Source organism: Ranitomeya imitator, chromosome 2, assembly GCF_032444005.1.
Source record: "Ranitomeya imitator isolate aRanImi1 chromosome 2, aRanImi1.pri, whole genome shotgun sequence".
In the NCBI taxonomy this organism is placed as follows: domain Eukaryota; kingdom Metazoa; phylum Chordata; class Amphibia; order Anura; family Dendrobatidae; genus Ranitomeya; species Ranitomeya imitator.
The window spans coordinates 252925062-252986009 of record NC_091283.1 but is presented as its reverse complement, the minus strand read 5'-3'; the positions used below and the strand labels follow the sequence as shown (position 1 = coordinate 252986009).

Sequence of the window (60948 nt, the reverse complement as noted above, 5' to 3'; positions counted from 1 at the left end):
TCGTCTACATTGCTTCGGTCTTCCGAATCTCGCTTTGTAGCTGTAGAAAACTACACTGCATTAGGCCTACAAATTGGGTATGGGGTGTAGAGACGGTGTGTTCCACTCCAAGGTGTTCCCCAGGTTTCCTCGCCATTGCTTCAATCTTCTGACTCTCGTTTAGTAGTTGTTGAAAACTACACTGCATTAGGCCTACAAATTGGGTATGGGGTGTAGAGACGATGTGTTCCAATCCAAGGTGTTCCCCAGGTTTCGTCTACATTGCTTCCGTCTTCCGACTCTCGTTTAGTAGTTGTAGAAAACTACACTGCATTAGGCCTACAAATTGAGTATGGGGTGTAGAGACGGTGTGTTCCACTCCAAGGTGTTCCCCAGGTTTCGTCTACATTGCTTCGGTCTTCCGACTCTCGTTTAGTAGTTGTAGAAAACTACACTGCATTGGGCCTACAAATTGGGTATGGGGTGTAGAGACGGTGTGTTCCACTCCAAGGTGTTCCCCAGGTTTCCTCGCCATTGCTTCGATCTTCTGACTCTCGTTTAGTAGTTGTTGAAAACAACACTGCATTAGGCCTACAAATTGGGTATGGGGTGTAGAGACAGTGTGTTCCACTCCAAGGTGTTCCCCAGGTTTCCTCGCCATTGATTCAATCTTCTGACTCTCGTTTAGTAGTTGTTGAAAACTACACTGCATTAGGCCTACAAATTGGGTATGGGGTGTAGAGACGGTGTGTTCCACTCCAAGGTGTTCCCCAGGTTTCCTCGCCATTGCTTCAATCTTCTGACTCTCGTTTAGTAGTTGTTGAAAACTACACTGCATTAGGCCTACAAATTGGGTATGGGGTGTAGAGACGGTGTGTTCCACTCCAAGGTGTTCCCCAGGTTTCCTCCCCATTGCTTCGATCTTCCAACTCTCGTTTAGTAGTTGTAGAAAACTACACTGCATTAGGCCTACAAATTGGGTATGGGGTGTAGAGACAGTGTGTTCCACTCCAAGGTGTTCCCCAGGTTTCGTCTACATTGCTTCGGTCTTCCGACTCTCGTTTAGTAGTTGTTGAAAACTACACTGCATTAGGCCTACAAATTGGGTATGGGGTGTAGAGACTGTGTGTTCCACTCCAAGGTGTTCCCCAGGTTTCGTCTACATTGCTTCGGTCTTCCGACTCTCGTTTAGTAGTTGTAGAAAACTACACTGCATTAGGCCTACAAATTGGGTATGGGGTGTAGAGACGGTGTGTTCCACTCCAAGGTGTTCCCCAGGTTTCGTCTACATTGCTTCGGTCTTCCGAATCTCGTTTTGTAGCTGTAGAAAACTACACTGCATTAGGCCTACAAATTGGGTATGGGGTGTAGAGACGGTGTGTTCCACTCCAAGGTGTTCCCCAGGTTTCCTCGCCATTGCTTCAATCTTCTGACTCTCGTTTAGTAGTTGTTGAAAACTACACTGCATTAGGCCTACAAATTGGGTATGGGGTGTAGAGACGGTGTGTTCCACTCCAAGGTGTTCCCCAGGTTTCGTCTACATTGCTTCAGTCTTCCGACTCTCGTTTAGTAGTTGTAGAAAACTACACTGCATTAGGCCTACAAATTGGGTATGGGGTGTAGAGACGGTGTGTTCCACTCCAAGGTGTTCCCCAGGTTTCGTCTACATTGCTTCGGTCTTCCGACTCTCGTTTAGTAGTTGTAGAAAACTACACTGCATTAGGCCTACAAATTGGGTATGGGGTGTAGAGACGGTGTGTTCCACTCCAAGGTGTTCCCCAGGTTTCGTCTCCATTGCTTCGATCTTCTGGCTCTTCTGAAGTAGTTGTTGAAAACCACATTGCATTAGGCCTACTAGTTGGGTTGGGGCCTTCTATCTGTGTCTGCCGCTCCTTGCTGTTCTCCTACTGTGAACAAAGCTGTGCCGCCGGTTTACTATTGTTGCCAACTTTGAACTGCATTTAGAATACTTACTGATTTGGGCCTACTCTCTGTGTCAGCCTCTCATTCCAGTTGTCCTCCACTGAACAAAACAATGCCCCCTGGTTAGTCCCGTTACCAATTTTGAACTGCATTTAGCCCACTTTATTCTTTGGGCCCATATCTGTTTCCCCCTCATCCTGCCCATTGCCCAGCCAGTGATAGATGAGTCTGCTGGTACATTGACCCATAACGCAACATTTCCCGTGCACGCTACACTGCAAGATTGTGACCCTGCTGAAAGTCAGGTCCCCCTTCCCGCATACCATACCACCTTACACGGGGACAAAGAGGAAGGTGCAGATGAAGGTGCAGGTTCATTCATCAGGTGGGGGGAGGAATACTCGTTGGCGACGTCACTGGCACAGGGCCCCTCATAGTACGCAAAAGTGTTGCTGCCGGTGGGAGGCGCCACCGCCGTGCAAACACACCACTGTACTTTGAGGGGCCCTGTGCCAGTGCCAACGAGTGGGCCCCCCTGCTTGCTCAGGATCACAGCACTTGCAAAGTTGAAATACCTACCTCTCCCTGCTCCACTGCCGTGACGTGGTCAAGATTTCCTGGGCCCACTAATTACTTGAACCAGCCCTACCCCCCACAACTTTAGCCAAATGACCCCCAATTTCCAATGCCTTACTATTATTATAAGGTAAATTTAGATTGACAAGCTTCAGGAATAAGAATGTATGTTTTTTGCCATTAAAATGGACACTGTACATGTTTTCCTGGCCTCCACTCACTGCCGACTATGCTCCCCCATTGACTTGCATTGGGTTTCATGTTTCGGTCGATCCCCGACTTTTCACGATAATCGGCCGATTCCACTCGACTCGACTTTTGAGATAGTCGGGTTTCGCGAAACCCGGCTCGACTCTAAAAAGGTCAAGGTCGCTCAACTCTACTCACTAGGTTTATGTCTCCTGTTACCAGAACAGCCGCGACCAGGAACCAACACGCGCTCTTCGAATAGACAGCCGTCACATACAAGATCCAATCACATTCTTGTGTTGTCAGCACTTCCATTTCTCACTATGTAACACCCCAGGCTGACATTCATTCTTATTACTTATTAACCATTGGGTTACGGATTTGTCTTCTGGGTCATTGGATTCTTTTCCAATAATCCTATTTTTTCAGTCCAATGCTGATCCATCAAGTTCACTAGTGGTGCACAGCTTTACATCACTATACCTGTGACTTCAGAACCTTCCAGAACACCAGGTCACATCTCATATAGGAAACTACTGTGTTACTGTTACCCGTTAAACGAACTACCTTACACCGCGGTGTAACATAGTCCGTTAACGCCGCCATTACTTTCTATGGCGGATGCATCGCTAGCAATGGGCGTGCGCTAGCGATGTGCCGTCATTGAGTGACGGACCCGAGACGCGGGCTGCAGCGTTTCCGGGTCCGTCACTGCTAGCGCAGATGGAGCTAGCAGATGCTCCATCTGCAATAGCGCTGTGCCAACGTCGGCACTTGCATTAGCGCAGACTGTTTAACGTATGTCTTGAACGGACTGCACTAACGCAGTGTGAACTTAGCCTAACACCATTTATAAATGATTTATTTAATGGCAAGAACTTTCTCTTTCACATCACTTACATGTTTATTCATTCTTTTAGGTGACCTCACTTCATTCATAAGTACTTTTTAATATAATTAATGTATGTAGATGTTTTTTTTTTTTTTCATGAACCATAATTTATCTTTGTTTGACGGACTTTCTCATGAACTCTGACATATCGTGCTTTGTTTGTTTTTTTTTTTTCCAAAAAGACTTCTTATAAAATGTTCCAAGCTTGACATGTTCATCCGCTATCAGGTTTGTCCTGAGGAAGAGGTCCTGCGTGACTCTGAAACGCGTTGACTTTGAAAACCTATTTGAATAAACATTTCTAAGGAAATCTCCATATCTGATAGTCTTCATCAGCAGTGCAGGTACAGACACATTATACCCGGATCAGCTATTCTGCTCGGTCTTTGGCCCCGTGTCCGGCAGCAGCTGATTTATGCATTGAACATGTTGCTGAGGTGCCGCTCTATCAGGTGAGTGTAATACTCCTCTATTCTCATTACATCTTATCAGATAAGACCCTATTTTTCGCTTGTTTGTTCCTCAGTATCTCGACTACAAGAAATCTCTGTAACGCTTTCAGGTTACTTGGTTAGAAGCAATCAAGGACTGCTTGGACCTTAACGGAGTCCATCTGAAATCCCAATGCAGAAGCCAAATGTCCTGAGAACTGGACCTGCTGTACCACAAATTGCCATTTCTCCAAGTTAGCAAATAAATATTTGTCACGTAGAACCTGGAGAACCTGTCTGACATGCTCACCATGCTCCTCCAGAGTACGTGAGGAACTCAATACATCATCCAGGAAAATTACCACAAATCCACCAATCAGGGAGAAAAAATATAATTAATGACATTTTCAGAGACTGGAAGCATTGGTTACCCCGAATGGCAGCATCAAATGTTCAATCTGCCCCTCAGGTGTATTGTGTGCGGGCTTCCATCCGTCACCATGGCGATACGTATAAGGTTATATGCCCCTCTCACGGTAAGTCTGTAAAACCATTTATCTCCAGGTAATTAGCTAAACAGGTCAGGTGTAAGGGGTAAAGGACAGGGAAGGTGAGCTGTGATTTTATTACTCTCTCTGAAGTCCAAGCATGGACGCCGCCCTCCATCCTATTAACAAAACCTCACAGCGACTGGAGAGGGGCATGGCCGTATATGACCCTTAGCCGGACACTGGAAGGGGGTAAATAAGCGAGATTTCGGCATTTTAGCTCCCGGTGTGGAGGCGATAGCACAATCATATGCCGCCATATACTAGAGATCCGGTAACCGGTAATAATTCCCTCATGTGTGGGGTCTATTTGTCTCCAGAGAAATCACACGTTACATTCCACACAGAACATTGTGTAGAAAAGGCGGCACGAGGTAATTGTGCCAGTAGTGAGGGCGAATAATGGCGGAAATGTCACTGACTGAGGAGAAGTCTCCATGTAGCGTCTTCACTGTGGATCACGTGACCCCTGACTCCTCCCCCCTGTGACCTCATCACAGGTCCTGTGCGCACAGAGCAGCCATATATGTGGAGTGCGGCTCTGCAGGTGGAGGTATGTGGAGATTCCCCATTACTGAGCGCGGGGACATTAACCCCTTCTGCACTGAGACTCTTTATAAGAATCATAACGTTGTTGTTGCGTTTCCTGTAATAGATACATACGAGCCAACTATGGAGGACAGGAAGTGAGGGTGCGGATTGTTCTCCTAGTACAGGGCCCCTTTCTTGGCCCCACACAGTGTAATGCCCCCATTATGCCCTGTAAGCAGGGTTCTGCCCCACACCCAGCTGCCTCGGGCACTTTACCATGAGCTGGTACCTCAGATTCTTCCCCGCACCCCTTTCCTTTGTTGGCGCCAAATCTGTTCTGCCTTTGGTGCTCCGGCCTTTATAATATCAGTAACTGCGTCATCAAGGTCTCCTGACCAGGTGCACCCTCTAGACTCTTCCCTCCGGAAACCCTCCCTCTTCCCATTGATGTCACATGGTCCCGTCTGGACGGCAGATAGCAGTCTGTACAAATGCAGCACAGCCCTGAGGAGTCTTTTTTATGACTCTCCTTTTTACACCCCTTATGTAATATATATGATGGCGCTCACACAGTATAATGTTTCCACAGTACTGGCATCTCTCGTAAAAAAGGGATTTTCACAATACCGCCATACCCCCACACAGTATAATGTTCTCATAGTACCGCCATCCCCCACACACAGTATAATGTTCTCATACTATCGCCATACCACCACACACAGTGTAATGTTCTCATAGTACCGCCATACCCCCACACACAGTATAATGTTCCTACAGTACCGCCATACCCCCACACACAGTATAATGTTCTCATAGTACCGCCATACCCCCACACACAGTATAATGTTCTCATAGTACCCCCATACCCCCACACACAGTATAATGTTCTCATAGTACCGCCATACCCCCACACACAGTATAATGTTCTCATAGTACCGCCATACCCCCACACACAGTATAATGTTCCTACAGTACCGCTATACCCCCACACAGTATAATATTCTCATAGTATCGCCATACCCTACACACAGTATAATGTTCCTACAGTACCGCCATACCCCCACACAGCCAGCATCTATAGTCTCATAGAGATTTATAACACTGCCCAGGAGATGAAAATAACAAAGTGCACTCAGCTGCAATCTGGTGGATAAGATATTAATAGCTGACAATAATGGATGAACACTGACGGCTGACAATGGCTGCTTTAACTCATGCACAGTCTAGTAGACAGAGATAGATGGTTCCAAGGGCAGCCTGGTCAGACTTATAGGGACTTTTGACAACCAATCTGATAGGATATATCAGATTATGAGAAGACATTGGGGGGTGCTCCAGGCAGATCCGGGCTTAAAAGATTTCATCTCCCCTACACCTAGCATCACCTATAGGAGGGGGAGATCAATTGGGGACAGGCTGGTACATAGTTTATACCAAAGACCACAGGGAACAGGCACATGGCTTGAGAGAAAACCACTTGGCTTTTTTAGGTGCGGTAACTGCTCTAAGTGCCAATATGTTAGACAGACTAAACAATTCAAGAGCGCTGCGAATGGCAGATGCTTTGACATTAGAGACTTTGGTAATTGTAAGTCATCAGGAGTAGTGTATAAGATCACCTGCTCTTGTCCCCTAGACTACATTGGCAAAACCACAAGGGAGCTTAGAACGAGATTTGGTGAACATCTTGGGGACATTAGGCACAAAAGGGACACCCCTATTGCCCGGCATGTCAATCAGGTGCATGGGGGTGCCCCGGAGGGGATCACCTTCTGCATGATTGAATTACTGAAACCAAAGCTAAGAGGAGGCGACTTTGATAAGGCCCTCCTAAAACGTGAAGCAGAGTGGATCTTTCGTATGCAGTCCGTATCGCCACGAGGGCTGAATGAATCACTAACTTACACATTCTTTCTGTAATATAGCGTGTTCATACATTCGGTATACACTTTAAATCTCTGTTCTGCCCCTGTCTCAGGTTGCATTGTTAAATGGGGGGCCTTATTTTTGGAACCGTCATACTAACCCTACGTATTTATATTTTTTGTAGGTGTCAATTGTGACTAATATCTTTTTAGAAAATTGAACATTTTCCCATATCTAGTACCACACGGACACTTTTCAGAACTGTTCCTCTGGAATATTTTTATTATTTTTCATCATCCCTAATCATAAATGGGCCATTATAGTAGGTGGTTATACTGTAAGCGGATTTTTTATTAATATCCTGTATCTACAGTTATTCAATGTATGCGCACATACGGGGCTCATTTGCCATTTAGTAGCGCACTGTTCATGTCTAAATAAGCGAGCGTGGAGGCCATGTATATACTATTACTGCGCCCTATTCATGTGCACCTTATCTAGAGCGCTTTTGCGTCTCTTTTGCGCCCTTGCAGGTCTGGTCTCCAGCGTTGCGTCCCGGATTAGGGGGCATGCGCTGGGTTGCGATATTGTTATCGACCTTTCTGCGCCGGCGTATGGGTTGCCTACCAGTGTGCACTTCTAATATTGTGCGCACGCGCCATCCACTTGGTTCATCACTGGCCCCCTCCTTGCACTCCGGAATGGAGCGCATGCGCCGCTTCGCTTTATTGCCTATTACATGTGGCGCGTGCGCACTAGTTATCTATCTAAACAACGTCTGCCTGTCTTAGCATAGTGCGCAGCATTGTATTTCTCATCAAACATGGCGGCGCCCATCGCACACAATCTGGCGGGGTGTCGGTTCTGGGATATCACCCATTGTGGTATGTACTTTATTTCACATGCTCATTAATGATCCTTCTCTGATTGAGGGGGTGGGAACCCCATACTATTATGGACGTGTTTGTACCAATCGGTCCCGATGTCTGGACCCTGGATTTGTTTACTATACCCGGTGTTTCTGGAAATGATGGGGGTGAGTCCCTACTGAATATCTCCATTGGTCAGGAGGGTTTATCTGTCACTATATAAGCGCCCCCCCCATTGGGATCTTACTAGGTCTGCCCAGGCATCAGGGCACCTGCATCTTTGGCCTCTGGTTCGACATCTCTGCCCCCTGAGGAACCGTATGATGGGGAAACGCGTCGGGGCGTTGGCTGGCAGCTAAGTGGTTTTTTGGGGGTTAACACCCTTTTTGTTTGCTGCCCTTGGAACCATCTATCTCTGTCTACTAGACTGTGCATGAGTTAAAGCAGCCATTGTCAGCCATCAGTGTTCATCCATTATTGTCAGCTATTAATATCTTATCCACCAGATTGCAGCTGAGTGCACTTTGTTATTTTCATCTCCTGTGCAGTGTTATGAATCTCTATGAGACTATAGATGCTGGCTGTTATGCTGGACTATTTAAACATCGCTGAATGTTTTGAATGTACTGATATTGAATACTGCTAATGGCTTTTTAAGTTTTGCTGCCATGCACAGCTTTATCTTATACTGAACCAGGTCATCTGTTAGTATATCCCCCTTGCTACTATCCTCCCGTTAATTATGCATACAGCTCTATCTTTATGTGATATGCAGTAGGACTGGAGCATAAACGCTATGAGCATATAGGTTTAGATTTTTTTGCTCATCCTTTCAGCGTTTTGATTGTTCTATACGGGATTTAAATGCAGGGGGTTGATATATATATTTTTTGTGCACCTTAGTTTCCTTACCTTACGCTTTCTTTCATTTCTTTTATATGCTCATTGTTTTCCCACCTATAGTTTGCGAGTTATTTAACAGGGTGAGCAGGTGAGAGCCGCCGCGGAGTGGGGGGCGCCAAAAATTCTATCAGGGTGCCAACCTCCACTGCTAGGAAGGGACAGCAGTTAAGCGTAGGGTCATTGTATTAGGCTAGGTGCACTATTAGATTCTTTTAGTATTTTTTGTGTTTCACTGGGAATTGGTATTTTTATGGTAATCTAATTAAAACTATATTTTTAAGGGGACGACATGTTACACAGTTTATAATTTCCCTATTACATATCTGATTTTCTTTGGCGTTCACCCTCTCAAACAATAAAGTGCATGAGCCAATGGTTAATATAGGGGGACACTTACTATATATATATAGTGTCTCCCCTGACGAAGGATCGTGCGTCTGAAACGCGCGTCGGGGTGCCCTGGATAGTGACTGGTGGTCCCTGGAATCGGAGTCATATATATATAGTAAGTGTCCCCCTATATTAACCATTGGCTCATGCACTTTGTTTGTTGCCGCTAAATGCGGTGTTTGGTTGCTTCACATGTATGCACTATTTGCACATTAGATTGAGTAACGTTTACAACTCCACTCTCGCAGATTTCTGCTTTTACCTGACACTTTTGTATTTATAGTTGGTTTTTTCTCTCCCATGTTATTGTATTTTTATGGGCCATATTGGCATGATATAACGGACACAGGATTTACATATATGGACACCAGTTAACTACAGGCACTATACATTTTTTATATATAATTTTTGATACATTTTTTATATATATATATATATATATATATATATATGCAATTTTTACTCTATTGTATGGTATAGTCTGAGTTTATGTAATTAATAAAGCATTTTTTTGACCACATCCTTGCTTTGATTGTTTTTATGGAATTTTTTTCTATGTTGAGCTTGAAACTGCAGGCACAATGACGTCACTACATCACACCTGTAGTGCGGAGCCTCAGTACTCACACCGCACAGACCAGAGCAGCGCTCCTCAGGAACCGGGTTGGCTGAGTAGCGTGTGGTTATTAATCAAATATCAGGAATTGTGGGGGCATCATATTAAGAGAAGAGCTGTTGGGACTCTCATACTGAATGTGTGGCTGGTAGGGGCCGTTATACTGGGGTTGTGGTGGACTGTAAATGCCTCCATACTGAGTGGGGGGTTTTATTTTGTGTAGCAGGTTGTGGTGGCCATAATTATTATTATTATTTATTTATATAGCACCATTGATTCCATGGTGCTGTACATGAGAAGGGGTTACATACAAGTTACAAATATCACATACAGTAAACAAACTAACAATGACGGACTGATACAGAGGGGCGAGGACCCTGCCCTTGCGGGCTTACATTCTACAGGATTATGGGGAAGGAGACAGTAGGTTGAGGGTTGCAGGAGCTCCGGTGTTGGTGAGGCGGTAGCTCCGGTGTTGGTGAGGCGGTAGCTTCGTTGGTGATGAGGCAGCAGCGGTGTCAGTGCAGGCTGTAGGCTTTCCTGAAGAGATGAGCTTTCAGGTTCCGTCTGAAGGATCCGACTGTGGTTGATAGTCGGACGTGTTGGGGCAGAGAGTTCCAGAGGATGGGGGATATTCGGGAGAAGTCTTGGAGGCGATTGGATGAGGAGCGAATAAGTGTGGAGGAGAGAAGGAGGTCTTGGGAGGACCGGAGGTCACGTGAGGGAAGATATCGAGAGATTAGTTCAGAGATATATGGAGGAGACAGGTTGTGGATGGCTTTGTAGGTCAGTATTAGCAATTTGAACTGGATACGCTGAGGGAATGGGAGCCAGTGAAGAGATTTGCAGAGGGGGGAAGCGGAGGAGTAGCGAGGAGAGAGATGGATTAGTCGGGCAGCAGAGTTAAGGATGGACTGGAGAGGTGCAAGGGTGTTAGCAGGGAGGCCACAGAAAAGGATGTTGCATTAGTCAAGGCGGGAAATGATGAGGGCGTGCACAAGCATTTTAGTAGATTGGGGGTTGAGGAAAGGACGGATCCTGGAGATATTTTTGAGCTGGAGGCGACAGGAGGTGGAAAGAGCTTGGATGTGTGGTTTGAAGGACAGGGCAGAGTCGAAGGTTAATTAATTAATAATTAGAGATGAGCGAATATGTTCGGAAAACGATCGCCAAATATAAATTCGGCACAAATATGGTACATTCGGATTCATGATCAGTAACACGAGCATTTTTCTTAAGATCGGAAAAAGGTGGTAACATTCGGTAAAAGATATAATAGAAGCCGGCAATACATGTGGCGCGTTTAGTAAAATCACAGCCACCAATGTGGGAGACTGGGGTTCAAATCCTGGCTCTGCCCTGTTGGACATAATATATCAGTAGTGGTCCATAACACTATGGTGCCTACCTCAATAACCATGAGAGTGTCACAAGTAGTGTTGAGCATTCCGATACCGCAAGTATCGGGTATCGGCCGATATTTGCGGTATCGGAATTCGGATCCCGAGTTCCGATATTTTTGCGATATCGGGATCGGGATGAATATTCATGTGTAAAATAAAGAATAAAAATAAAAAATATGGGTATACTCACCCCTCCTGCGGACCCTGGACCTTAGCGGTGTAACTGGCAGCCCCCGTTCCTAAGAATGAGCGGGTGAAGGACCTGCGATGACGTCGCGGCTTGTGATTGGTCGCGTGAGCAGTCACATGAGCGGTCACGTGACCAATCACAAGCCGCGACGTCATCGAAGGTCGTTCACCCGCTCATTCTTAGGAACGGAGGCTGCCGGTTACACCGCTAAGGTCCAGGGTCTGCCGGAGGGGTGAGTATATCCATATTTTTTATTTTTATTCTTTACATGAATATGGATCCCAGGGCCTGAAGGAGAGTTTCCTCTCCTTCAGACCCTGGGAACCATTCCAGGATACCTTCCGACATTTGTGTCCCATTGACTTGTATTGGTATCGGGTATCGGTATCGGCGATATCCGATATTTTTCGGATATCAGCCGATACAATCCGATACTGATACTTTCAAATATCGGAAGGTATTGCTCAACACTAGTCACGAGCAAAGAGAGTCATGCCAGCTCAGACGTCGCCTGGATTAACAAGGTCCGCGTCAGATGTCGAGGAACCAGTATAATCTGATGATAAATGGGCTACTGGACCAAACCATACATGGACAAGTCATGAGAACCTGGATCTGATGAAATGCTACTATAACAGCAGACCAAATGGGAGAGGATATATGAAGCATATGAGGAAACTCTGGATGAATACAAGACCTGCATGTCCACTGAGAAACAACTAGTCACCCAACGTTTCAATATCATAAAGAGAAAGCTATTAGCACAACTTGAGATGGATCAACTGCACTGCAGATCCACCTCATATCAAGATCTGGAAGAACAACATGTGCAACCCCCTAAAGATCTTGATCCAGCCCTGCTACTAGAGAGCACTGCAGCTGGTCTGAATCAGAAGATCTTAGATAAACTAAATACCATCAATACCAGAGATCGACTGCCAAGGCTCAGCAAATAAAGACCACCAAACAGTATGCTAGAGGATGCCAATAGAGCAGCTCTTGCATCAGTAAATACCACCACCATAACTCGGACTAATAACCTGATCTATGCTACTGCCTCAGCAATCATGGAAATGCTTGGCTGTACAACCAGCAAGAACAACAGAAGTACGTGCTCCCCTTGGAAAAGAAGACTCTAGACAAAGATCAAGGTGCCATGAAGGGAAGTCAGCCAACCATCAGAAATAAAGAAGTGTGTAAAGGTCAATAATAAGACCAAGCTGGACAAGTACAAAGGCCTGACCCCAACTGAAGAGACTGCTAAACAAAGGCTCACAGCACTCGCTGCAAGACTAGGGAGATACATTAGAGAAGCTGAGGCCAAGAAGATAAATGCCCTGTTCTCCAAAGAACTATCCAAAGTGTACTCCCAACTACAGAGGAACAGCACAAAGGCAGCAACTCCACCAATAGCAGAGACTGAACAATACTGGAGGAACATATGGGAGAAGGAAAAAACACAACACCAGTGCAATGTGGATGCAATATCTGAGAATGAAACACAGCAACCACATAGTGCAAGAACCAGTCACCATTACAGAAGCAGACATCCAACAGCGGGTCAAGAACATGAAGAGCTGGACAGCACCTGGCCCAGACATGATCCTCACCTACTGGCTAAAGAAATTCACAGCGGTACATGAAAGCATGGCAAAGCAAATGAACCAACTGCTAGAAGCAGGCCACCACCCATCTTGGCTAACACATGGCAGAACAGTGCTGATCATGAAGGATCCTCACAAAGGAACAATTCCATCCAACTACCGCCCAATAACCTGCCTTACAACAACATGGAAACTTCTGTCAGGCATCATAGGCACCAAGCTACAGAACCATATGAACCAGTACTCTAAGCACCAGCTCCTAGTAGATAGAGCAGTGGCTCAAGACTCAAGATCCAGACAGACCAATCTCAGCACAGCCTAGATTGATTATAGGAAAGTCTTTGACTCAATGCCACACACATGGATCTGTGAATGCTTGGCTCTGTACAATGTCAACATGAAATTAAGAACCTTGCTCAGAAAATCAATGGGGCTATGGAGAATAACATTTTAAGTCAACTCAACACAACTAGCACAAGAGACCATCAAAAGCGGCATATAACAAGGTGGTGCACTGTCCTCATTGCTGTTCTTCATAGGCTTGAACCCCTTCAGTCAGATAATTACAGAGTCTGGCTATTTATATAAGTTCAAGAGTGGAAGCCCCATCAGCCACCTCCTCTACATGGATGACATCAAGCTGTATGCGTAAAACGAATGAGACATCAATTACTGATCCACATGACAAGGATCTACAGTGAAGATATCGGGATGTCCTTCGGACTGGAGAAGTGCGGCCGGTTTGTAATAAAGTGAGACAAGGTAGTCAAGACTGATGGAGTGGAATTACCAGTAGGGAACATAGCAGATGTACAGACATGCTACAAGTACCTCGGCATCCCACAGGAATACGGTAACCATGATGAGGAAGCAAGGAAGGCAGCAACATCCAAATACCATCAAAGGGTAAGACAGGTCCTGAGGAGCCAGCTCAATGGGAAGAATAAAATCTGCGCCATCAATATATTTATGCCCTGACAGTTATCAGATACCCTTCTGGCATAGTGTGCTGGCCAAAACAAGAGATGGAAGCTGCAGATGTGAAAACACAAAAGCTCCTCACAATGCTTGGAGGTCTTCACCCTAAGACTAACACCCAAAGATTGTACACCAACAGAAAGGAGGGTGGTCGAGGTTTGAAAAGTATCCAGGCCACCATCACGGATGAAACGAGGAGTACCCAGGAAAACATCAGAAAAATGGCACCAAAATATGAGATGCTGAGAGAAAGTTTAAGGCAGCAACAATAACAGATCTGGAAGGAAGAACAGGAACATGAACCGCCATGGCAAGACAAGCCGCTGCATGGGATGTATCATCGACAGATAATGGAGGTGGCTGACATGAAGAAAACCTACCAATGGCTGGAGAAAGCTGGACTCTGAGACAGCACAGAGGCACTAATCCTAGCGGCAGAAGAGCAAGCACTAAATACCAGATCCATAGAAGCAAGAATCTTGTACACAACACAAGACCCAAGGTGCAGACTATGCAAAGAAACCTTAGAAACTGTCCAACACATAGTGGCAGGTTGCAAAATGCAAGCAGGAACAGCGTATACTGAAGGCCACAACCAAGTAGGGGGAATTATATACAGGAACATCTGCACAGCATATGGGCTAATTCCCCCTAAATCCAGGTGGGAGACCCCAGAAAAAATGGTGGAGAATGAAACGGCTAAAATCCCGTGGGAATTCAAGATCCAGACGGATAATCAGGTGTTGGCTAACCAACCAGACATTGTGATAGAAGACAAGGATCAGAAGACAGCAATGATAATAGATGTGGCAGTGCCAAGTGACAGCAACATCGGAGAGAAGGAATATGAGAAGATGGAGAAATACCAGGGCCTCGAAGGAGAACTGGAGAAGATGTGGAACGTAAAGGCAACAGTGATTCCAGTGGTGATAGGAGAACTTGGAACAGTGACCCCTAAGTTGGAGGAATGGCTACAACAGATCCCAGGAGCAACATCTGAGCTCTCTGTCTAGAAAAGCGCAATGCTGGGAACAACTAAGATCCTGTGCAGAACCCTCAAACTCCCAGGTCTCTGGTAGAGGACCCGAGAATGAGAAAAGACAAAAAAGACCACCTCCATTGGGGGTGAGAAGGAATGTTTTTTATAGATGTCAGTGACACAGAATATATATATTACACAGATAGAAGAAAAGGCGGTAATTCTGAAGCCGCGGTAGTGTAAAATCGCTACAGGAGGTGACAGGATAGAAGTCATGGATTACATACAGTAAATACAAATAGAATAGGTAGATATATAGATGTCAGTGACAAATACAATTAGAACAGTGGGTGCAGCTTACTGTACATGTATTTAACTAATAAAAAAATGGTGTGGGCTCTGAGATCCCCGCTAGCACCGTGAGGAAGTCGCACAATGCAGAGGCGAGTTCACGGGAGAATTTCACTGCAGTGAATTTCAATTCGCCTCTGCACTGTGCGACTTTCTCATGGTGCTAGCGGGGATCTCACTGAGGTCACCGCAGTTCAGCCCGGCTGGGAGCGCAGCATCAGTAATGTCACTGCTAGTCACTGACGCTGCGCTCGCAGCAGCTCATTCACCAGTGGTTCTCAGCCTGGACGGTCACATCTTGGCACCATCCAGGTTGAAAATTATTTCTCCCCCAGACATGGATTATGGCATGGAACAGAATGACAGACAGGTATGGTATATTGTTGTTTTTTTATTTTAGTTTTAGTACAAGAGATCGATGGCTTTGGTGAAATTAGGCGAGGTCGTGAGTATGGTGTTATGGAGAAGCGGGGTCAGTGGGTGCTCTTGTCCGCTGGCCCGGCTGTCTTTAGCAAGACTGCATGGACCACGGCTCATACCACTGAACGCCCGCTCTATCTCCCAGTGGCCAATACACTACACAGACAACACAGGGTTAAGGTAAAACAGGGTGGCAATACTTTATTGAACCACAGCACACAATAGCAAACAGAGCATTCCCAACATGCCTGGAATTGTATGGGTACATGGGCGCATATAAAATATCACTGCGTCTCCACGTGTTTCCAGTATGACATGATGTCAGAGCTCCCAGGGTCGCTACTCCATCTGTGGATGAAGGCACAGAGAAGGGGTAACGACAAGCATAGGGAGATGACCATGAACTGTCCATAGAGTCCATACAAGGTCCAAAGCCAGTTGACAGGATATCAGAGCTCCCAGGGTCGCTACTCCATCTGTGGATGAACGCACAGAGAAGGGGCAGCGACAAGCATAGGGAGATGACCAAGAACTGTCCATAGAGTCCATACAAGGTCCAAAGCCAGTTGACACGAGAGTCACCACCTGTCTTATCGGACCATCTCCATGGAACCAGGCGACTAGCGGGTCCCAACCCTGGCTTTCTCCAAACATCCATGGTGCAGAGATGGTCACTGGATCAGGTCTGTGTCCTTTCAACCGGAGCCGAACACCCCTAGGTCGTATCCTATAGAATCCTAGACCAGTGTCCCTCGTGATGGTGCCATGATGAATTGGCTGCAGTCCTTTCTTATGTCTGTAGTGTGGTTTGCAGAATGTCTGGCTGGTAGCTCTGTATTACTTCAGACCCCCCCCCAGGATGTGATCTCTGATTCTTTTTATACCCAAGGCATGTAAGCTATTTTTAGAATTACCCAGTGTCCTTTAGTTCAACATCAATATATGGCAAACAATGGTGATGAGATTACATAGTACTACTTGACCATTCAATCTATTTGCACAGTCTTTCCTTCTCTGCTTTAGAAGTCACCAAGCTAGATCTGGAATTCAATGCACAATTAGCATATCAGCACACATCAATAAACAAAGATAAACACTATGTACAAGTCACTGTTACAGAATTAAGGTACCTTCACATTAAGCGACGCTGCAGCGATACCGACAACGATGGTGATAGCTGCAGCGTCGCTGTTTGGTCTCTGGAGAGCTGTCACACAGACACCTCTCCAGCGACCAACGATACCGGTAACCAGGGTAAACATCGGGTTACTAAGCGCAGGGCCGCGCTTAGTGACCCGATGTTTACCATGGTTACCATCGTAAAAGTAAAAAAAACAAACACTACATACTTACCTTCAGCTGTCTGTCCCCGGCGCTCTGCTTCCTGCACTGACTGTGAGCCCAGTGGCCGGAAAGCAGAGCGGTGACGTCACCGCTCTGCTTTCCGGCTGACCGGCGCTCACAGCCAGTGCAGGAAGCAGAGCGCCCTGCGCTTAGTAACCCGATGTTTACCCTGGTTACCAGTGAAGACATCGCTGAATCGGCGTCACACACGCCGATTCAGCGATGTCTGCAGGGAGTCCAGCGACGAAAGAAAGTTCTGTCCTTCTAGCTCCGACCAACGACATCACAGCAGGATCCTGATCGCTGCTGCGTGTCAAACACAATGATATCGCTAGCCAGGACGCTGCAACGTCACGGATCGCTAGCGATATCGTTGTGAAGTTGTTTAGTGTGAAGGTACCTTTACACTGTATGTTAAATGGTATCAGTTTGCAAGTCTGTCTTCTTGAACCACCAAATATAAACACTTAAATTCACAAGCCAATATACAAATGAAAAGTCAGTTCTTATTGGTTTGCAAAAAGGTAGCTGTCTGTTGTGAATTCTGTGGCTGAGTTCACTTCTGTGGTCACAAGTGGTATTGCAGTCTCTGGGCTTCCTCCCTCAGGTGTTTTGGTGAGCTCGTTGGCTGCCTTGCTATTTAGCTCCACCTGAGTCTGTCTTCCTTGCTCCTTGTCAATGTTCCAGTGTTGGATCTGAGCTACTGCATCTTTCCTTGGGCCTGCTGCTCTGCTAGATAAGTGCTTCTAGTTTGTTTTCTGTTTTTTCTGTCCAGCTTGTTATTATCTTTTGCTGGAAGCTCTGAGAAGCAAAGGGGTGCACCGCCGTGCTGTTAGTTCGGCACGGTGGGTCTTTTTGCCCCTTTTGCGTGGTTTTCGTTTTAGGGTTTTTTGTAGACTGCATAGTTCTCTTTGCTATCCTCGCTCTGTCTAGAATATCGGGCCTCACTTTGCTGAATCTATTTCATTCCTACGTTTGTCTTTTCATCTTGCTAACAGTCATTATATGTGGGGGCTGCCTATTCCTTTGGGGTATTTCTCTGAGGTAAGTCAGGCTTGTATTTCTATCTTCAGGCTAGTCAGCTCCTCAGGCAGTGCCGAGTTGCATAGGTAGTTGATAGGCGCAATCCACTGCTGCTTCCAGTTGTGTGAGGATAGATCAGGTACTGCAGTCTACAGAGATTCCACGTCTCAGAGCTCGTCCTATTGTTTTGGGTTATTGCCAGATCTCTGTATGTGCGCTGATTACTGCACGCTGTGTTGCCTGATTGCCAGCCATAACAGTACAAGGAGCCATTCAATGATTTCCAATAGAGGGAAAAAAGAAATCCTGACATCATTTTTTTTTCTTAGCTTTGTCTTCAGTCTTTTTTTTCCCCTAGACATTAGAGTGCTTCAGGACACAGCTGTGGACATGGATATTCAGGCTCTGTGCTCCTCAATGGATAATCTCGTTGTAAATGTACAAAAGATTCAAGATACTATTGATCAGAAATCGATGCTAGAACCAAGAATTCCGATTCCTGATTTGTTTTTTGGTGACAGAACTAAGTTTCTGAGCTTCAGAAATAATTGTAAGCTATTTTTGGCCTTGAAACCTCATTCTTCTGGTAATCCTATTCAACAGGTTTTGATTATTATTTCTTTTTTGCGCGGCGACCCACAGGACTGGGCGTTTTCTCTTGCACCAGGAGATTCTGCATTGAGTAATGTTGATGCATTTTTCCAGGCGCTGGGATTGCTTTACGATGAGCCTAATTCAGTGGATCAAGCTGAGAAAAATCTGCTGGCTTTATGCCAGGGTCAGGATGATGTAGAAGTATATTGTCAGAAATTTAGAAAATGGTCAGTACTCACTCTGTGGAATGAATCTGCACTAGCGGCTTTGTTCAGAAAGGGTCTCTCTGAAGCTCTTAAGGATGTAATGGTGGGATTTCCTATGCCTGCTGGTTTGAATGAGTCTATGTCCTTGGCCATTCAGATCGGTCGTCGCTTGCGCGAGCGTAAATCTGTGCACCATCTGGCGGTATTGTCTGAGAGTAAGCCTGAGCCTATGCAGTGCGACAGGACTATGACTAAAGTAGAACGGCACGAACACAGACGTCTGAACAGACTGTGTTTCTATTGTGGTGATTCTACTCATGCTATTTCTAATTGTCCTAAACGCACTAGGCGGTTCGATAGCTCTGCCGTTATTGGTACTGTACAGTCCAAATTCCTTTTGTCCATTACCTTAATGTGCTCTTTGTCATCATATTCTGTCATGGCGTTTGTGGATTCAGGCGCTGCCCTGAATCTGATGGATTTGGATTATGCTAAACGTTGTGGATTTTTCTTGGAGCCTTTGCGGTGTCCTATTCCGTTGAGAGGAATTGATGCTACACCTCTGGCCAAGAATAAGCCTCAGTACTGGGCCCAGCTGACCATGTGCATGGCTCCTGCACATCAGGAAGTTATTCGCTTTTTGGTACTGCATAATTTGCATGATGTGGTCGTGTTGGGGTTGCCATGGCTACAAACCCATAATCCAGTATTGGATTGGAACTCTATGTCGGTAACCAGCTGGGGTTGTCAGGGAGTACATGGTGATGTTCCATTTTTGTCTATTTCGTCATCCATTCCTTCTGACATCCCAGAGTTCTTGTCGGACTTTCAGGATGTATTTGAAGAGTCCAAGTCTGATGCCCTTCCTCCGCATAGGAATTGTGATTGTGCTATCGATTTGATTCCTGGTAGTAAATTCCCTAAGGGTCGTTTATTTAATTTGTCCGTACCTGAACACACCGCTATGCGCAGTTATGTGAAGGAGTCCCTGGAGAAGGGACATATTCGCCCATCGTCGTCACCATTGGGAGCAGGGTTCTTTTTTGTAGCCAAGAAGGATGGTTCGCTAAGACCGTGTATTGATTACCGCCTTCTTAATAAGATCACTGTTAAGTTTCAGTATCCCTTGCCATTGATTTCTGACTTGTTTGCTCGGATTAAGGGGGCTAGTTGGTTTACTAAGATTGATCTTCGTGGTGCGTATAATCTGGTGAGAATCAGGCAGGGAGATGAATGGAAAACGGCATTTAATACGCCCGAGGGTCATTTTGAGTATCTGGTGATGCCGTTCGGACTTGCCAATGCTCCATCTGTTTTTCAGTCTTTTATGCATGACATTTTCCGTGAGTATCTGGATAAATTCTTGATTGTTTACTTGGATGACATTTTGATCTTCTCAGATGATTGGGAGTCTCATGTGAAGCAAGTCAGAATGGTTTTCCAGGTACTGCGTGCTAATTCCTTGTTCGTGAAGGGATCAAAGTGTCTCTTCGGTGTGCAGAAAGTTTCATTTTTGGGGTTCATCTTTTCCCCTTCTACTATCGAGATGGATCCGGTTAAGGTTCAGGCCATCCAGGATTGGACTCAGCCGACATCTCTAAAAAGTTTGCAGAAATTCCTGGGCTTTGCTAATTTTTATCGTCGCTTCATCTGTAATTTTTCTAGCATTGCCAGACCATTGACCGATTTGACCAAGAAGGGTGCTGATTTGGTTAATTGGTCTTCTGCTGCCGTGGAAGCTTTTCAGGAGTTGAAGCGTCGTTTTTGCTGTGCCCCTGTGTTGTGTCAACCTGATGTTTCTCTTCCGTTCCAGGTCGAGGTTGATGCTTCTGAGATTGGTGCAGGGGCGGTTTTGTCACAGAGAGGTTCTGGTTGCTCAGTGTTCAAACCATGTGCTTTCTTTTCCAGGAAATTTTCTGCTGCTGAGCGTAATTATGATGTGGGCAACCGAGAGTTGCTGGCCATGAAGTGGGCATTCGAGGAGTGGCGTCATTGGCTTGAGGGTGCTAAGCATCGCGTGGTGGTTTTGACTGATCATAAGAACCTTACTTATCTTGAGTCTGCCAAGCGCTTGAATCCTAGACAGGCCCGTTGGTCGTTATTTTTTGCTCGTTTTGATTTTGTGATTTCATACCTTCCGGGCTCTAAAAATGTGAAGGCGGATGCTCTGTCTAGGAGTTTTGTGCCCGACTCTCCGGGGTTATCTGAGCCGGCGAGTATCCTCAAGGAAGGAGTCATTGTGTCTGCCATCTCCCCTGATTTGCGGAGAGTGTTGCAGAAATTTCAGGCTAATAAACCTGATCGTTGTCCGGCCGAGAAACTGTTCGTCCCTGATAGGTGGACTAGTAAAGTTATCTCTGAACTTCATTGTTCGGTGCTGGCCGGTCATCCAGGAATCTTTGGTACCAGGGAGTTGGTTGCTAGATCCTTCTGGTGGCCATCTCTGTCACGGGATGTGCGTGCTTTTGTGCAGTCCTGTGGAATTTGTGCTAGGGCTAAGCCCTGCTGTTCACGTGCCAGTGGGTTGCTTTTGCCCTTGCCGGTCCCGAAGAGGCCTTGGACACATATTTCGATGGATTTCATTTCTGACCTTCCCGTTTCTCAAAAGATGTCTGTCATTTGGGTGGTCTGTGATCGCTTTTCTAAAATGGTCCATCTGGTGCCCTTGGTTAAATTGCCTTCCTCCTCTGATTTGGTGCCTTTGTTCTTCCAGCATGTGGTTCGTTTACATGGCATTCCTGAGAATATTGTTTCTGACAGAGGTTCCCAGTTTGTCTCGAGGTTCTGGCGAGCCTTTTGTGGTAGGATGGGCATTGACCTATCTTTTTCCTCGGCCTTCCATCCTCAGACTAATGGCCAGACCGAACGAACCAATCAGACCTTGGAAACATATCTGAGATGTTTTGTTTCCGCTGACCAGGATGATTGGGTGTCATTTTTGCCGTTGGCTGAGTTCGCCCTTAATAATCGGGCCAGCTCGGCTACCTTGGTCTCTCCATTTTTCTGCAATTCTGGGTTCCATCCTCGTTTCTCTTCAGGACAGGTTGAGTCTTCGGACTGTCCTGGTGTGGATTATGTGGTGGACAGGTTGCAGCAGATCTGGACTCAGGTAGTGGACAATTTGACCTTGTCCCAGGAGAAGGCTCAGCTTTTCGCTAATCGCAGACGCCGTGTGGGACCCCGACTTCGTGTTGGGGATCTGGTTTGGTTATCTTCTCATCATATACCTATGAAGGTTTCCTCTCCTAAATTTAAACCTCGTTTTATTGGTCCGTATAGGATTTCTGAGATTCTCAATCCGGTGTCTTTTCGTCTGACCCTCCCAGACTCCTTTTCCATACATAATGTATTCCATAGGTCGTTGTTGAGGAGATGCGTGGCACCTATGGTTCCATCTGTGGAGCCTCCTGCCCCTGTTTTGGTGGAGGGGGAATTGGAGTATGTTGTGGAGAAGATTTTGGATTCTCGTGTCTCTAGACGGAAACTCCAGTATCTGGTCAAATGGAAGGGTTATGCTCAGGAAGATAATTCCTGGGTTTTTGCCTCTGATGTCCATGCCCCAGATCTTGTTCGTGCCTTTCATGTGGCTCATCCTGGTCGGCCTGGGGGTTCTGGTGAGGGTTCGGTGACCCCTCCTCAAGGGGGGGGTACTGTTGTGAATTCTGTGGCTGAGTTCACTTCTGTGGTCACAAGTGGTATTGCAGTCTCTGGGCTTCCTCCCTCAGGTGTTTTGGTGAGCTCGTTGGCTGCCTTGCTATTTAGCTCCACCTGAGTCTGTCTTCCTTGCTCCTTGTCAATGTTCCAGTGTTGGATCTGAGCTACTGCATCTTTCCTTGGGCCTGCTGCTCTACTAGATAAGTGCTTCTAGTTTGTTTTCTGTTTTTTCTGTCCAGCTTGTTATTATCTTTTGCTGGAAGCTCTGAGAAGCAAAGGGGTGCACCGCCGTGCTGTTAGTTCGGCACGGTGGGTCTTTTTGCCCCTTTTGCGTGGTTTTCGTTTTAGGGTTTTTTGTAGACTGCATAGTTCTCTTTGCTATCCTCGCTCTGTCTAGAATATCGGGCCTCACTTTGCTGAATCTATTTCATTCCTACGTTTGTCTTTTCATCTTGCTAACAGTCATTATATGTGGGGGCTGCCTATTCCTTTGGGGTATTTCTCTGAGGTAAGTCAGGCTTGTATTTCTATCTTCAGGCTAGTCAGCTCCTCAGGCAGTGCCGAGTTGCATAGGTAGTTGATAGGCGCAATCCACTGCTGCTTCCAGTTGTGTGAGGATAGATCAGGTACTGCAGTCTACAGAGATTCCACGTCTCAGAGCTGGTCCTATTGTTTTGGGTTATTGCCAGATCTCTGTATGTGCGCTGATTACTGCACGCTGTGTTGCCTGATTGCCAGCCATAACAGCTGTCTGGGTGTCAGGATTCCCTGACCGCTGCCACCAATTTGTCACGATTCACACCGTGACCGTCACCCCTACGTCACGGGTCGGGGTGACTTTAGGCCAACAGACAGCTATCACATGTGCAGGGGGGCTTATCTTAGTTATCCCTCCACTGCTAACAATGTGATGACAAAACACACACAAGGCTATTGACCTCTTAGTTTCCAGCAGGGGCTTATTTTAGGTATCCCACTGCTTTTCAATATACCACGAACTGCAGGGATTTATGTCTATCTCGCTTACAGTTTCACTTCACACTTGCAGCTCTCTGGCGCCCCCCTTACTCTCAGGTCAGATTAGGTACTGCACCCTGAGTAATTAGTCGCCAGACAGGCTGCCTGCTATGTACTGACTATTGGGCACGCTGCAACGACGCGATAAACTACTCCCACTCAGGCAGGAACAATAATTATCAACACCGCAGTCGCTACAACATAGCCCAACAGTCTGCACACGGTCGCTGCCACCAGCTTCGATTAAACGGGTCCGAAGCTAACCCAACACCACAGTAGCGTAATTCCCTTCGGGAGACTTAGGGTACAGTTTTTAGAGCATGGAGAATGAACTAATATTAAATATTATATCCCATAAAAATTAGGCAGTGCTTTATCAAAAATATTTTATAAAGATGTTACAAATGAGACAATTGCAAATATGTACAAGGGTAATTATGAAATAAACAGGGATTAAATGAGAAAAGGTAACACTCACATGTTCAAAGCATGGCAGCAACCATACGTCCCAGCTCATTGGACGTGCTCAGGGCTCTTCCAGTAGAAGACAAGAAATCAAGAAGCCTGAGCTGGGGATCTGGGCAGACAGTTATAGCTTCAGCCTGTGACATCACAGAAAGGCTGGCTTATCCAGACCCTCCTCTCTCTACATTCTGAGTACTGCAATCTTAAATTTATCTACTTTCTATAACTTCGCTACAAAACATGTCATAGTCATAACAAACCCAGCAATCATCTCGGATTAACGTGGGCATTCTAATGAGATCAAATATGTCCTGTCTGTGATACATATTTACCGAGAAATCCCTACTTCTTTACCAGATGGAGTTAGAAGCCTGTGTTTCGAGCGATGGGTAGGTCTACCGAGTGCGAGGTAATAAACTCTTCTTCCCCCATCTACATTGGTCTAGCAGCTCTCGGCTGAGTGAAAGGGAAGGGGGGGGGCTTTTTAGCCCACAGCCTGCTGCAAGAGGAACTACTTATATGATATTTCATACCATATCGCGACACTGGGTAATTAAGATGCAATCTGGTTTCTTCACATATGGTTTGAGATTATTAAAGGAGTCTGTGTCATTTTTTCAATTCTATTTATTCTTGCTGTGTCTTTATTTACCATATAACTATAGGATTAGTAATGGATAGGTGTCTTACTTTCATTACTAAGTCGTGGGCTTGATGTCACCTGACAATACAAAGGTGACATCAACTACACAAATTTGAACCCCACTTGCCACCGCTACAGGGCAAGTGGGAAGAGCTGGACTAAGCACCAGATTTGGCTCATCTAATAGATGTGCCTTATCTGGGCAGCTGCAGGCTGCTATTTTAAGGCTGGGGGGGTCAATATCCATGGCCCCTTAGCAGCCTGAGAATACCAGCCCCCAGCTGTCAGCTTTAGAAAGGCTGGTTGTCACAAAATGGGTGGACCCTATGCCATTTTATAAAATTATTTATTTAAATAATTTAAAAAAGAGCGTGGGGACCCCTTTATTCTTGACAACTAGCGTTCCTGAAGCGGACAGCTGAGGGTTGCAGCCCCCAGCTGTGAGTTTTGCCTGGCTGATTATCAAAAATAGGGGGGACCCATGCCTTTTTTGTATTATTTATTTACAGCACAAGAGCAGCTTATGAATATCCCCCATCATCTGCTCCTGCTCTCACGGGTATGTTCACACTAGGCATTTTTGCTGCATTTCTATATGATAATTTTCATCTGCTTTTTCTATTACCAGCAAAGTCTATGAGATTTCAGAAATCTCATACACACACATAGTTTTTTTGTGTCATCAGGTTTTTATGACATAGAGCATGTCACTCTTTTCAGCAATTTTGCTGCATTTTTCACCCATTGACTTGAATGGATAGTAAAAAAATGCTGCAAATATGCAGGTTGACCTTTTTTTGTAGCAGTAAAGTCAAGGACAGCCGGATGTGACGTCACACTCTGCTCTGCTACCTCTAGATGGCATGATGCATCCATACAGCCTGTCATTGAGCAGAGTGGACCCGAACCCCATTCATTTGAATGGGGGGGCCCAACAATACAGTGTTGGACATGCTGTCATATGCATGACAGCACGGCAAACACCCCTTCTGAACGGCGGTGAAACCATTCCCGCCAGTCAGAGAGCCGCAGTTCCCCCACTGTCAAAAGATAGCGGGAGCGCTCAGCTGTGATCGGAGGTATACAGGTTACCTCCCGTCACTGGTGTCAGCTGATGGGACAACTGCTCCCATCATCCGACACCTGCTGCTGGGGGCTGCAACCCTCAACTGTCAGCTTCAGCAAGGCTAGTTGTCAAGAATAGAGGGGTCCCCACACTGTATTTTTTAATAATTCTCCCGGTGAACTCGCCCCTACACCATGCGACTTTCTCACGGTGCTAGTAGGGTTTCTCACCGAGGTCACCGCAGTTCAGCCCGGCTGGGAACGGAGCATCAGTGTCACCGCTAGACACTGAGGCCTTGCTCGCAGCAGCTCATTCTCCAGTGGTTCTCAACCTCTACGGTCACATCTTGGCACCATCCAGGTTGGAAACTATTTCTCCCCCAGACATGGATTACGGCATGGGGCAGAACGATGGAGAGGTGAGGGACATTGTTGTTTTATTATTTTTGGTTTATTACAGGAGTAATCGAGGGCTTTGGTGGAATTAGGCGAGGTCGTAAGTATGGTTTAATTGAGAATATTAAAGGAGTCTGTGTTATTCTTTCAATTAAAGGACTTTTTTCTGGGTGTCTATGTTTTCTTACAATGGGACTATGCGGTTAGTAATGGGGGCGTCTTATTGATGCCTCTCCATTACTAACCTAGGTGCTTGATGTCACCGGACAATACAAAGGTGGCAACAACCCCCCCCCCAACTATTACCCCACTTGCCACCGCTAAAGGGCAAGTGGGAAGAGAGAGGCTAAGTGCCAGAATTAGTGCATCTTAGAGATGTGCCTTTTCTGGGGTGGCTGAGCGCAGATGTTTTTAGCCTAGGGGGGCAGTATCCATGGCCCCTTCCTAGGCTATTAATAGCGACCCGCAGCTGTCTGCATAGTCTTTGCTGGTTATTAAATATAGGGGGACCCTACACCACTTGTTTGGGTCCCCCTATATTTAATAACCCCCATTCCCCCATTTTAAAAGCCACTAAAGGCTAAGTATACAGTTGTGAGCTGATATTACTAGCCTGGGATGCTCCATGGGTATTACCCGCTTCCTAGGCTATAAACAAACTTCTGTGTGCGAATCAGACCTGAGATCTAACGTGATAGAAGATTACAGTGCGGGGAAGACGGGAAACCTTCCTATAGATGGCCGGTGGTGATGGAATCAGTGACCGACTCTGGCCATATATGTTTCTAGAGCCGTAGTAGAAGATGAAGATGTCGTCCTCATCATGAAGTAGTTATTTCTCATGTCGCGTGTAATGAATATCTCCTGCAGTATTGCTAATGCCGATTCCAGGGTCGGTAAATGAGACGAGAATTAGCGTTATGGAAGATGAGTCTATGAGAAACGTATTCAGCTGCCGACTCCGAGGAAGAAACTGCTTGTTGTCTGTGGCCTAAATATATAGAATTTATTAGTAGATGTAAAGAAGGAAACTAAATACTGTAAAATAATAAATCTCCTCATATGTTTCCCTTATTATCTCCAGTAATTGTATTATTACAGGATTCTTATGATGTTACATCGGCTCATCTTCTCATTCAGGTCTCCACAATATCGGATCCTCTCAGTGAAGATCTTCTACAAAAGAAAATTTTCCAGATTTACCCATCAAAGATGGATATGGACAGAGACAAGATGGCGGAGAGGATATTACACCTCACCCTAGAGATCCTCTTCCGGCTTACTGGAGAGGTGAGAGATTCTGATGACGTCACATTACATCATTCTTATCTATGGCAATAACAGATGGACAGAACTGGAGAGGTGAGGACTCTGGAAATGTCTGTAGTTAGGTTTATTAATGTGTCTCTCCATTACCAGGATTACACAGTGGTGAAGAAGACCTCTAGTGATCGCTGTCAGGACCCTGTGTCTGAGGGATGGGGAAGACCCCTGAGCCCAATCATGGGGCCTCCACCTCACTCCCTGATCCATGAGGACATCAATGACCAGAGGATCCTAGAACTCACCTACAAGATGATTGAGCTGCTGACTGGAGAGGTGACACTGCTGGGAATGCTGGGACATTATACAGTAACACTATGAAGGGATCGGGGGATGACGGTATCATTGTGTGTCAGGTTCCTATAAGGTGTCAGGATGTCGCTGTCTATTTCTCCATGGAGGAGTGGGAGTATTTAGAAGGACACAGAGATCTGTACAAGGACGTCATAATGGAGGTTCCCCAGCCCCTCACATCTCCAGGTAATAGACAGGACTAAATACAAACGGCCTATAATTATCTGTATGTAAAGAATGAATTCACTCCCTGTATGTGTTTCCTCCAGATCTATCCAGTAAGAGGACAACACCAAAGAGATGTCCCCGTCCTCTTCTTCCACAGGACTGCAAGCAAGAAGATCCCAATGTTCCTCAGGATCATCAGGTAGATGGAGAGAAGGTGTCAGGAGATCTCCCCTATGATGTGTAGACGCCGGTGAAGGTCTTGTGCTCAGTCTTGTTTTATCCACCAGTATTAGGCTTGGTTCCCATTGCGTTAATGGGAAAGCGCTAACGGACAGCGTTGCACGGCGAAATTAACGCCGTGCAACGCGTCCGTTAGCGCGCCCATTCACGGCAATGGGAACGCGCAGCACTAGCGCGTGCCATGTTCGGCACGCGCTAGCGACGCGCCGGTGTTTCCTGGCGCGCCGCGGACGCTGCTCGCAGCGTCCGAAGCGCGCCCGCGGTCCGTTACCCGCTCTCGCAGATCGGGGATCTGCGAGAGCGGGGATGTTACCGCAACCCCGGGACGCGGCCACATTAAAATCATTGTGTTAGCGCAACCCGCTAGCGCTAGCGCTAAACGGGTTGCACTAACGCAATGTGACCCTAGCCTTATATGTTTTATACTTGTGTAATGAGAGCGGTGGAGATGGCAGGATTAGAGCTGATCATAGATGTGACTTCTCCATTTGTCGGTGACTTTTACAATATTTGTTTCAGGGTGAAGATCTGACCCATATTAATACTACAGAGACATATGTGAGGGGTGATGAGTGGTGTAAAGAGGAGATTCCCACATATTACTACCCAGGTGAGTAGTAACCACTAAATGCAGAGAGGTCACAGATTCTTCTCAGTCACCGGCTGTGGCTGCTTTATCGGTGGTGTAGTCCGGCCGTATTACCATGATCACCATTTTGCCTCTAGACCACAACATTTCCTCCACCCAAAACTGTTCAAATGACTTTGGTCATTGAAAGCCCTTTTCTATAGAACTTACAGCCTGGTAGATCCACCTCCCCCCTGGGTTTAGGAGACGCTGTTACCTGCCCAGATCTGTAAACTATAAAGCCAAATGACAGCGTACGTAGAATGTGCTGACAAGATAGAAAATCACTTGAAGAAAAATATTCTGATGGGCCTGTAAGAGAAAGTGGAGGGTAATGATGCTGTTGGCTTCCTAGAACCATGAGATCTTATCGGATGAATCTCCCTTCTCTCCCTTCTGTGCTGCTGAATGTGATCATATGGTCCCTTCAAGACCAGGTCCAGTCTTTCTGGCCAAACTTCACTTTTATGAGCGACAACATTAAATGTGCAGTGAGGCCAAGTGTGAATTTCTGTACAATAACAGAGTTTCCCTTTATCCTGACTTTTCAATTTGTATTAACCCCTTTACCCCCACGTTAATGACCAGGCCAATTTTTACAATTCTGACCACTGTCCCTTTATGAGGTTATAACTCTGGAACGCTTCAACGGATCCCAGTGATTCTGACAATGTTTTCTCGTAACATATCGTACTTCATGATAGTGGTAAAATTTCTTTGATATTACCTGCGTTTATTTGTGATAAAAATGGAAATTTGGCAAAAATTTTGAAAATTTAGCAATTTTCCAACTTTGAATTTTTATGCAATTAAATCACAGAGATATGTCACAAAAAATACTTAATAAGTAACATTTCCCACATGTCTACTTTACATCAGCACAATTTTGGAACCAAATTTTTTTTTTGTTAGGGAGTTATAAGGGTTAAAAGTTGACCAGCAATTTCTCATTTTTACAACACAATTTTTTTTTAGATACCACATCTCTTTTGAAGTCATTTTGAGGGGTCTATATGATAGAAAATACCCAAGTGTGACACCATTCTAAAAACTGCACCCCTCAAGGTGCTCAAAACCACATTCAAGAAGTTTATTAACCCTTCAGGTGTTTCACAGGAATTTTTGGAATGTTTAAATAAAAATGAACATTTAACTTTTTTTCACAAAAAAATTACTTCAGCTCCAATTTGTTTTATTTTACCAAGGGTAACAGGAGAAAATGGACCCTAAAAGTTGTTGTACAATTTGTCCTGAGTACGCCGATACCTCATATGTGGGGGTTAACCACTGTTTAGGCACATGACAGAGCTCGGAAGCGAAGGAGCGCCATTTGACTTTTCAATGCAAAATTGACTGGAATTGAGATGGGACGCCATGTTGCGTTTGGAGAGCCACTGATGTGCCTAAACATTGAAACCCCCCACAAGTGACACCATTTTGGAAAGTAGACCCCCCTAAGGAACGTATCTAAAGGTGTGTTGAGCACTTTGACCCACCAAGTGCTTCACAGAAGTTTATAATGCAGAACCGTAAAAATAAAAAATCATTTTTTTTCACAAAAATTATCTTTTCGACCTCAATTTTTCATTTTCCCAAGGGTAAGAGAAGAAATTGGACCCCAAAAGTTGTTGTACAATTTGTCCTGAGTACGCTGATACCCCATATGTGGGGGTAAACCACTGTTTGGGCTCATGGGAGAGCTCGGAAGGGAGGGAGCGCCGTTTGACTTTTCAATGCAAAATTGACTGGAATTGAGATGGGATGCCATGTTGCGTTTGGAGAGCCACTGATGTGCCTAAACATTGAAACCCCCCACAAGTGACACCATTTTGGAAAGTAGACCCCCTAAGGAACTTATCTAGATGTGTGGTGAGCACTTTGACCCACCAAGGGCTTCACAGAAGTTTATAATGCAGAGCCGTATAAATAAAACAAAAATTTTTTCCCACACAAATTATTTTTTAGCCCCCAGTTTTGTATTTTCCCGAGGGTAACAGGAGAAATTGGACCCCAAAAGTTGTTGACCAATTTGTCCTGAGTGCGCTGATACCCCATATGTGGGGGAGAACCACCGTTTGGGCGCATGGGAGGGCTCGGAAGGGAAGGAGCGCCGTTTGGAATGCAGACTTAGATGGAATGGTCTGCAGGCGTCACATTGCGTTTGCAGAGCCCCTAATGTACCTAAACAGTAGAAACCCCCCACAAGTGACTCCATTATGGAAAGTAGACCCCCTAGGGAACTCATCTAGATGTGTTGTGAGAGCTTTGAACCCCCAAGTGTTTCACTACAGTTTATAATGCAGAGCCGTGAAAATAAAAAATCTTTTTTTTTCCCACAAAAATTATTTTTTAGCCCCCAGTTTTGTATTTTCCCAAGGGTAACAGGAGAAATTGGACCCCAAAAGTTGTTGTCCAATTTGTCCTGAGTACGCTGATACCCCATATGTTGGGGTAAACCCCTGTTTGGGCACACGGGAGAGCTCGGAAGGGAAGGAGCACTGTTTTACTTTTTTAACGCAGAATTGGCTGGAATTGAGATCGCTCGCCATGTCGCGTTTGGAGAGCCCCTGATGTGCCTAAACAGTGGAAACCCCCCAATTATAACTGAAACCCTAATCCAAACACACCCCTAATCCTAATCCCAACAGTAACCCTAACCACACCTCTAACCCTGACACACCCCTAACCCTAATCCCAACCCTATTCCCAACCGTAAATGTAATCCAAACCCTAACTTTAGCCCCAACCCTAACCCTAACTTTAGCCCCAACCCTAACTGTAGCCTTAACCCTAGCCCTAACCCTAGCCCCAACCCTAACCCTAGCCCTAACCCTAGCCCTAACCCTAACCCTAGCCATAACCCTAGCCCTAACCCTAGCCCCAACCCTAACCCTAGCCATAACCCTAGCCCTAACCCTAATGGGAAAATGGAAATAAATACATTTTTTAATTTTTCCCTAACTAAGGGGGTGACAAAGGGGGGTTTGATTTACTTTTATAGCGGGTTTTTTAGCGGATTTTTATGATTGGCAACCGTCACACACTAAAAGACGCTTTTTATTGCAAAAAATATTTTTTGCGTTACCACATTTTGAGAGCTATAATTTTTCCATATTTGAGTCCACAGGGTCATGTGAGGTCTTGTTTTTTGCGGGATGAGTTGACGTTTTTACTGGTAACATGTTCGGGCACGTGACATTTTTTGATCGCTTTTTATTCCGATTTTTGTGAGGCAGAATGACCAATAACAGCTATTCATGAATTTCTTTTGGGGGAGGCGTTTATACCGTTCCGCGTTTGGTAAAATTGATAAAGCAGTTTTATTCTTCGGGTCAGTGCGATTACAGCGACACTTCATTTATATATTTATTTATATTTATATATACTTCATTTATATATTTATTTATATTTATATATTTTTTAATGTTTTAGCGCTTTTATACGATAATTATTTTTTCTATAAAATATTTTTTATTTTTGCATCGCTTTATTCTGAGGACTATAACTTTTTAATTTTTTTGCTGATGATGCTGTGTTGTGGCTCTTATTTTGCGGGACAAGATGATGTTTTCAGAGGTACCATGGTTATTTATATCCGTCTTTTTGATCACGTGTTATTCCACATTTTGTTCGGCAGTATGATAATAAAGCGTTTTTTGCCTCGCTTTTTTTTTTTTTCTTACGGTGTTTACTGAAAGGGTTAACTAGTGGGACAGTTTTATAGGTTGGGTCGTTACGGACGCGGCGATACTAAATATGTGTACTTTTATTGTTTGTTTTTTTTATTTAGATAAAGAAATGTGTTTATGGGAATAATATTTTTTTCTCTTTATTTAGGAATTTTTTTAATTTTTTTTTTTTTACACATGTGGAATTTTTTTTTACACCTCTTTTACTTACAGGGGGGAACATCACAGATCGTTGATCTGACAGATTGCACAGCACTCTGTCAGATCAGCGATCTGTCTGAGAGCACTGCAGGCTTACCAAGCCCTGCTCTGAGCAGGCACTTGCTAAGCCACCTCCCTCCCTGCAGGACCCGGATGCTGCGGCTATCTTGGCCTGCAGCGAGGAAGGAGGTAGGAGACCCTCGCAGCAACGCGATCACATCGCGTTGCTGCGGGGGTCTCAGGGAAGCCCGCAGGGAGCCCCTCCCTGCGCGATGCTTCCCTGTACCGCCGGCACACCGCGATCATGTTTGATCGCGGCGTGCCGGGGGATAATGTGACAGGGGCGGTCCGTGACCGCTCCTGGCACATAGTGCCGGATGTCAGCTGCGATAGGCAGCTGACACCCGGCCGCGATTGGCCGCGCTCCCCCCGTGAGCGCGGCTGATCGCGTATGACGTACTATCCCGTCGGTGGTCATACGGGCCCACCCCACCTCGACGGGATAGTACGGCAGATGTCAGAAAGGGGTTAAAACCCACTAACTTCCAGGAGGATTGTGATAATCTATATAAACCCATCACACCGGTGCCATGATATACAGTGGGGCAAAAAAGTATTTAGTCAGTCAGCAATAGTGCAAGTTCCACCACTTAAAAAGATGAGAGGCGTCTGTAATTTACATCATAGGTAGACCTCAACTATGGGAGACAAACTGAGAAAAAAAAAATCCAGAAAATCACATTGTCTGTTTTTTTAACATTTTATTTGCATATTATTGTGGAAAATAAGTATTTGGTCAGAAACAAAATTTCATCTCAATACTTTGTAATATATCCTTTGTTGGCAATGACAGAGGTCAAACGTTTTCTGTAAGTCTTCACAAGGTTGCCATACGCTGTGCAAACCAACTGCTTTTTTCAAAGCACAAATCCTGTTGTTCCTTCCTTTCTGCACAGCTATCTTTTTTGTTTGTCCACACCTTTTATTTAATTTGTGCAGCAGTCCACTCCTTATTGCTGCCTGCCATACCTGGCTGAAATTACTGCAGGGAGATAGTAATTGTAGGACAGTCCCTTTTTTTTTTTTTTTTTTTTTTTAATTCTCCCTACAAAAAATAAGTTGTGGGAGATTAAGATTGGCATTTCTGCTAGAGTGCCATCCCTGTGTGTGCCATCTCTCTCACATAGTGGGCCATAGAAAGCATTTTTTTTTTTGGGGGGGGGGGTTTATAAATTCTCCCAGAAAAAAAAACAGTGGGAGATTAATATTGGCCTTTGGGCTTGTGTGCCAGTCCTGAGTGTGCCATCTCTCTCAAATAGTGGGCCATAGAAAGCCTATTTATTTTTTTTTATTTGGTTTATAAATTCTCCCTGAAAAAAAAAAAAAAAAAATCAGTGGGAGATTAATTTTGACCTTTCTGCTTGTGTGCCAGTCCTGAGTGTGCCAACCCTCTCTCTCAAATAGTGGGCCATAGAAAGCCTATTTTTTTTTTTTATTTGGTTTCTAAATTCTCCCTGAAAAAATAAAAATAAAAAATCAGTGGGAGATTAATATTGGCCTTTCTGTTTGTGTGCCACTCCTGACTCCTGAGTGTGCCATCTCTCTCTCTCTCTCAAATAGTGGGCCATAGAAAGCCTATTTTTTTTTTATTTGGTTTCTAAATTCTCCCTGAAAAAAAAAAAAAAAAATCAGTGGGAGATTAATATTGGCCTTTCTGCTTGTGTGCCACTCCTGAGTGTGCCATCTCTCTCTCTCAAATAGTGGGCCATAGAAAGCCTATTTTTTTTAATTTGGTTTCTAAATTCTCCCTGAAAAAATAAAAAAAAAATTCAGTGGGAGATTACTATTGGCCTTTCTGCTTGTGTGCCAGTCCTGAGTGTGCCATCTCTCTCTCAAATAGTGGGCCATAGAAAGCCTATTTATTTATTTTTATTTGGTTTCTAAATTCTCCCTGAAAAAAACTTAAAAAAATCAGTGGGAGATTTATATTGGCCTTTCTGCTTGTGTGCCACTCCTGACTCCTGAGTGTGCCATCTCTCTCTCTCAAATAGTGGGCCATAGAAAGCCTATTTCTTTTATTTGGTTTCTAAATTATCCCTGAAAAAATTAAAAAAAAATCAGTGGGAGATTAATATTGGCCTTTCTGCTTGTGTGCCAGTCCTGACTCCTGAGTGTGCCATCTCTCTCTCAAATAGTGGGCCATAGAAAGCCTATTTATTTTTTTTTATTTGGTTTCTAAATTCTACCTGAAAAGATAAAAAAAAAATTCAGTGGGAGATTAATATTGGCCTTTCTGCTTGTGTGCTAGTCCTGAGTGTGCCATCTCTCTCTCAAATAGTGGGCCATAGAAAGCCTATTTATTTTTTTTTATTTGGTTTCTAAATTCTACCTGAAAAAATAAAAAAAAATCAGTCGGAGATTAATATTGGCCTTTCTGCTTGTGTGCCACTCCTGACTCCTGAGTGTGCCATCTCTCTCTCAAATAGTGGGCCAAAGAAAGCCTATTTATTTATTTTTTATTTGGTTTCTAAATTCTCCCTGAAAAAATCAAAAAACAATCAGTCGGAGATTAATATTGGCCTTTCTGCTTGTGTGCCACTCCTGACTCCTGAGTGTGCCATCTCTCTCTCAAATAGTGGGCCATAGAAAGCCTATTTATTTTTTTTTATTTGGTTTCTAAATTCTCCCTGAAAAAATTAAAAAAAAAATTCAGTGGGAGATTAATATTGGCCTTTCTGCTTGTGTGCCAGTCCTGAGTGTGCCATCTCTCTCTCTCAAATAGTGGGCCATAGAAAGCCTATTTTTTTTTATTTGGTTTCTAAATTCTCCCTGAAAAAAATAAAAAAAAATCAGTGGGAGATTTATATTGGCCTTTCTGCTTGTGTGCCACTCCTGACTCCTGAGTGTGCCATCTCTCTCTCAAATAGTGGGCCATAGAAAGCCTTTTTTTTTTTTTATTTGGTTTCTAAATTCTCCCTGAAAAAAAAAAAATCAGTGGGAGATTTATATTGGCCTTTCTGCTTGTGTGCCAGTCCTGAGTGTGCCATCTCTCTCTCTCAAATAGTGGGCCATAAAAACCTATTAATTTTTTTTTAATTTGGTTTCTAAATTCTCCGGAAAAAAACAAACAGTGGGAGATTAATATTGACATTTGTGCTTGAGTGACAGTCCTGCGTGTGTGGCATCTCTCTCATTTGGTGCCACAGAAAACAGAGTGTGTAACATTGTGCCTGATTTTCCTTGCGGTCTCACCCACCTGTAAAGGGATATCTAAATCATACAGAAGTTATAGCTCACCGTGCAAGTTGTTTAACAGCAACAAATACCGTTACTTTGGTTACGTTTTTAAAACAATGAGGAAGTCTGGTGGAAGAGGTCGTGGCCGTGGGCGTTCATTGCCAGCTGGTAATGATGGTAGTGGAGCATCATGTGGTCGTGGGAAAAAAAATATAGCACCTAAGTCTGGAACTGTGGAGCCAGGTTCGTTGTCTGGCTACACAAGGCCTCGAACGCTCCCTTTTCTGGGAGTAGGAAAACCACTTTTAAAGCCAGAGCAGCAAGAGCAAGTTTTGGCTTACCTTGCTGACTCAGCCTCTAGCTCTTTTGCCTCCTCTTCTGAAACTGGTAAATGTAAAAGCAGCGCGTCGTTAGTGGATGTTCACGGTCAGGGACAAGTCGCTTCCTTGTCCTCTTCAGCAAAAACAACAACAACAGAGAAGGATGCGTCAGGAGACACAACGGGTTACTCCATGGAGCTCTTTACACATACCGTCCCTGGCTTAGAAAGTGAAACAGTTAACAGGCCATGCCCATTACTAGTTGAATCGGACATGGAGTGCACTGATGCACAGCCACAGCCAGACTACTATGCTGTTCCTTTGACTCAGACCACAACATTGCCCTCGCAGGGTACTGATCCAGAATCAGACCCTGATGAGACTATGGTGCCCCGTCACGAACGCTATACCACCGACTTACACGGTGACACAGACGAAATTGCACACGAGATAGGAGAGGAGGTTATAGATGACCCAGTTGTTGACCCCGATTGGCAGCCATTGGGGGAACAGGGTGCAGGCGGCAGTAGTTCTGAAACGGAGGAGGAGGGGCCGCAGCAGGCATCAACATCGCAACAGGTTCCATCTGCCGGGCCCGTGTCTGGCACAAAACGCGTGGCAAAGCCAAAACCTGTTGGAGGACAGCGTGGCCATCCGGTTAAAGCTCAGTCTGCAATGCCTGAAAAGGGATCCGATGCTAGAAAGAGTGCAGTCTGGCATTTTTTTAAACTACATCCAATTGATCAGCGCAAAGTCATCTGTCAAAAATGTTCAACTACCTTAAGCAGAGGTCAGAATCTGAAAAGTCTCAATACAAGTTGCATGCATAGACATTTAACCACCATGCATTTTCAAGCATGGACTAACTACCAAACGTCCCTTAAGGTTGTAGCACCCTCGGCCAATGAAGCTAGTCAGCAACGCTACATCCCTTCCGTCACTGTAAGGCCACCATTTTCCGCACCACCTGCAGTATCTGTGCAGGTTTCTTTGCCAGGCCAAAGCAGTCAGGGTCAGGGAATCACCAGTTTCGTAGTAGGAAACACTGCATCTAGGGCACCGGCGGAAACAATACCGTCTCCAACCGTCTCTCAGTCTGCCATGTCCACCGGCACACCCGCTAGTTCCACGATCTCCAGCTCTCCAGTCCAGCTCACCCTACATGAGACTCTCGTTAGAAAAAGGAAGTACTTATCCTCGCATCCGCGTACACAGGGTTTCAACGCCCACATAGCTAGACTAATCTCGTTAGAGATGAAGCCCTACCGGTTAGTTGAAAGCGAAGCTTTCAAAGCCCTGATGGACTACGCTGAACCACGCTACGAGCTACCCAGTCGACACTTCTTTTCGAGAAAAGCCATCCCAGTCCTCCACCAGCATGTTAAAGAGCGCATCGTCCATGCACTCAGGCAATCTGTGAGTACAAAGGTGCACCTGACAACAGATGCATGGACCAGTAGGCATGGCCAGGGACGTTACGTGTCCATCACGGCACACTGGGTGAATGTGGTGGATGCAGGGTCCACAGGGGACATCAATTTTGGGACAGTTCTGCCTAGCCCATGGTCTAGGAAACAGTTGGCTGTAGCCGTTCGCACCCGCTCCTCCTCCTCCTCGTCCTCCTGCAGAAGCGAGAGCTCGTCCACAGACCGCAGTCGCCCAACCACTCCATCCGCGGCTGCCACTGTTGCACACCAGTTGTCCCATTATGGGGCAGCTACTGGCAAGCGTCAGCAGGCTGTATTGGCTATGAAGTGTTTGGGCGACAACAGACACACCGCGGAAGTTCTGTCCGAGTTCTTGCAGAAAGAAACGCAGTCGTGGCTGGGCACTGTAGATCTTGAGGCAGGCAAGGTAGTGAGTGATAACGGAAGGAATTTCATGGCTGACATCTCCCTTTCCAAACTGAAACACATTCCTTGCCTGGCTCACACCTTAAACCTGGTGGTGCAGTGCTTCCTGAAAAGTTATCCGGGGTTCTCCGACCTGCTCCTCAAAGTGCGCGGACTTTGCTCACATTTCCGCCGTACGCCCGTACACTCCAGCCGTATGCAGACCTATCAGCGGTCTTTGAACCTTCCCCAGCATTGCCTAATCATAGACGTTGCAACAAGGTGGAACTCAACACTGCACATGCTTCAGAGACTGTGCGAACAGAGGCGGGCTGTTATATTTTTGTGGGAGGATACACATACACGGGCAGGCAGTAGGATGGCAGACATGGAGTTGTCAGGTGTGCAGTGGTCGAAGATACAAGACATGTGTCAAGTCCTTCAGTGTTTTGAGGAATGCACACGGCTGGTTAGTGCAGACAACGCCATAATAAGCATGAGCATCCCCCTAATGCGTCTGCTGATGCAAAGTTTGACGCACATAAAGGATCAGGCGTCTGCAGCAGAGGAAGAGGAAAGCCTTGATGACAGTCAGCCATTGTCTGGTCAGGGCAGTGTACAGGACGAGGTAGCGGGCGAAGAGGAGGAGGAGGACGAGGAGGATGATGGGGATGAGTATATTTTTAATGAGGAAGCTTTTCCAGGGCTACTGGAAATTGGTGGCGTGGCAAGGCCGGGTTCTGTTTTTTTGAGGGACACAAGTGACGTAGATTTGCCTGAAACTGCCCCTCAACCAAGCACAACCGCAGATTTGACCACTGGAACTTTGGCCCACATGGCGGATTATGCCTTACGTATCCTCAAAAGTGACACACGCATTACTAAAATGATGAACGATGACGATTACTGGTTGGCCTGCCTCCTTGATCCTCGCTATAAAGGCAAATTGCAAAATATTATGCCACATGAGAACTTGGAACTAATATTAGCAACCAAACAATCAACTCTTGTTGACCGTTTGCTTCAGGCATTCCCAGCACACAGCGCCCGTGATCGTTCTCACACGATCTGCAGGGGGCAGCAGACCAGAGGTGTTAGAGGTGCAGAAATCAGAAGTGGCGTTGGACAGAGGGGTTTTCTGACAAGGTTGTGGAGTGATTTTGCTATGACCGCAGACAGGACAGGTACTGCTGCAATCAATTCAAATTGACAGGAGACAACATTTGTCCAGTATGGTTACTAACTATTTTTCAGCCCTTATCGATGTTCTCCCTCAACCATCATTCCCATTTGATTACTGGGCATCCAAATTAGACACCTGGCCAGAATTGGCAGAATATGCATTGCAGGAGCTTGCTTGCCCGGCAACTCGTGTCCTATCAGAAAGAGTATTCAGTGCTGCAGGTTCAATATTAACCGAAAAAAGGACTCGTCTGGCTACCCAAAATGTTGATGATCTAACCTTCATTAAAATGAACCACAACTGGATTTCGAATTCTTTTGCCCCACCTAGCCCGGCCGACACCTAGCTTTCCTATGAAAAGCTCTTGCCTGTGGACTACTGTGAATGACTTTTCATATGTCGTAATTTGCAGCTGCTGATTGTCCAGCATACGACATGTTTACACCTCCCTAAATGGCCAAACTCCCCACACGGGGCCGTGGTATCGCCACTTGGCGCAAGCACCCGTGAGAGTGCTGTTTGTCTGAAGAGGTGGGTGTGCCCGCTTTTGGTCGACAGCACTGCCACTGGGTCCCTCATAGTACAATAAAGTGTCTCTGGCGGTGGTGGTGCGCACCCAACGTCAGACACACTGTTGTAACATGAGGGGCCCTGGGCCTGTACCGCCGGCCACAAGAGAGTTCACCCACCACCAGGTCAAACATTGCTCTACCACTTGCACAATTATCTCTCACACTTCCACCAATGTTTAGTCTATGCGCTGACATCCTTACATTCCTGCCACTGACAATACCATTGTGTTGACATGTATGATGGTACTTAACATAGTCAGGGGCAGTGTCCTATATTTACCCAAGTAAATACTTTGCGCCAAATTACTAGGTCTGAAACTACGCAGAGAAGCCCACCCCTGTACCTAATGATTGCACCCTTTAGTGTTTTCGTTTTGTTGTAATGCGAGACATTAACATGTATTTATTGTTTTGGACTACTAACTGGCAGACACTCATTACAATCGGCCTCCGCTGACAACACCAATGCTGCCTGTGTACCCCTGCAAGAGAATTCCAAGTATCTACAGCCCAATTTTATTATGTTAGGCCTTCGAAGCCTGTCTGCTGTCCCTCCTTCCACTAGTCCTCCACTGACCAGACCACTGCTGCCCGTGTACCACTGGTACCAATTATAAAGTGCCTACAGCCCAATTTTTTTATGTTAGGCCTTCGAAGCCTGTCTGCGGTCCCTCCTTCCACTAGTCCTCCACTGACCAGACCACTGCTGCCCGTGTACCCCTGGTACTAATTATAAAGTGCCTACAGCCCAATTTTTTTATGTTAGGCCTTCGAAGCCTGTCTGCGGTCCCTCCTTCCACTAGTCCTCCACTGACCAGACCACTGCTGCCCGTGTACCCCTGGAAACAATTTTAAAGTGCCTACAGCCCAATTTTATTATGTTAGGCCTTCGAAGCCTGTCTGCGGTCCCTCCTTCCACTAGTCCTCCACTGACCAGACCACTGCTGCCCGTGTACCCCTGGAACAGAGCTGAAAGTGCATGGAGCCTACTTTTTTTCTTTGTTTTATATTTATAAAGCCCAGATGAACTACTCTGTACCACGGTTCAAGCTACCCAGTCGACACTTCTTTTGCGAGAAAAGCCATCCCAGCCCTCCACCGGCATGAAAAAGTCTGCATTGTCATAGCACTCAGGCAATCAAACAGTAGAAAGGTGCACCTGACAAGAGACGCATGGACCAGTAGGCATGTCCACAAAAAGTTACATGTCCATTACGGCGCACTGGGTTAATGTGTTGGATGCATGGTCCACAGGGGACAGCCTACAAAGTCTGTCTGCAGTCCCTAATTCAAATTGTCCTCCGCTGACCACACCATTGCTGCCCGTGTACCCCTGGAACCAATTATAAAGTGCCTACAGCCAAATTTTGTTAGGTTAGGCCTACTACGCCTGTTTGTGGTCCCTCCTTCCAATACTCCTCCACTGACCACACCACTGCTGCCCGTGTACCCCTGGAACCTATTTTTAATTGCATAGAGCATCCTTTTTTTAATAGTAGGCGTACAAAGTCTGTCTGCGGTCCATAATTGAAACAGTCCTCCACTGACCAGACCAATGCTGCCTGTGTACCCCTGTTACCTTTTTTAAACTGCATTGAGCCACATTTTTGGTTTATGGCCTACTACCTGTGTCTGTCTGCGCCACTCAATACAGCTGTCCTCCTTTGAAAAAAGCTGAGCGTCAATAGTCTGGTTTTCAGCCTCTAGGAATTTGAAAACTGCATTGGGGCTACTACTTCGGTAGGGCCTACTAACGGTGTCTGCCGCTCCAAGGTGTTCCCCAGGTTTCCTCGCCATTGCTTCAATCTTCTGACTCTCGTTTAGTAGTTGTTGAAAACTACACTGCATTAGGCCTACAAATTGGGTATGGGGTGTAGAGACGGTGTGTTCCACTCCAAGGTGTTCCCCAGGTTTCCTCGCCATTGCTTCAATCTTCTGACTCTTCTTAAGTAGTTGTTGAAAACTACACTGCATTAGGCCTACAAATTGGGTATGGGGTGTAGAGACGGTGTGTTCCACTCCAAGGTGTTCCCCAGGTTTCCTCGCCATTGCTTCAATCTTCTGACTCTTCTTAAGTAGTTGTTGAAAACTACACTGCATTAGGCCTACAAATCGGGTATGGGGTGTAGAGACGGTGTGTTCCACTCCAAGGTGTTCCCCAGGTTTCCTCGCCATTGCTTCAATCTTCTGACTCTTCTTAAGTAGTTGTTGAAAACTACACTGCATTAGGCCTACAAATTGGGTATGGGGTGTAGAGACGGTGTGTTCCACTCCAAGGTGTTCCCCAGGTTTCCTTGCCATTGCTTCGATCTTCTGACTCTCGTTTAGTAGTTGTTGAAAACAACACTGCATTAGGCCTACTAGTTGGGTTGGGGCCTTCTATATGTGTCTGCCGCTCCTTGTTGTTCTCCTACAGTAAACAAAGCTGTGCCGCCGGTTTACTACTGTTGCCAATTTTGAACTGCATTTCGAATACTTACTGATTTGGGCCTACTCTCTGTGTCAGCCTCTCATTCCAGTTGTCCTCCACTGAACAAAGCAATGCCCCCTGGTTAGTCTTGTTACCAATTTTGAACTGCATTTAGGCCACTTTATTCTTTGGGCCCATATCTGTTTCCCCCTCATCCTGCCCATTGCCCAGCCAGTGATAGATGAGTCTGCTGGTACATTGACCCATAATGCAACATTCCCCGTGCACGCTACACTGCAAGATTGTGACCCTGCTGCAAGTCAGGTCCCCCTTCCCGCATACCATACCACCTTACACGGGGACAAAGAGGAAGGTGCAGATGAAGGTGCAGGTTCCTTCATCAGGTGGGGGGAGGAATACTCGTTGGCGACGTCACTGGCACAGGGCCTCTCATAGTACGCAAAAGTGTTGCTGCCGGTGGGAGGCGCCCCCGCCGTGCAAACACACCGCTGTACTTTGAGGGGCCCTGTGCCAGTGCCAATGCCAACGAGTGGGCCCCCCCTGCTTGCTCTGGATCACAACACTTGCAAAGTTGAAATACTTACCTCTCCCTGCTCCACTGCTGTGACGTGGTCCAGATGTCCTGGGCCCACTAATTACTTGAACCAGCCCTACCCCCCACAACTTTAGCCAAATGACCCCCCATTTCAAATGCCTTACAATTATTATAAGCTAAATTACGATTGACAAGCTTCAGTAGCAAGAATGGATGTTTTTGCCAATACAATGGGCTCTGTACATGTTTTCCTGGCCTCTACTCACTGCCGACTATGCTCGTGTTTCGGTCGATCCCCGACTTTTCGCGATAATCGGCCGATTCCACTCGACTCGACTTTTGAGATAGTCGGGTTTCGCGAAACCCGGCTCGACTCTAAAAAGGTCAAGGTCGCTCAACTCTACCCACCATGCTTAAGGGGTACTAGCTGCAGAGTCTTCCCTTTTTCACTGGATCCTGCATAAAAAAACGGTCCGTCGGGCAGAGAAAACGTTCAGAGGAACGTTTTTTCTGCACGTTGGAAAATTGGTCAGCGACGCATCCTGCGCTGCTATGCTGCATCAATAGTAACAAGAGATAATGTTAAAAATAATTTAAAAAATAAAAAATCGCAATATTCTCACCTACCGACATCCCGCGCAGCGTCACCAATGCTCCCGGCAGCAAGCGTTCCTAGTAATACATTGCGACTTCTCGCGAGATTTCGCAGTGTAATACTAGGAACGCTAGCTACCAGGAGCATCGCTGCGCGGGAACGCCGGTAGGTGAGAACACTGTGATATTTTTATTTTTTTTAACCTGGTTTGTGTTAGGTATGCGTTTTCGCAGCGGAAAAACGCTGCGAAGACGCATACACAACAGGTGCACATAGGCTCGACGGGACCGTCAGAAAGAGGCCCAGTGCACACATTTTCCACAATCTGCACAGGATCCGTTATTTCAACGTCTTGATGGATCCTATGCAGATTTTGAAGATGGAAGTGTGAAAGAAGCCTTAGTTTCCATCTAGTTAAGCACCCTTATCGGCAGCAGATAATTTTGTGTAAAACCTAGAACAAATATATTCTATAAGCACAGAAAGATTTTATTATTTAGACATGTGCCACATACACACAATAGATACGACACATACACACCAGTCACACGCTAGACACAGGATACATACATGTGACACACACACCAGTCACACGCTAACCACATGACACACTCACGCACCATACATACACCAGTCACACACTAGACACAGGATTAGAGATGAGCGGACCCCTAGATGTTCGGGTCCGGCCGAACAGTTAAAAATGAGTTCAGGTTCGGGTACCAGAACAGTACCTGGACTCTATTCATTTGAATGGGGGGCCAATACATCCAGTGTTTACCACTCTGTCAGATGCAAGACAGAGCGGCAAACACTGCTTCTGATCGGCGATAAAATCATTACCGCCAGTCAGACAGCTTATGTTCACACGCTGTCAAATGATGCGAGCCCATAGCTGTGATCGGAGGTATAAAGTTTACCTCCGGTCACTGGCGTTGGCTAACCTCATCGAGGTTATGGCAAATCACTGAGGCTGTGTTCTCAGCCAGGCCCCTGAACTGCGGCAGCCCCCTCATCGTCCCTCCTTCTCCAGACAGCCCCCTCATTATCCCTCCTCCACACAGCCTCCTCATCATACCTCTTTCTCCAGACAGCCCCCTCATCATCCCTCCTTCTCCACACAGCCCCCTCATCATCCCTCCTTCTCCACAGCCTCCTTATCATCCCTCATTCTGCACACAGCCCCTCATCATCTCTCCTCCACACAGCCCCCTCATCATCCCTCCTTCTCCACACAGCCCCCTCATCATCCCTCCTTCTCCACACAGCCCCCTCATCATCCCTCTTTCTCCACACAGCCCCCTCATCATCCCTCTTTCTCCACACAGCCCCCTCATCATCCCTCTTTCTCCACACAGCATCCTCATCATCTCTCCTTCTCCACACAGCCCCCTCATCATCCCTCCTCCACACAGCCCCCTCATTATCCCTCTTTCTCCACACAGCCCCTTTCAAGTTACATAAAATAAATTCATTTTCTGACCACTCACACTGAATCCTGGGTCTTTATTCCTATCTGTGCAAGGGTCCATTGTGCAGACCCTCATTCCTCTCCTCACACAGTTCCACAGTGCAGCCACCTCGGTCCTCTAGTAGTCACAGGGCTCCAGCAGCCTCAGTCAGCACAGCGCTGCTTCCTGTTATCAGGTCACTGGTCTGATGGAAGCCCCGCCCCTTCCAGTGACATCATGCCCTACAAAAATCAACTCCGTTCTAGTTGCTGTGTGCAGTGTCTCACAGCCTGTGGCTCTGTGCTGTGCGTGGCGCTGTGCGGGTTATTTTATACCCGGTTCTTGCCGCCTGCACTGATCAGTAACATGTGATGTGAGGTGAGAGGTTTATATCACCTGCTGCTGCTTCTATTGATCTCATGAGCACTGCGCAGCTGAGAGAGCGGCGCCAAGACATCAGTAGAAGCCGCAGCAGGTGATGAGAAAGCTCTTACCTCACATCACGTTACTGAGCAGTGCAGGCGGCCGGAACCAGGTATGGAATAGCACTCACTGCTGGGTGCATGCAGTCATAATGCGCTAAAATGCAGGACAGAGCAGGAGTCTGGTGAGGGGGAGGGCCCTCTGGGGGGGTGGGCCCACCGGAGGATTCTCCGATCTCCCGGTGGGCCAGTCCGACCCTGCCAGAGCACCACAAAGCCACACCCACAGTCCCGCCCCAGAGCACGAGAATCTCATTAACTGAAAACTACAAACACAGATTAAACAACAGCCACAAGACAGATTTCATCACCAGGTGTAGGATATTGAGTTCCCGCCTCTGCACAGGGGTAATCTCGAACCATCTCCGCTGCAATCTCCCATTCTTCTCCAGCCACAGTGGAGCCTGCTCAGCGGAGACGTCGGTCCCAGCATCTAGCTCAGGCTGATACTGGACAACTGGTTACTACTGCCCTTCCAGGCTCTGTCCTTGTAGCCAGCAATGTTCAGCAGCGAGCAGGTCTTTCTGAGACAGAGTCCTGCTTTTCCCATACTTAGCATGCCCATGGGACGACTGCCCATTCGAGGTCGGGGGTCACATGCTCAGGTCCTGTTGCGCCTCCTAGTGGTCCATCTGGAAGGTCTTTGTAGCACTGCCGATATAAAAGGTTCGCATGGCCACTCGGCCTTGCGCTTGTGTACACAGTTCTCTTTAAATGTGTAATATTTCTTCTTGAAACTCATCTTCCGATAGTTTAGATTGTGAAGTCACCGAGCCCGGTGCTCTAATTACTCCAGAGAGGTTTCACCACTAGCTGCTCATTTATTACTGATGGAGACTGTTCAGTTTGAGCATTTCAGTAGATGTTATTGTCTATAGTCAGTTTTTGATTACAGTAGTGTCCAGAATCCTGATTTATCCTCTTCCCGCAGCCAGGTTTGTGTTCTTAATCAGGCCCCATTTTTACAATCTGACGTGTGTCACTTTATGTGGTGATAACTTTGGAATTATTCACAAAGGATAATAAAAAACAAATGGATCTTACAAATTATTTTCCATCTTCTCATAATACCCTACATACGATTGTACACTACTCTCTGGGCACACGGCAGTGTTCAGAAGGGAAGGAGCCATTTAGCTGTTTGACTGCAGATCTAGCTGGAATAGTTTGCAGACACAATGTATTGTGAACACTGTTCGTGGTCAAATGGCAGCTCAAAAGATCTCCACCATGAACATGCTTGGCACTATCTTCTCTGCTTTCCATATCCCAAGGATTGCCTTGCTTAGTGCCCTTTAACACCATTACATGGATCTGGACTTACACGGGGACCCCTAGGCTTGGACCATGGTGTTACCTGCTATTCTGTGGTATTAGATGGCAAGAAGAATAGTCAGGTAGCTGGGTCAGAACTAGAAGGACAGAATACAGAATCAGAAGACACAAGAGTAGTCAGTAAACGGGCTACGGTCGCAACAGGAAACAAATACACAAGCCACAAGCTGAGCACAGAGGACTGAACCAGAGGAGAACAACGCTGTTTCTGGCAGATTCCGGCCATGTGCTTTGAGCTTTAGTAGGGTGTGGTACTTTCCAATTGGCCGAAGTAGGAAGCAGATAACTCCAGCTGGACAGCAGGAACAGATCCCAGATGAGATTGGACACACCATATACAGAAGCCCTAATATGACTAAATGACAGAAAACCAGAACAGTCAAAATCTCCAAAAGTGATTCCATTTTATAAATTAATTCACCGAGGGTTATAATCTATACATATGTGGTCAAAATTGTTGGTACCCCTCGTTTAATGACTGAAAAACCCACAATGGTGACAGAAATAACTTAAATCTGACAAAAGTAAAAATAAATTAAAAATCTATGAAAATGAACAATGGAAAGTCAGACATTGCTTTTTTAACTATTCTTCCACAGAATTTAAAAAAAATAAAACTCATGAAATATGACTGGACAGAAATGATGGTTCCCCTGAAACTAATGTGACAAAAGGGACATGTTAAATCTCAGTGTGTCCACTAACTAGCATCACAGGTGTCTACAATCTTGGAATCAGTGAGTGGCCTGTATATAGGGCTACAGATACTCACTGTGCTGTGTGCTGACATGATGTGTATCACTCTCAACAAGGACCAGAGGAAGCGAAGGAAACAATGAAAACCCTATATTAAGGGTCACCAATCTAACCCAAGAAGAGGTGCGAAACCGGCTAAATAAGATTAAAATAGATAAATCTCCGGGTCCGGATGGCATACACCCACGAGTACTAAGAGAACTAAGTAATGTAATAGATAAACCATTATTTCTTATTTTCAGGGACTCTATAGCAACGGGGTCTGTTCCGCAGGACTGGCGCATAGCAAATGTGGTGCCAATATTCAAAAAGGGCTCTAAAAGTGAACCTGGAAATTATAGGCCAGTAAGTCTAACCTCTATTGTTGGTAAAATATTTCAAGGGTTTCTGAGGGATGTTATTCTGGATTATCTCAATGAGAATAACTGTTTAACTCCATATCAGCATGGGTTTATGAGAAATCGCTCCTGTCAAACCAATCTAATCAGTTTTTATGAAGAGGTAAGCTATAGGCTGGACCACGGTGAGTCATTGGACGTGGTATATCTCGATTTTTTCCAAAGTGTTTGATACCGTGCTGCACAAGAGGTTGGTACACAAAATGTGAATGCTTGGTCTGGGGGAAAATGTGTGTAAATGGGTTAGTAACTGGCTTAGTGATAGAAAGCAGAGGGTGGTTATAAATGGTATAGTCTCTAACTGGGTCGCTGTGACCAGTGGGGTACCTGTTCTCTTCAACATATTCATTAATGATCTGGTATAAGGTTTACACAGTAAAATATCAATATTTGCAGATGATACAAAACTATGTAAAGCTGTTAATACAAGAGAAGATAGTATTCTGCTACAGATGGATCTGGATAAGTTGGAAACTTGGGCTGAAAGGTGGCAGATGAGGTTTAACAATGATAAATGTAAGGTTATACACATGGGAAGAAGGAATCAATATCACCATTACACACTGAACGGGAAACCACTGGGTAAATCTGACAGGGAGAAGGACTTGGGGATCCTAGTTAATGATAAACTTACCTGGAGCAGCCAGTGCCAGGCAGCAGCTGCCAAGGCAAACAGGATCATGGGGTGCATTAAAAGAGGTCTGGATACACATGATGAGAGCATTGTACTGCCTCTGTACAAATCCCTAGTTAGACCGCACATGGAGTTCTGTGTCCAGTTTTGGGCACCAGTGCTCAGGAAGGAAATAATGGAACTAGAGAGAGTACAAAGGAGGGCAACAAAATTAATAAAGGGGATGGGAGAACTACAATACCCAGATAGATTAGCGAAATTAGGATTATTTAGTCTAGAAAAAAGACGACTGAGGGGTGATCTAATAACCATGTATAAGTATATAAGGGGACAATACAAATATCTCGCTGAGGATCTGTTTATACCAAGGAAGGTGACGGGCACAAGGGGGCATTCTTTGCGTCTGGAGGAGAGAAGGTTTTTCCACCAACATAGAAGAGGATTCTTTACTGTTAGGGCGGTGAGAATCTGGAATTGCTTGCCTGAGGAGGTGGTGATGGCGAACTCAGTCGAGGGGTTCAAGAGAGGCCTGGATGTCTTCCTGGAGCAGAACAATATTGTATCATACAATTATTAGGTTCTGTAGAAGGACGTAGATCTGGGGATTTATTATGATGGAATATAGGCTGAACTGGATGGACAAATGTCTTTTTTTGGCCTTACTAACTATGTTACTATGTTAGTTGTCTCAGGAGATTAGAAAGAAAGTGATAGACAAACATGTTAAAGGTCAAAGTTATAAGACCATCTCCAAGCAGCTTGATGTGCCTGTGACTACAGTTGCATATATTATTCAGAAATGTAAGATCCATGGGACTGTAGCCAACCTCCCTGGACGTGGCCGCAGGAGGAAAATTGATGACAAATCAAAGAGATGGATCATATGAATGGTAACAAAAGAGCCAGAAAAACTTCTAAACAGATTAAAGGTGAACTTCAAGCTGAAGGAAAATCAGTGTCAGATCGCACCATCCGTCGTTGTATGAGCCAAAGTGGACTTCATGGGAGACGACCAAGGAGGACACCATTGTTGAAAAAAAATCATAAAAAAGCCAGACTGGAATTTGCCAAACTGCATGTTGACAAGCCACAAAGCTTCTGGGAGAATGTCCTATGGACAGATGAGACAAAAATGGAACTTTTTGGCAAGGCACATCAGCTCTATGTTCACAGACAGAAAAATGAAGCATATCAAGAAAAGAACACTATCCCTACTGTGAAACATGAAGGAGACTCTGTTATGTTCTGGGGCTGCTTTGCTGCATCTGTCACAGCGTGTCTAGAATCTGTGCAGGGTACAATGAAATCTCAAGACTAGAGAGAAATGTGCTGGCCAGTGTCAGAAAGTTTGGTCTCAGTCGCAGATCTTGGGTCTTGCAACAGGATAATGACCCAAAACACACAGCTAAAAACACCCAAGAATGGCTAAGAGGAAAACATTGGACTATTCTGAAGTGGCCTTCTATGAGCCCTGACCTAGATCCTATTGAGGATCTTTGGAAAGAGCTGAAACATGCCGTCTGGAAAAGGCAACCTTCAAACACGAGACAACTGGAGCAGTTTGCTCTTGAGGAGTGGCCAAAAATACCTGTCGAGAAGTGCAGAAGCCTCATTTACAGTTACAGGAATCGTTTGATTGCAGTGATTGCCTCAAAATGTTGTGCAGCAAAATATTAACCCTTTCGTGCCAGAGCCTGTTTTTCCCTTTTTGACCGGACCAATTTTTTAAATTCTGACCAGTCTCACTTTGAGGTCATAACTTTAAAACACTTCAACGAATCCTGGGGATTCTGATATTATTTTCTTGTGACATATTGTACTTTATCATAGTGGTAAAATTTATCTGATATGACTTGCGTTTGTTTGTTAAAAAAAATGGAAATTTGGCGAAAATCTTTGAAAATTTTGCAATTTTCTAAATTTTTATTTTTATGCCCTTAAATCAGAGAGTCATATCACACAAAATAGTTAATAAATAACATTTCCCACATGTCTACTTTACATCAGCACAATTTTGAAAACAACATTTTTTGGGGTAGGAAAATATAAGGCTTAAAACTTGATCAGCGATTTCGCATTTTTACAACAAAATTTACAAAACCTTATTTTTAGGGACCACATAATATTTGAAGTGAATTTGGGGGTCAATATGACAGAAAATACCCAATAGTGACACCATTCTAAAACCTGCACCCCTTAAGGTGCTCAAAACCACATTCAAGAAGTTTATTAACCCTTCAGGTGCTTCACAGGAATGATTGGAATGTGGAAGGAAAAAATAAACCTATACTTTTCTTTCACAAAAATGTTCCTTTTCTTTGCTTTCACAAGGGTAACAGGAGAAAATGGACTACACATTTTGTTTTGCAATTTCTCCTGAGCATGCCGATACCCCATATGTGGGTCAAATCTACTGTTTGGACGCACAGCAGGGCTTAGAAGGGAAGGCGTGACCATTTTGACTTTTTGAATGTAAAATATGTTGGAATAATTAGCGTTTGCCATGTCGCATTTGGAGAGCCCCTGATGTGACTAAACAGTGGAAACACCCCACAACTTACACCATTTTGGAGACTAGACCCCTTCGGGAACTTATCCAGATGTGCATTGAGCACCATGATCCCAGAGGTGTTTCACAGAAGTTTATAATGTAGAGTCGTGTAAATAAAAAAAACATTTTTCACAAATATTTTTAGCTTCATATTTTGCATTTTCATAAGGGTGACAGGAGAAATTGCTCCTTGCATTTTGTTGTGCAAGTTCTCCTGAGCACGCCGATACCCCATATGTTGGGGTAGACCACTGTTTGGGTGCATGGCAGAGCTCGAAAGGGAAGGAGCGCCATATTGGAGAGCAGATTTTTCTGGAATTGTTTGTGGGTGACATGTCACATTGTCAGAGCCCCTGAGGTGCCAGAACAGCATAAGCCCCCAAAAGTGACTGCATTTTACAAAATACTTCCCTGAATGAAGTCTTCTAGTGGTGCAGTGAGCATACTGACACCACAGCTGTTCCATAGAAAATTACACCATTGGGCAGTGAAGAAAAAATAATTACATTTTTACCACTAAGATGTTGTTTTAACCCCAGATTTTACATTGGAAAATAGGTAGATAGGTAAATGGTCACTACACCTATAGATGAATTCGCAGAGGGGTGTCATTTCCAATTCCCAGAGGGGTGTCATTTCCAAAATGGGGTCACTTTAGGGGGGATTCTGCTGTCATGGCACTTTTACATAGTTATTAAGGTTGCAGGAAGACTATAAGTTCATCTAGTTCAACCCACAGCCTAACCTAACATGCCTTTGGAGAGCCACTAAGTGCATGAACAACAGAATCCCCCTGAAATGGCCCCATTTTGGAAATGACACCCCTCTGGGAATTCATCTATGGATATAGTGACCATTTTCACTACATGGATAATTTCCAGAAACACGTAGTGGATGTTTTAGAGCAAAAATTGTCATTGTAGTGCCCAATATATTGTGCCCAGCTTGTGTCTCTGGAGACATCCCCCCACCTACCACCGGAAATTGTTAAGTCAGCTCTACTCAGATGTGTCTGTCACTAAATAAACCAAATGCTTGAATGTCAAAACAGTTTAAAAACGTGGTTCTGTGTGGAAGATTATAAATCAGTCATGGAGGCATAAGGCCGGCAATGATGGGCATTGTGGGCAATAATAGCGGGTATCATGCCTCAATCCTCTCTTGGAACATACACGACATCTTCTCTGGGGGTTATTTCCTGTTTCAGTTGCTGGAATGAGTGCAATAAAATGTCGCTCAGTGAGTCTTCTGACATCTTCAGATTATAAAGGATTGGCGGGGACAACATTTTCAAAAACAAGAATTTCAATGACCTTTTCCTGATAATCAAGGAAAGTATCTGCATTTCCAACTTTTTTGTATGTCAAAAAAGAATTACATGAGGCCACCTGAAACAAACAAATGACTAAATTTTTATACCAGGTGTATGATTTTATTGATACCTGGTATGGCTGTAGAACCTCATCTGCAAGGTCCACACCCCCCATGTATTTGTTGTAGTCAATGGCAGACACAGGTTTTGGAGTAGTGGATCCCTGTTGGTCTGCAGTGGCCCTTGTGGAATCTGTGTGGATCGAGCTCAGGATAAAAATATCTTTATCCTTATACTTACGTGCAAGCAGCTCTCCATTACGTAAAGCCCTTGACTGCCCCTTTCCGAACTTTTCATTGACCAATGATTGTGGAAACCCCTGACCATTTTTGTGAATGGTCCCACAAGCCCCCATGTTATGTTCTAACAGACTTTTAAATAGGGGTATGCTGGTGTAGTAGTTGTCAACATACAGATTGTAGCCTTTTTGTAAAAATGGAGTTATCAGCTCCCAAACAGTTTTCCAGATGTCCCAGATAAGTAGGGCATCCTGGTGGGTTTAGTTGGCTATCTTTCCCCTCATAGATGTGAAAAGCTGATGTGTATCCAGTTGAACTCTTGCACATTTTATAGAGCTTTATTCCGAACCTTGCCCTCTCAGATATTTGTTTGTAGGACAACATGCTCTAGCAAGCTAATAGAAAATTCTGTCGTGACATGACTGACATGACCAAATTATTGGCGAGACAATTGATAAAAGCCTAATTCTCTAACTAACTTTAGAATAAACCCAAACCCTAACTTTATCCTAAGAGTAACCCTAACTTTAGCCTAACTATAGCACTAACTCTAACCTGCCTTCTCTGTTTTTTTTTTACTTTATACCAAGATCGCTAACTGACACAGCTGTTGCCAGCAGCACTTGTAAGGCTATGTGCACACGTTCAGGGTTTTTTGCGGGTTTTTTTGCGTTTTTTCGCGTTATAAACGCTATAAAAACTCATTAAAAACGCATACGTTATGCATTCTATCATTTCCGGGGGAAAAAACGCATCGCGGTAAAAAAATGAGCATGTTCATTATTTTTGCGGATTTTCTGCGTTTTTCCTGCAATTCTATGCATTTGGGAAAAAACGCACAAAAAACGCACCAAAAACGTGTCAAAAACGCATGAAAATCGCTGTAAAAATGCATGCAGATTTCTGGCAGAAATGTCTGGTTTTTGTCAGGAAAATTTCTGCAAGAAATCCTGACGTGTGCACATACCCTAACACTATTTCTCCTCTAATCTCATACTGATAGGAGATCTGAGGAGAAACAGCATTTTTCTGAGGCAGATCGCCCGGGAAAGTTCGTTGCTACAACCAACATTCCTAGTGATTTGTCTCATTGGCTGGTGTGACGCTGAAGTCATCAGGACCTGAACCAATCAGGTCTCGATGAGGTCGGGGGTCAAAGTAATCGTTGTGCACCGGAATCCCCTCGGTTAAGTTAAGGGTACCATAATTTCTGTCCAAGCCTATTTCATGAGTTTTATATTTTTTCAAGTCTGTGGAAGCATGGTTGAAAAGTTATGTCTGACTTTCATTTGTTCATTTTCATAGATTTTTTTATTTATTAGTTTTGTCAGATTCAAGTTATTTCTATGACCATTGTGGGTGTTTCTGTCATTAAACGAGGGAAACCAACAATTTTGACCACGTATGTAGGAGGAGTGAATATTTTGATTCCACAGCCACTTTCCAGAAATTAACAAGCAGTGGATGTTGGAGAGTGAAAATTACACATTTGCCATTTAATTACCCAGCACATAGTGCCGAGATTGTGCTCCAGGAGACACACACTGCAAATTAACTGGATTCTTCTCAGTATAATATTGCTAAATACAGGGATCCTAAATGTTGTTTGAGCACACTTCAAGACTCAGAAGTGAGAGCGGATTTTGCTGGATTGGTTTATAGAAACTTTGTTGCTTTTCAACACCCTTTGAGCCACTAATAGTGTGGGAACATCTGTTTTCCATTGACAGATGATGGACCTGAGTGGGGACTTGTTTTTTGTGAGATGAGAATTAGTATTATTTTCACCTGCATAACATTGATTGGTTTCTTTTTATTCAATATTTGGGAGGCAGAATGAACAAACAGTTGAACACCACGCACTACTGGTTCATCCAAGAAGGTTTTATATTAGACTGAACTGTTATTGTCTTGGTAAATAATTAGTTTTTTTTACATAGCTTGCCATTTTTATGGACGGTTTAAGTAGAACTGTTCAAAAATATAAAAGGATATTTTATTAAAAAAAAGTTTTTTTTATCTTAGCAGATGACTGTACCAGGAGATCAGAGGGACAGCTGACATCTTCAATTTTTAAATCTGATGATCTTGAGATCCTTCAAGATACAACTGAAGTGAATGCCAATACTCCAGATATATCATCATCCATTCACAGCAAAGATCTGTCATCTGATCCTATGAAACAGGTCCCATCTTCTGATTCATTACTGACTACTAAGGAAAATCAAAGTCAGAAAAGAGGCATTAAAAAACAAACTGCTCCTAAAGCAAAGAAGTCATTTTCCTGTTCAGAATGTGGGAAATGTTTTACATGGAAATCACATTTGGTTAATCACCATAGAACTCACACAGGGGAGAAGCCTTTTTCCTGTTCAGAATGTGGGAAATGTTTTGCACGTAAATCACATTTTGATAATCACCATAGAACTCACACAGGGGAGAAGCCTTTTTCATGTTCAGAATGTGGGAAATGTTTTGCACGTAAATCACATTTTGTTATCCACCAGAGAACTCACACAGGGGAAAAGCCTTTTTCATGTTCAGAATGTGGGAAAAGTTTTGCACGTAAATCACATTTTGTTACTCACCAGGGAAATCACAGAGGGGAGAAGCCTTTTTCATGTTCAGAATGTGGGAAATGTTTTAACCAGAAATCAGATCTTGTTATTCACCAGAGAACTCACTCAGGGGAAAAGCCTTTCTCATGTTCAGAATGTGGGAAATGTTTTGCACGTAAATCACATTTTGTTTCTCATCAGAGAAATCACACAGGGGAGAAGAAGCCTTTTTCATGTTCAGAATGTGGGAAATGTTTTAATCAGAAATCGGATCTCGTTATTCACCAGAGAACTCACACAGGTGAGAAGCCCTTTTCATGTTCAGAATGTGGGAAATGTTTTAGTAATAAATCAAATTGTGTTAAGCACCAAAGGACTCACTCAGGGAAGAAGCCTTTTTCCTGTTCAGAATGTGGGAAATGTTTTGCACGTAAATCACATTTTGTTACTCATCAGAGCAGTCACACAGGGGAGAAGCCTTTTTCCTGTTCAGAATGTGGGAAATGTTTTGCACGTAAATCACATTTTGTTACTCACCAGAGAACTCACACAGGGGAGAAGCCTTTTTCTTGTTCAGAATGAGGGAAATGTTTTAACTGGAAATCGGTTCTTTATAGGCACCAAAGAACCCACACAGGGAAGACCTGAATCTTGATCGCTGTTAAATATGCTTATTTCGCACATTTATTTAATCAGGACTCTTTACCAGATGCTCTGCACTTAAAGAAAAATGTCATGATATTTTCATAAAAATGTAGCGGTTTATTGGATTTTCCACAGAAAAACCACATTGCAGCAAAAAATAAAATAGGTGAAATAGTTACGAACAGATTGTCCATTTGGTCCTCATCTTTACTGAGATGGTAGAAAGCATCTATATTCTGTTCCCGTGGCCGGTGGCTGCAAATATAGCTCTGTGAGATGCTGAATCTCTTCACCCTACTTACAATTGGCGACGTTCGCAGATAGCTTAACTCAGCTGTCGGCACACATGTTATGAAGAATCCAGAAGAGACATTGATTTCTTTAAGAATTATTGTTGAATACATAAACAGCAGCAGCATGTAAAAAAGACTTTCTTTGAGACATGCTGAAAGCACATGTGCCTCTAATGAAGCCAAGATGGAGACTGAGACACAGGGAGAAGAAGAAGGAAGTGACATGACACCCAGCAGAGGGAGACAGGGAGACAGAAGTGACAAACTTGATGAAAAGGGAGGATTTCAGCTATGCAAAACACAGGAACACATAGCAATAATAAACAATATGAGAACTGCAATACAGCATGTAAAATGTACAGGACAGTCTGTAAAATGTCTCATTAATAGGACATAACACTCCACATCTGAAATCTTTAGATTTCATAATTTTTATGATGTCCTCTGGGGATGTCATTGTAGACCTGAAAAAAGGAAAACAAGCATGCAAGTAACAACAACAACAGTTGTAGTCCAATTGACATGGTCCAATTTTCAGTTGGAGGCATGAAGTCCTCAACAGCGGAATAGTCCGAGTCCAAACGTAAACCCATCTTCAGATTGGGGAAGCCGCAACGTGCAAACACTTCCACCAACCCAAACAATCCACTGGAGAAAGTTAAATGTTCGAATGTTCCAACACAACTGGAAGAATATAGGGCGTAGGCTCCCTGCCATGAGCTGTGTCCATAGACAATGACTTTCATGTGATGTCCTCCTTTGGTAAAAGTAACAGAAGCTCAGTGACTGGACGGAAGAAAATGCGAACCAAAAAACACATGGGCTACTTGCACAGTGAACAAGTCTGTAGAAACCTGTTCACACCACCAAGAAACTTGAATACACAAAAAGAGCACAGCGAGGTCAAAAATACTCTGTTGTAAAGAAGTCACAGTAAATGAGCAAGTGCTAGTCAAAAAATGGAAAAAATACAGGGTATTTAGTTAATGTTTTTTTGCAAAAAAATGTATATTAAGCTGCTCTACCAATCGCCAAGGTATACCCATAATAGAGCAGTCCTATCTAATGTATATAATCCCTATCTGATGTGTTAAAAACCTGGTCATCTGTATAGTACCTGTATAAGCAGAGTTCAGAGAGAAAATATCCATGTGGACATCCAGGGTGGAACAGCTTCTATGCAAATGGCCCACAGAGGAGTGGTGGACTCCCCAGTCTTGTAGAAACAAGAGAACAATTATAGAACCAAAAAACACATGGGCTACTTGCACAGTGAACAAGTCTGTAGAAACCTGTTCACACCACCAAGAAACTTGAATACACAAAAAGAGCACAGCGAGGTCAAAAATACTCTGTTGTAAAGAAGTCACAGTAAATGAGCAAGTGCTAGTCAAAAAATTGAAAAAATACAGGGTGTTTAGTTAATACGTTTTTTTTGCAAAAAAATGTATATTAAGCTGCTCCACCAATCGCCAAGGTATACCCATAATAGAGCAGTCCTATCTAATGTATATAATCCCTATCTGATGTATTAAAAACCTGATCATCTGTATAGTACCTGTATAAGCAGGGTTAAGAGAGAAAATATCCATGTGGACATCCAGGGTGGAACAGCTTCTATGCAAATGGCCCACAGAGGAGTAGAGTTGAAAACTGTTGACCCGAGCTCGTCATTGTGAGACAGGAATGTGTTCATGTCGTCAGAGGTTTCTTTCTTCCACTTGTTATTGCTTATCTTCTCTTTCACCCAGTAATGATGTGGGCATGGTTGAAAGTAAGTGTTGCGACCATTTGGTAGGACGTGAGTCTTAAATAAGGTAATCCTTGTGAGGGTGATGGAGTGCAGCCTCTGGAGTTGGGATTTCCTATCTGTTGGACGGTATCTGTCTGGTTGCATTCGACCAGAGTGGGTAAGGTTATCTCCACATTCTTGTCAAGAGAAGACACGATGAGTCCATTTGCTCTTTTCCCAGAGACCTCCGTAACACCGCTACAGGTGCCCAGGGTGTAGGAGTGAGAGTTTCCCTTTAAGTCAAACATATCAAAGAGTTCTGACCTTGCAAGTGACCGGTTGCTCTGATCATCCAGGATAACATACACCCTTGCGGTATTCTCTGGTCGACCCTTGGGAAAAACATTTACCAGGCATATCTTCGCACACGACTTGTCCCAGAGACTTCTGTGCATGAAGAAGATATTGTGAAAGATCTCACTCTTTGAACAGCATCCTCCCCACCTTCCCTCGTGGTGGGGGGAGGCGTAGGCTGCGCAGTGTTAGACTGGGATGGATGGAGCGCTTGCACATGCTCCTCACTGTCGCACTCCAAACACTTAATAGATATTTTACAGTCCTTAGCAAAGTGTTCAGTAGACAGCACCTGTAACGTATACCAAAGTTCTTCAGAAGCTCTGGAGTGGTTTCTTTCTGAAGCTGATGCACTTCAAGGGGTGAAGTTTCTTGTGAATAGGACACATAAGATTAGGATTCTCAACCTTCTCACCTTTGTTGCTCTTATCTTGTAATACTGTAGGTGTGGGAAGAACATCAGTCTTCTTGACGGACATTGGGGTTCGGTGGTTCCTGTAGTTAAGACGTGGACTCTCGTGTTTAGGAGATGAAACAGGGTCGCTGTCTTCTTTTATAGGAAAAACTTGGATCAGTCTTACACTGCAATATTTTCGATGAACTCGCAGAAGTAGGAAAATGGAGGGAAGGAGACTTGGTTTTCCCTTTTGTATTTTGATCCAAGCATGGCCCACTTATTTTGGATATTGGATGGCAGCTTGGAAACTATTGGGGTTACCCCATGAGCAGTGTCCAGGTAGCTGAGGCCAGGCAGGTACGGGTCTGCTTTGGCCAGCTGAAGCTCTAACAGGAGGTCGCTGAGCTCTTGGAACCTTGTACAGTCCTTACTAGATAGCTTTGGAAATTCCTCTAGTCGCTTGAAGAGGGCCTTTTATATGGCCTCAGGACTGCCATAGCTTCTTTCTAGCCTGTTCCATGCAGCGGTGAGACCCGCGATAGGATTACTGATGTAGACGGATTTATGTCTCTTGACCCGATCTGTGGATTGTGGCCCAAGCCACCTGATTAGCCGGTCTAGCTCTTCAGCAGCAGTAATTCCGAGGTCACTGATTGTGGTTTTAAAGGTACACTTCCAACCCCTGTAGTTCTCAGGTTTATCGTCAAACTCTGTAAGACCGGTCTTAGTTATATCACGCCGAATCATGTACCCTGCAAAACCAGTCATATCGGCATTTTCCAATTTTGGAAGGTCCGTTGCTGGCTGGGTAGCATTGTTCATACAGTCTGTGCTTTGACCTGGGAATGCAGGAACATATGTGGCAGCGTAGGCGTTCAGTCCATTAACTGGCTTAATGAGCTTAGTTTCTGCCACACATGGGACTGGAATTGTGTGAATAACCAGAGTGTGGTGACTTGCCTGCATATTGGCCTGCAGGTATATTTCTGTGTATAAGGTTTGGTGCGGTGCACAGAGGAGGATCAGGATGCAGGGCTGGCAGCGTATTGTACTGACCTTGGGTGCAGGATGCGAGTAAACACACTGTGTCCTGTTGTCTCAGGGGACCAGCTGCGCGGTCAGGAAGGATTGCAGGAGCAGGGGGAGCGCTGTTGTGAATTCTGCTTTTGGGCTCCCTCCGGTGGTTGTAGGTGGTAATGCAGTTGTCTCTGGGCTGCAGTCCTGGACAGGTGTATCTACTGATTGCAGTTCTGACTGGAGTATTTAGGTTTGCAGGACTCATTAGTCCTTGCCAGTTGTCAATGTTTCTTGGGAAGTATTTGATCTCTGTCTGGCTTCTCCTGCTTGGCTGCCAATTCAGCAAAGATAAGTGTCTGTTTCTTTTTCTATGGCTCACAAGCTGTGTGCTTGTTTTTGATTGTATTCCTGCTCTGAGTTTAGTAGTCTCTGGAGTTGCAGATATACGTTCCACGTCTTTAGTTAGATGGAGGAATTTTTGTATAATCTGCTGTGGATATTTTTGGAAGGGTTTTAATACTGACCGCACAGAACTCTGTTCTATCCTTTCCTATTTTAGCTAGAGCGGCTTCTTGTGCTAAATCCTGTTTTCTGACTGTGTGTGTCTTTCCTCTCCTACTCACAGCCAATATTTGTGGGGGGCTGCCTATCCTTTGGGGTTCTGCTCTGAGGCAAGATCGTATTCCTATTTCCATCTTTAGGGGTATTTAGTCCTCCGGCTGTGACGAGGTGTCTAGGTCTTGTTAGGTGCACCCCACGGCTACTTCTAGTTGCGTTGTTAAGATCAGGATTTACGGTCAGTATAGTTACCACCTACTCCAGTGAAAGTTTTCATGCTGCTCCAAGGTCACCGGATCATAACAGTACAACTGGCCCATAATGAGTTAAATGCATCTCAGAAGAAGGGAAGAAAGGTGTTGAGCCATTTTTTTTTCTTCAGTCTGCTTTATCTTCTCTTCCCTCTTTATCTCTGGGTGGCTGAGGAGCCTTGTGCAAGCATGGATGTTCAGGAATTAGTTTCTCTTTCTAGACCAGCTTGCTGCTAGGGTACAGGGTATTTCTGATTATATTGTTCAAACTCCTGTTTTAGAGCCGAAGATTCCTACTCCTGATTTGTTTTTTTGGAGACAGGTCCAAATTTTTGAGTTTTAAAAACAACTGTAAACTATTTTTTGCTCTGAGACCTCGATCCTCTGGTGATTCCATTCAGCAGGTTAAAATCGTCATCTCCCTGCTGCGTGGCGACCCGCAGGATTGGGCGTTTTCCCTGAAATCTGGGAATCCGGCTTTGCTTAATGTAGACTCCTTTTTTCAGGCTTTAGGATTATTATATGATGAACCTAATTCTGTAGATCAAGCTGAGAAGACCTTGTTGGCCCTGTCTCAGGGTCAAGAGGCGGCAGAATTGTATTGTCAGAAATTCAGAAAATGGTCTGTGTTG

The 60948-nt window shown here is 44.8% G+C and overlaps 1 protein-coding gene across 1 annotated transcript; it reads left to right on the top strand.

The window, feature by feature from the left end:
- The first annotated feature begins 5053 nt into the window (after positions 1-5053).
- Positions 5054-55896, top strand: LOC138667359 (oocyte zinc finger protein XlCOF22-like). Its single transcript, XM_069755586.1, has 7 exons — positions 5054-5091; positions 27186-27335; positions 27465-27644; positions 27725-27848; positions 27932-28029; positions 28590-28680; positions 54537-55896. Exons 1-7 carry the CDS (start codon positions 5065-5067, stop codon positions 55649-55651), a joined length of 1785 nt encoding a protein of 594 aa, XP_069611687.1. The 5' UTR covers positions 5054-5064; the 3' UTR covers positions 55652-55896.
- Positions 55897-60948: the final 5052 nt, after the last annotated feature.

Bases quoted from the DNA above. Each gene is read 5' to 3' on its own strand.
- LOC138667359 (XM_069755586.1), top strand. From the start codon at position 5,065: ATGTGGAGTGCGGCTCTGCAGGTGGAG. The intron at 5,092-27,185 runs GTATGTGGAGAT...CTTCTCATTCAG, and splicing joins GTGCGGCTCTGCAGGTGGAG to GTCTCCACAATATCGGATCC. The intron at 27,645-27,724 runs GTGACACTGCTG...ATTGTGTGTCAG, and splicing joins TTGAGCTGCTGACTGGAGAG to GTTCCTATAAGGTGTCAGGA.